The sequence below is a fragment of the Hypomesus transpacificus genome, unplaced genomic scaffold, assembly GCF_021917145.1.
Source record: "Hypomesus transpacificus isolate Combined female unplaced genomic scaffold, fHypTra1 scaffold_331, whole genome shotgun sequence".
Lineage (NCBI taxonomy): Eukaryota > Metazoa > Chordata > Actinopteri > Osmeriformes > Osmeridae > Hypomesus > Hypomesus transpacificus.
This window is the reverse complement of record NW_025813858.1, coordinates 26,621-95,714: the sequence shown is the minus strand read 5'-3', so window position 1 is coordinate 95,714 and position 69,094 is coordinate 26,621. Positions and strand designations below refer to the sequence as shown.

Sequence of the window (69,094 nt, the reverse complement as noted above, 5' to 3'; positions counted from 1 at the left end):
GGCCAGCGGTCCCTGTGAACAGGAGGGCCGTCCTGTGAATTCAGTTTGGCGGCGTGGAGGGGAGAAAGAGTGACAGAGAGAGAGAGAGAGGGGAGGAGAGAGAGAGAGAGAGAGAGGAGAGAGAGAGAGCTGTGACTCAAACGACCCTCGTCTCTCGGCCGAGTCCTCTGGGCCCGCCTGCGTGCGCGGCGCCGAGGCCCCTGGGCTGTGATTCCGATGTGCGAATGTGTTTTCAAGTGATTTCATTCGCAGCTGCTTTCACAGCACTTGACGTGCAGAAGATCTAATAACGAAGCCAAGAAGTCAGTCATCGTGTATGAATAGTGTGTTCCGGGCACAGTGTCTGAGTTGGTTTCAGTGCTTGGGGGGTCTTTGAAAATATGACTTTATGTTACGTATTTCTATTGAGAATGATTGCTGGCATTTACAATTTGATATTCGCAGATTTTTATGACCTGACTTTGTGAGGCTTCATTATTTCGGTTCTTTGCTGCCATCTCCTGAAACGTCTTGTACGTTCGATGATGTGAGCACAAATGCGCTTGACAGCCTGCTCAGCCGCTAGTGAGTTGGTAATAACACAACCCACTACACACCGAACGTTAACACCGCGGCACGGTTAATGCACACAGCGCATCAAGAGCACAGCCAACGACACGTCGCGCGCAGCACAGCGCAGACACACACAGAGCACACACACAGGGAATCATGTGACACGTGACTTTTCTCAGAAGGATCAGCGCTGAACAATCCAATATAGGTGATGCATCTCCAGGAAGTTGGCAGCCGATTGCGTTGTATGGATCCTTTCTTTGTATCCTTTGTGCATGAGCACTAATTCCTGTTCCTGCGACATTGATTTCCGTGTGAGGTTTAATGTGCCCTGTGTTGTTAAACACAACCCATCTTTTACTGGGCGATTGAGTGTGTAGTAAAAGTCAGATTGGGGATAGCCCTGAGTTTTCCTGGGTCCAGACCAATGACACTGCCTCTCCCCGTCTGCAAGAGAGGGAACACCGACGACAAACAGAGGACAGGTTTTAGTCAAAATTTACCTTCCAAATATTTTTTTTAGCACATTTCAGTGTGTCAGACTTAACATTTCAGAAGGGCCACTAGGCATCAATACCAGAGACCCAAACTAAGAATGCAAGCATCCCCCCCTACACACACACACACACACACACCTCTGTGGAAGGAACTGTAATTATTCATAAACACAGCTAATCTAATTATGGCTCCAATCATGCTCCTGGCATCGCAGGCGTCCTCCATGACCTCTGTTTCTCGCGGGCCTAGCGCCGTTCCTAGGTAAACACTTCCATAGCTCGAGGCAGAGGGCTGACAGAATCATCTCATTTGTTCTGTTTGGGAGGAAGTGATTGCAAGAGAGAGAGAGGGAGAGGGAGAAGGACATGGAGAGATGGGGGGAATGCGAGGGAGGGAGAAAGAGAGAGAGGGAAGAAATGCTATAATTTGATTGATGTGCAGTCCGCTGAGCGGTGGACTATGTTGTAATTACTCTTTGTGCTCACCGTGATAAGGAAATTAATCAAGCCATTATGTTGCCCCCATTTTATCATCGGGATGAAATAATTGAATAAACCAACCTCACTTTTCACTTTTCTTCAAAGTCACTTACCGCTGTGATTTGCGTGGAGAGGTACCTACCAACCCAGCTCTCCTCCAGTTACCTACCACCCCAGCTCTCAGAAAGCTGTCTGATTCCTAGCAGTTACATACTCGACCGTCGTATTGTTATGATCCCCCAAACTGTCAAGTACCAATGGAGGACAATGTTAATGCTATGCAAATGCAAATGCGCAATTCAGAATGAGTGGGACTTCACTGACTCTTCATTTGCACATTTTCACTTTTCTATTAAAAAAAGAATGCATTTTTTTTTTTTTTTAAGTGTCTCCAGCCTTTAGTGTGCACCTCTATGCATCAACAAGGAGGGGGGGGGGGGGGTCACTCGCTGAATTGCTCACCCTAAGGTTTCTCTCTGAAGACTTGTTTGGTTATCTTTCTTCCATTTTAGGGTTTTGGGTTGGTTATATAGGTGCTGATCTGTGCATGTCTGGGAAGCCCTTTGGGACATGGCTTGTAAAAAAAGGACAATCCAAATGCATTTTGATTTGATCGTATTCGACTGAATAGAAAGATTCATGTTAACATCATAACCCTCCACAGTCTGTCATCAGCCTCCAGTCTGGCCCCAGGGCAGAGACAAGCTAGCGCCGTGACAAGCTAGCATTCACGCTCATGTCTGTACCTGGCATTGGGAAAACTCGCAGTAAATACGACTTTGTATTTCAATACGAGTGACCTCTTGAAGTTTGACTCGGAGATGACTGAAGGGTTGGCAGACTGAAGGCACACCTCTAATTTTCAGATCAGCATTCGAAAACAATCAGTCAGGCGGCCATGTTCTGTCGACTCGCAAAACGACGACCTCTCACTGAACCTGTACAGTGAAGTTGGACCTTGCAATTGGACCAAATTTAAAGAGACAGGAACCAATGAGCTGCCGGCGACACCTCCTAACAGTAGCTGAGCGCCCATTAAATCTGTGGTGTCCGCTTCCATCATTCCACCCAACCATCATGCACTGCAGGAGAGCGAGGCGGCCAATCAGAGCAGGTCTCAGCTGCCCAGATGGATTTGCGTCCATCCCCATGATTCATTCCAACAGGGGTGTTTCTTCAAATCAATGATCTACCCGTGTGTGTTGCGGTGAGCTGGTGAGGGGCCTGTGAAATTGAATTATTTTCTCTCTTTTAAGCCAGCGCTGCATTACAAGACGTTTTCAACCGGGAACGACTATGAAAAGATTTAATGACGCAGAATCACTCACTGGCCATGTTGCGTTTGTCATCCTGCACATTGCATTCTTGGTTTTGTAAATTCCCAGTTTTTTCCCTAATTCGTGCTGGTAGCAAATTTAAATGTCATTGGCTGTTGAAAATGTGTTTATCACGCACACACCAAACAACTTCCCCCCGATAGAAGAAGAAGGAAAGCCTGATTTAAACGCGACCTAACTGACTGGGATCAACTAGGTCACCATTTGCGACTTTTACCCGCCCACTTAAACTTTCACAGGAATCTCTCAGCTCTGGCTTCCTGCAAACAGGAAAAACTGGATCTTCCACTTCCAGGGGATGCTCCGTTTAGAGTCAGATGGCTGAGCGGTTAGGGAATCGGGCTGGTAATCGGAAGGTTGCAGGTTCAATTCCCGTCCGTGTCAAATGACGTTGTGGCCCACTTGCACCCTACTTGCCTCGGGGGGAATGTCCCTGTACTTACTCTAAGTCGCTCTGGATAAGAGCGTCTGCTAAATGACTAAATGTAAATGTTAATGTTTATGGATCACATCCGGAAACATGGCATCTCCCACTGAGGTGGCGAGGGAAGTGACCTGTGTTAAATCAAGGAGGGGAACCATGTCCCCTCCCTCCCTCAGCTGTGTTGGAAACACCGCCCCAGCCGGGAGCCCTCCACCCGCACTTGTTCTCACTCCTCCGCCATATGCTAACTCTGGAAGCAGCCGCATGCTAATACAGCATCTTGCTCCTTGGAGACGTCCAAGTGTGTGGTGTGTGTGTACTGCCCGTGTTTGTTCCGTATGTGAGTGTGTGTGTTGTGCAGCCATCTATGTGTGTATGTTATGTACATGTGTACACCAGCAAAACCCACAACTTTCATTACAACATAAACTTCCTTTATTGGTGTAGTTATCTAGGACAGTCTCACATTAAAAGTTGTTCTTACTTTTATTCTGAAACTTAAAATGTGTAATTTAACACTGGGTACACAGGAACTGCCACCTCTCTCTGCTGGTAATTGTAGTGCTAGATCATCTCACTCTGTTCTAATTATCACCACTATCTGGACTCCAACAGTAATGGTTATCAATGGCAACCACTAGCTTTGACAGCCATAATAAAAATACCATTAGCCTTTCCTGAACTACAGGATTGGCTAGGGAACTTTTAAATCACCCATGGCAACATGGAGTGAGAAAGCACACAAACACACACCACCACCACACACACACTCACACGCCACTACACACACACACCACACAACCCCCCCCCCCCCCCCCCCACCCACACACACACGCTCCTCCACACACTCTCTGTGGGTTGAAAGGAGCTCAGGAACAGCCGGCTCCTCCTCCTTGGGTTGCCAGTAATCAGGCTGACAGAGAGATGTGTTCATCAGCTCTTATTGTTAGGGTGCATGAGTTAGGATTCGGAAGGCAGAGGTGAGAATGGCCAGCTGGATTACCGCTCATAGGACATGAGCAGTAATCCAGCTCATCTGGTCAACTCATCTGGTCAACAGACTATTGAAGATGTATACATACATGCTCTCCTTCTTCTCTCATGGACTATTTATGCCTCTACTGAAGCAGAACTGCTGGGGGGGGAGCACGCACACACACACACAACACACATTCTTATGGACATACACACACACAGATGGTGGTGTACACAGGTCTGGACAATTATGAATAAAATGCCATCCACTGGTTTGACGATAGTATCATGACAGTAGTTGTCAGTGTTTGTAAGCACAAACACACACATACACTTGTACAGAAGGTGTGATGCAGTATATCTTTGTTCTGGTTGTAATGATTCTGGACCATCTGTCACCACCTGCCCGATCGCTGGGCGCCATGGCGACCAGCGGGGGCATGTGACCGAGCAGCGGAACCCACACGCGGGGAGGGATGAGTCACTCATTTTGAAAACAACACAAACAAAGCCTCCGGACCAGCCCCCAGAACCAGCCCGCCAACTCCCGAGAACCAGGCCCCCCACATCCAGTCCCCAGGGCCAGCACCTGACCCCCCAGGACCAGCCCCCAGCCATGGCTCCAGCCCCACCCTTAATCCAGCCCTAGCCCCCACCACCAGCTCATAATGGAAGGTCATCCCTCTAAATATTGAGACTTGTCTGGAGCAGAAAAAAAAGAAAGAAAAATAGATACAGTGAATGTGCACAGTACCAACATATGCAGACAGAACTGCGATCGAGACGCACAGAAACGGATTAGCAAGGTAGCCTAGCCCTGTGTGTGACTGGCTCCTACCTGTCTCATCCCCGCTGGGCTAATCTGAGGATTACCGTCCCCCTAATTCCTATTTAGAAAGACCTGACGTTTCAGATGCACATTTAATCCTCTCTGTGTTGGCTTCATATAAAGGCTTTGTTGTTTTGTCCTTTCTGTGGTCCTCTTCCCCGTCTTTCACTAACTTTGCTAGAAGAGAGTGGCTGTGGCCCTTTCCACATAAGACTGCCGCACGGCTGGAGACAAGGGTGTGCAGAGGTAGTGCGTGTGTGTCTGTGTGTGTCAGTGGAGAGAGTGACAGATGCAAACAACCCGCCCTAAATCCAGGTGTTCACAGCTTTGAGAGTTTTCAGACTTTTAAATTGGGTCAGCACAGGCACAGACGGCCCACGTTCTGACGAAAACGTTTCAGCCTTTCGTCTGCTTTTGTACTGTTGATCGAGATCGACGATTAGCATTTCATTTCTGATGTGGCTTCTCTTCGTCACCCCCGCTGCCTCCTCTTCGTCGCCCTCTGCCCCCTTCTTGTCGTCATCCTCAGCCCTTCCTCCTCCTCCGTCCTCGCTCCTCTCACACGTCCTCTGTGAAGGCTGGCCTGAGTCAAAGCTCCATGGCTGGCTACTCCATTAGCCCTGAGACCCAGCAAGGTCTGCAGGGATGGCAGGTGAAGCAGGGAGAGAGAGAGAGACAGAGAGACAGAGAGAGAGATAGAGAGAGAGAGAGGGAGGGAGGGAGAGAGACAGAGAGAGGAGAGAGAGGAGAGGAGAGAGAGAGAGAGCGAGAGAGAGAGAGAGAGAGAGAGAGAGAGAGAGAGAGAGAGAGAGAGGAGAGAGAGAGAGAGAGAGAGAGAGAGAGAAGGGGGGGGCATAAAGAGCGTTTGTGATCGATAACAAAGACTCCGCAAGAGGCTTGTGACAGCAGACATCTATTTCTCTCTGTGTGGTTTATGACAGCATGAGTGAAGGATGATGAAGAAGGGAAGAGACAAGAGAAAGAGAAAGAGGGGCGGAGGAGGAGAAGTTGGATGAGAGGGAGAGGGAGAGGATGAGGATGTGAGAAGGGGAGGGGAGGGGGGAAAGGGGGGGAGGGGGAGCGAAGACACCTGTAGAGGATAAAGAACAACAACAGAAGGGTGACAAGCTCTTCATAAAGAGGGGGAAAGATAGGGATGGAGAGGGGAAAGGGGAGAGAGAGAGAGGAGGAGAGAGAGGGAGAGAGAGAGAGAGAGAGAGAGAGAGAGAGAGAGAGAGAGAGAGAGAGAGAGAGAGAGAGAGAGAGAGAGAGAGAGAGAGAGACAGAGAGAGAGAGAGAGAGAGAGAGAGAGAGAAGGGATGAAGAGGGAAAGGGAGAGAGAGAGAGGGAGGATGGAGAGGGAAAGGGAGGAGAGAGAGAGAGAGAGAGAGAGAGAAGAGAGAGAGAGAGAGAGAGAGAGAGAGAGAGAGAGAGAGAGAAGGGATGAAGAGGGAAAGGGAGGATGAGAGGAGAGGAGGATGGAGAGGGAAAGGGAGAGAGAGAGAGGAGGATGGAGAGGGAAAGGGAGAGAGAGAGAGGAGGATGGAGAGGGAAAGGGAGAGAGAGAGAAGGACAAAGAGGGGGATCAAAGAAAAGGGCAAAGAAAGAGAGGCAGTGAAAGAGAGAAAATCATAGAGAAGGAGAAAGGGAGTGAGACAGAGATAGAGAGAAAGAGACATCGATCCCCTCCAGCTCCCCTGGCAGGCCCATCGACCTCCAGGCTGCATTTCCTCTCCACTCGTTCATCATCAACATTCCGATAACATTCCGAGCAACAGTCCCAACTCCCCCGGAGGACAGAGACAGAGAGAGAGAGAGAGAGAGAGGGGGGGGGGGGAGAGGAGAGGGAGAGTGAGGGGGGGGGGGAGGGGGAGGAGGGGAGAGGGAGAGGGAGGGGAGAGAGAGAAAACCCTCAATCCTAGCCTGGACAAAGAAGGGAAGTGGAAACTTTGGAAAACTTGTTTTGGGCCGTGGCGGCGGAGAGGACGAGTAATTAATTCATGTCCCGGGGAGAGAGCGTTTTCATTTTTAATAGTGCCACTCTACCGCCTGCTCAGGCAAAGTGTGCATTACTGCCCATGCATAATGAATGGGTCGTGCTCCACTCCTCACGGCCCTGGTGGCGAGGAGTGTGTAAAGAGATACGCTCGGAGTTTGGCCACAGGCTGGGAGCCCTGCGCACACACACACACACACCCTGTGTGTACCGAGACACACACAAACAGACACGCAGAAGTATACTTAACATCCCTCTCGCTCACCCCTTGTTTGGGTTTCTCTGTCGTTTACCGTCTCTCTGTATCTCTCTCTGTATCTCTCTCTCTCTCCATCTCTCTCCATCTCTTTCTCTCTCGTTTACTCACTCTCCATCTCTCTCTTTCCAACAAGTTATCCTTCAACCTCTCCTTTGTTGTTATTCCGTCTCTCTGACACAAATACACACCCACACGACTACACACACACCCACCCACACAACTATACACACACACACACACCGACACAACTACACACAAGCACACACACACCCACACAACTATACACACACACACCCACACAACTACACACAAGCACACACCCACCCACACAACTATACACACACACACCCACACAACTACACACAAGCCCACACACACACAAGTGCACATGAACACACACCCACACAGGCACCCACGCACATAATCACGCAAGCGCACACACCGACATACATCCACGCGCACACACACACACACACTTCAATGGAGCTTTTAAAACAATATGTGCGCCTACACCGTGAGCGGTGAAAACCATTTTTAAAAAGCGTCTTCATTTGTCACGGTGAGGTAGGAAGGTAAACACAGCCACCCTGCAGCACCAAACAACAGAAGGTCATTATCCCCAAGGACAACAGGACAAGGCTTCATCCACCCAGACTGGCAGGCCATATGGTAGACAGAGAACACTCAATGTACAGGCATGCTGCACGTGTGAGGTCACAGAGGGGTCATGTGACCTCCCACATCGATTGGTTTACTGGTCACTGTTTTGCTGGAGGTCGTTCTTGTCGCACAGTGCATGTGTGTGTGTGTGTGTGTCTACATATGGGAAAAGATCAACCAACGTAAATACAACACATTGCCACTATATGGTTCAGCATTCAAGTATTTTTATGCTAAATGACAAAGATCATTACATTGTTTTTGAGTGTGTGTGTGTGTGTGTGTGTGCGGGTATGTGTGTGTGTGTGTGATATCCCCTTCTACAATGCACGGATAATGAATATCTGTCATTAGAGACTGTGTAGGATAGCATACATGTAGCGCTTGTTGTCTAGGCAACGTTTCACCTCCCCCCTTTCACCCCCCCTCTTCAAGCCTTTTGGAGAGTGTTCAGACACTGGCATTACTTTATTCTCTGTTTCAGGAAATGGATTTTCCTCCCATCTGTGTGCGTGTGGTTTGCGTGTGTGTGTGTGTGTGTTTATGATTTGTTTTTACAGTATGTGTGTGTGTGTGTGCGTGCGTGCGTGTGTGTGTGTACATCTGTTTGTTCACTTGTGTTGACAGAACTGGTTCATTTGCTAATCGAAAAAACCCTCCCTGTTAAAAAGCAAAAGGGGGGGGACATTGTTTTGTAAAAATGTTTCTGTTGAAAGATGGTAAAAACCATCTCTAGCAGAACGCACTGTATCTGGGTGGCTGGCATTAAGGAACAAGGTACAAGCTATCGACTCCTCTTGGCTAACAGAATGCCTGGGAGAAACACAAAATGGCCGTCTGACTTTGGCGTGCTAATAAGGTGTGAATTCAATATTTTTGGGTCGATAGGAAGGAGTATGTATGTAAATACTCACACAGACACAAACACACCCCTACACACACACACATAGGCCTTTCGCACATACTGACACACGGACACCCTTACAGACAGAATTAAAGATTCAGGGACTTTATAATATTTGTACAATTTTTTTAAATGATATTTATAGAAAGTTCTCTGGAGACGAATGCGACCGGAACCCTAGATGAATCTTTCTGTTTTAATAATCCTGAGAGAAGGTGTTGCTTGCACAGTGTACTCAAAAAACAGATTTCTAACGGCACATTAATAATATGACTCACACACAGGGAATCACATTACCAGGCAGGATACACTCTGGGTTTAGTCACAAAATCTTACAGCTGTGCATTTTGTGGCATATGTGTAATGTGTTGCTTGTGTGACTTGGTGTGGCAGGAATGTGTGTGTGTGTGTGTGTGTGTGTGTACATGACACATTGTAGCAGAAGCAGATTCGGTAAATAGACAAAGGTTTTAAAAAGGAGACAAAAAGGACGTTGTGAATCATCGCAAACGCTCAGCAACACACACACAAAATCAAAAACGATCAAAACGATTGCAAAACATGGCTCAAACATAACAGGGCTCCTTAAAGACATTCACACAGGGCTATCCTTCTCTCAGAAAAGAATCTCAACATTATGTACAAGTGACTGGCCGGATATTTATTTTAAGGTAGCGGTAGGGTTAAAAAGAGAAGCGTTACGATGCCTCAGCCTTATGAACCACACGCTGACACATGCAGCTGTGGCCTACTTGTGGGAACTACAGTGTGTGCGTTAGGGTTAGGGTTAGTCCTGTGTGTGTCGCAGACGGCTCGGCTCCCGGAACCTTCTTCCTCTCCGGGCAAACAGTCGATCACCTCCCTGGCCGCCTAGAGCAGCCCCTACGCCAGATACCCGGGGTCATGTGGCGTCAGGTCGTCGTCAAGACAGACCTGTTCACAGCCTTTAAAAGGAGCGCAGCTGCAGTAAAACCAAAAAGCTCATTACTGTAAGAAGTGACGCTGTTGAGAGGATTAAGGGGGAAACAGCAGAGGGTGAGGTCTTGTTGTGTTCTTATACACTGACTACATCTCTGTTGAGTCCCCCCCCCCCTCCGCTCTGGATTCATTAATACTGCAACACATCTTTCTTGTGTCAGAGGGCTCCGGATCGACATGACTAATTTAGAATGTTTTTCCTGTTTTTCTTCTTCTGCTCTCTGCTGGCGCGTGTTGCATCTCCTGCTCACTGCATCCTCTTGTGAGGAGGGTTGAATCTGTAGCAGTGGACGGACACCTTCCATCCCTCTCTCTAGCCCCCCACGCCCCCCAGGCCCCTCCAGCCCCCCAGCCCCTGGTCACCAGCTGGTGGACTCAACCCGGGTAGACTCAAACAACTCCCCCCTGTGACGGTGGAAGTCTGTGGATAGAATGTAATTCTGTCTCTTAACCGATGCATTAGGTCGCGCCAGGCAACAACCTTCCTGTTTTCTCATTCGTCTTATCTGGTACAGACTGCATGGCTGCTATTGGATATCGATGCACATACCCTTGACACATATAGGGGAAACACACCTCGCTCTCTCAGTGTTACCAGGGTGAAGAAATTAACACTACACCATTGGCAAAATGTGAATGATTGATCTTTTGAAGGGGAGCAAGGTATATTTCTGTCTGTTTGTGTGTTTGTGTGTGTGTGTGTGTTACGTGTGCCCTTGCAGATACAGTAAGGAAGTGAGGAGGGGAGGGCAGTGAGTGTGTGAGTCGATGTTACGTAACTCGAATGTTGTCTCAGTGCTCTACGCTGTTCCTACTTCCTGGAAAGCGAGCCAAGCCTCACCGCTGATCTAGTCACCGGCTCGGGGGTTCACTGGCACTACAACTGGGCCTCAGCTAGATCTGATAGCACTGATAACCATGCTGGAGGTTAACCAAGTCAGTTCCCTGGCATTACGTTGATTAAACTGAGAATCGGAATGAAACTAAAAGACATACAAAAAAATAAATAGATCACGAGGAAAGGTCTTCATGCAGAGACTGACCCTGAGGTTGGAAGGTAATTTCATAGCTTGAATGAAAAGACTGAGTTCCCTTCATCCACAATGTAGTCATTCTTCGGGCTACGGGTGGAAAACCAGAGGCTTTTTTTTTCTTCATCTTTTTCTACAGTGCTTCAACGTCACAAGATTACGAAGAAGAAAAAAGCTTTTATCTCCATTATCTTTCTCTCTCCCTCTCTTCCTTTCTCTCTCTTCCTCGATCTCTTCCTCTCTCTCTTCCTCTCTCTCTCTTCCTTTCTCTCTCTTCCTCTCTCTTCCTCCCTCTCTCTTCCTCTCTCTCTCTTCCTCTCTCTCTCTTCCTCTCTCTCTCTTCCTCTGTCTCTCTCTTCCTCTCTCTCTCTCTTCCGCTCTCTCTTCCTCTCTCTCTCTTCCTCTCTCTCTCTCTCTTCCGCTCTCTCTCGTCCTCTCTCTCTCTTCCTTCCTCTCTCTTCCTCTCTCTTCCTCTCTCTCTCTTCCTCTGTCTCTCTCTTCCTCTCTCTCTTCCGCTCTCTCTCTTCCTCTCTCTCTCTTCCTCTCTCACTCTCTTCCTCTCTCTCTCCACCATATTTTCATTAGATGAGTGAAAGTAGGAGAGGCTTGTCACCTCGTCCCTGATCTGGGCTCCAACCTGCCAACTCCATGATTAGATTGCGATGCAGGAGGATGTGAAAGTGACTCTTGTTTACTGTATGTGTGCGTGTGTGTGAGTGTGTGTATGTGTGTGTATTTGTGTGTGTGTGTGTACATGTGTGTGTGCATGTATATGTGTGTATATACATATACACGCCGACCCAATCAGTTGCTCTCTGATGAAACGTGTGTGCCTTTGTTGCTCACTCACGGTCTCCTTTACATTCAGAAATCCCTCCCTCCCTGAACCCCCCCCCCCCCCCCACCCCCCCACCGCGCGCTGACACTTTTAAGCACCTTCACCCACGCAAGGACATCCTCCTCCCAAAGTAGAGGAGATTACAGGGAGGTGGAGTCGATGGGACCACATATAATCTCAGCAATGACAGACACCTTCTCTGTTTTGACAGCTGAGCAGGAAATTACAGCTTCAGAACAAGCTGTACCGATTTGTTAATAAAATATAAGTTAATACGAATGACACAGAAATGAGAGACAGAACGATGAAAGCATTCTATCTAAGATCAGGTCAAAGTTAATCCAGAGAACAGGTTGCCACTTTGTGTTTCCATGGTGAAGAACTTGACACAGCCAAAATGGAAATGACCAATCGTTCCAACTGACCACCAGATTCAAAAATGACCACGATGTTTGTCTGCGATCGCACGGCACATGGCAGCTGCTGCTCAGCGACTCAGGGTGACACTGTCAGGCTGGATAGACTGACAGATATACAGTCTGTTCAGAGTTAGCGATGATGAAACCAACAACAAGTACAGCAGTCAAACACACAAGGGAGAGGGAGGGGGGGGTGGGGATTGAATCCTCCAGGGCGTCAGCCATCTCTACCAACCTGGAACACCTGAAAACATGTATGTGTTTGTTGTAGCTTTCAGGGCTGGAAAACAACGACACTTGTAAAAACATCTTGATCCCCTAAAAGTCTGATTAAGTAAGCAAGCACATCACCTCACGTCCCATGGCACAGTGTATGTCAACAATGCACTACTGACATTGAGTTACTGTTGCTACACCGTAGTATTGTTTTCGTTTGCTGGGCCTGGAAGCTAAGATGTGGTTACTTCACGTTGTGGCCAGTGAATACAGACCGTTCCTTGACTCTGAATACCTGAATACTGTTCGAACGCTGCACATCTGATCCTTGATCTTCCACTGTACTTTCTAAGCGCAGCATTTCTACGTCACTTTTGACGAAAGCGTCTGCCAAATGAACAAAACGTGGAGTTAGTCCAACACGCAGAAAGGTACAGGGTTTGCTTCAAGGGCAGGAGAAAGGAGAAAAGGTGAGAAGTGTCTTTAGGTTACCGAGCCTCGCCCTGCAGCTATCTGGGGCAGTGTTTCTCACCGTAAGAGGAGCAAGCAGAACAACACGACCGCTGTGGGGTGTTACACAAGACCGAGGGAAAGTGCAACCCCAGCACTGAACCCTGGCCGGGACGAGGAGGAAGAACACAGCACGCTGCAGAGCCACACAGGGGGAATACAGGGAAGAGGGAGAGGAGGAGAGGGGAATTCAATCATGTTAGTGTCCTCATTTGCAGGACACAGAGAGAGGGATGGGGAGAGAGAGAGAGAGAGAGAGAGAGAGAGAGAGAGAGAGAGAGAGAGAGAGAGAGAGAGAGAGAGAGAGGGGATACAAATGGACAACTAATGAAATAAGCAATTGCTGAGTCAGACTTTGTCCCTGTCTCTCTCAGTAGGGGAGAGGAGAGAGGAGAGAGAAGGAGGAGGAGAGAGGTGAGAGAAGGAGGAGGAGAGAGGTAAGAGGGAGGAGAGAGAAAAGGGATAGAGCAGAGTGGAAGAGAAGATGAGCGATGGCGGAGGGAGACGATAACGTTGAGTGTGTGTGTGTGTGTGTGTGTGTGTGTGTGTGTGTGTGTGTGTGTGTGTGTGTGTGTGTGTGTGTGTGTGTGTGTGTGTGTGTGTGTGTGTGTGTGCGTGTGTGTGTTTGGCTGCAGACCCTCCTGCTCTCTCAGCTGAGGTAAAGAGGTCACAGAGGCAAAGAATAGGGAAACACTCTCTCCCATGCTACCCCTCATTCACTACACACACCCACACACACAATGTGTGCAAGGGAACTCAAGGGCGTCCAACTTCCAGCCAACTGTTCCTCCTCCTTTGACACTTCCATGGTCATCAGCCCTGTGGACTAATCTTGGCCTCTTTCTCCTGGCTTGGAAAACGCTGAGCCACCTGGAGCTACGTCCCCAGCGCTAACGACAGGACGAACACCGACTAGTGTTCACTAACGACAGGACGAGCTCTAACGAACTCTAATGAGATGTAATGGACACCCAGCTTACAATCAAGAGATTTGGACCAAACTAAACAGCAGGCACTGTTCCAGGCTACAGGGATGGTCTCGTTGTGCTGCATTGTAATGTCCATTTACAGTCCAGAGCAGAGGACTAGTGCAGAGCAGGGGCGTGTCCAGGGGGTGGCCTAGAGTGGCACAGGCCACCCCTGAAATCTGATTGGCCACCCCAATATATGATTGGCTATATGCCCAGTCAGAGGCGGGCCACCCCTGGTGCCACCCCTATCAAAAATGTCTGGACACACCGCTGGTGCAGAGAGCTTCAATGAATTTGTTGTTTGTTGTAACTGATTGTAACTGATTTTACTACTTGTACTCGCTGTGATTTATATTATTGTCCCTTGATTTCCTCTTGGTACACTCTAGCACTTTTGAAGATCATGTTGTTTAATTGTAATTGTTTTAACTACATGCTCTTCTGGTTCTACCCATTGGCACTTATTTGCTTTTCACAATGTGTGCTTCATGTTTTGGCTACCCACATTGTTTTGAGGCTATCTCGTTGTTTAGGATCATTGACCTATGCACCTTTTGCTCTTTCTTGTAAGTCACTTTGGATAAAGCGTTTGCTAAATGACTAAATGATACCGATTGCCGATATTATGATCCTGCTATTGGCAATGGAGAGACCCTTGATAGCTTCGACTCCAGCCTGCATCCCTGTGTGTGTGTGTGTGTGTGTGTGATCTCATGCAGGGCAAACACAATGCACCGCTGCCATTCTTCCCATTAGCCTCCCCATGCACTCACATTACACCGTATTTATCCTGCCATGACGCCGTTTCAGCCTTCAGTCATCTCCTCTCAGTCTCTCTGCGGTTATCTTTCAACCGCCTCACAATCACACTGGCGTCCCTCCTCCCCCCCCCCCCCCCCCCCCCCCCCCCCTCCCGGCGCTCCAAACTACCTGTAGGCCAATGGATGTGATTCTGTTCATCTGCGCTAGTCGCCAATCACTAATGACCGATCATAAACTAAACAGCCCGCGAGGTTTCATCGATGACACCTGGGAAACTATTAAGTCGTCGCTCACTCAAGATTGCGCCGCTCTGTGGGAAGAAGGGGGAGGCGGGGGTTGAGTTAAAGCCCTGGCTAGCAGGGGTCTGTGGGATGGTCATGCTAATGGCCAGTCAGGACAGCTGAGTAATGGGTTCTGAATGGTCTTTGATGGATAAAAGGCCCGTGCTGTAATGATCGGTGCACATGGTCATTAGGAATCCCCAACCTCTCGCTCTCTCTCTTTCACGTCTCTTTCTATGCCTCTTCCGACACCCCTGCCCCCTTTCATCACAGCTCTGTTGGAGTCTACAGCAGATGGACGCAGTGGTTCACCTGTGTACCTTGGGACGCGACACTTTAAATTTTTAATTGGTGGAAACTCTCAACTGGTTGATTTAACGGTTCCCAGTTCAATCTGCAGTCTGTCAGCTCACAGAGAGCTGTGAGTCATCACTGACCTTTGAGGAGATAATGTGGACCCATCATTCTGGCTTGAACACTCCTGAAGTTGAAGTTGTATAATTTGAGGTGAACTGGATGTGACTGCGATTGTGTCCTGGTGTTCGTTCTGGTGTGTGTGTATGTATATCTGTGCGCTTGTGTTATCATCAATTTAAAAACTATACAGCCAGTACGTTTCTCTAATACTGTATAAAGTTAATCGGGTAAAAAACATTCCAAATAAACAATATCCATTAATGATACAATAACCCTCTTAAAAAGGTTATTTAAAACCCTCTATAACAGTCAAAACAAAATGAAAAATCTAGTTCTAAAGCATTCTCTTTTACTGGAAGGCGTGCATCTGATTCAATAGACCGAGCACGAGGGGGAGGAGGAAGAGAGGGAGGGAGGGAAAGACGGAGGGAACCATATTCTGACAAACATACAATCGTGCCAATAGGCGAAGCGCTTTCTAATTAAACCGGTTCCACGTAATACCAACACCATCCCCCTCCTTAAATGCGCTACACCAGCACGGTTCCCAGCTAGAACCGACACTCTCCAATCTCTGTCCAGTAAAAACACGCGCTGCCCGTTACCGCTCTCAGACCTCAGCCTGCTCGTTGTCTCGCGGGGCGTGTGTGAAGGCACGATAACATGGTTTTCGGGGTTTGTCCGCAGTAGCAGCTACCGCGCAGTAGGCTTGACAGTGTGAAGAGCAGCCAGTCAGAAGCTTGCTATTCGCAACCGGGGAACGAAGACGAAATCCAGACAACATCTCTTCATCTCTAAACGTCTCCTTCTTCGTCCGCATCGCTCATATACCAAGAGCAAGGAACTCTGTTGAATCGGGTAAGAACTTACGCTGTTTCGGTTCTATCTAAATTTAAAGGAAATGCTGTTTCTATGTGAACATTTTCATCAACATTCAATTTGTAAGGGCCCGCGGATGGCTTTTGACAGCGACGTTGTCTACACGACACGTAGGCGGCTTTTGTTTCTCAGTGTGTCTTGGAACGGTCTTGTAAAAGAACGTTATGCCCTCCTCCTCTGTATTAACATAGTTCTAAATTGAAGTATTTTACGCAAATGGATAGTTTATCATTTGACTGTTGCCTGCACATGTACTATCCTCGTGTTAAAGAATGTTGGGGAAGGTGCAAGTGTAGCCTATACCAAAAATACGTTACTTGTATTTGAACACGTTTAAGAAATAAACGCATCCTTCTTTACGTGAGCCTTATGCTACATGGGCATTGGCATTGCGCGGTGTGCTCAAAAGTGGTTTGTTCCTTTCTGCTTATTTCCTTTTCTCGTTTTTACTCCCTCCCCCTACTTCCTTTATTCAACTCTCCTCTCTCCCTCTTTCTCCCCCTGACCCTGCCTATCACGAGATGCTATTGTTGGGAAGTAGGCCTAAGAATTGGCATCTATTATGCATACTTTTGTATTTGTGCAGCATAATTAGTTGCCCGTTTACAAATTAGGAGCATCATGTTAAAATTGGTGTTTCATATTTCACGTTGTTCCGTCAGTAATGTGTTGGTGAAAAAGAAAAATGGAAGAAAAAAAATAAGGTTTTAGTTTCTTACTTTGAGGCAGTAACAGCTGGTAATGACGTATATCACTTTCTTTTGCATCCAAGAGTCGTCCCTTCAGACGGCGGCTCTCCGCTCTTAAACGCGCCTCTGTAATATTTTACAATGTATGTGCCACGTAAAATCAAGGATTTATTATTTAATCCATACTCAATATATCGGGATCTGATTGGCGTTGGATTTATAGAACCGTCACTAAGGGCAGATGGAGAAAGATTTAACTCCACTTTCTCGTTGTTTTTGTTTCTTAATATCGAAGAAGTTTGGTATTTTCTTATGATCACGTGCTACTGTTGGCACCTGTTTTTATGACTGCAGTGGAATTAAGTTGTGAGAAACTTCATGATAACCATTGAGGACTCAACGTCACATGCAATATATACAATCCTACTAGTTGTAAGGGCTTACCTTCCGGTTTACTGTTTACATTTCAATTTACATAGTGTTCTTTTAGTACGCTTTTATCCAAAGTGACATACAAGTAGCGCAGGAAAAGTATGGCAGAGAGGATTAGAAGTGCATAGTTCCACAATATTTCAGTGATCAAAAGAACAGTCTGTATTTACTAACATCTCACCTACCAAACACACCGGACAAAACAATAGGATTACCCCACTACAATAACATGTCACGGACTTAAACGCAGTGCCTGTAAGAGAGAGAAATGATTTCTCTGATTGTCGTCAGACACCTGGTTCTGCAATCATGGACATTGCATAGCAGTTATTGACATTTTCAAAATGCCAATCTAGTAACCTACCCAGTGAGACCCAATCAAGAAAAGACGTATGAGAATGTCAATAACTAGGCCCTGTGACCCCGGGGTTAATGTTTTGGCTGGATAAGGAACTACCCCCACTAAAAATCGACTTTTTCTTTGATTCTTCCAATAGAATATTAGTTTAGTAACCCCTTTTTTTTTTGCTTTGACATTCTTAAGTAAATGGAGTCTATTGTTCACAGATTCAAAGGACTCTGAGTACATTAAATTGGATAATTGTCCACAAATGAGGAGAAATTATTATTGGTGAACGGCAATGCTCTTTGGTGTTAGCGTCGACCAGATGTTGTTATTGCTGTTGTTTGTTGTGCATATGGAGGCATTGGTATCACTGCTGGACTGTTGCATAAAGAGATAAAGGAAATGCTCTGTTGTTTTCTGAAACACACACACACATCCACTACTGTAGCATGAGTTTCTTGGAAAGCTTTCGGCAATGTACTGTGAGAGCGGGGAGCAGAGAAAGAAAAACCTGTGTGTGTGTGCACTCGCTAGTTGCCATGTGATTGTGCTCATCCTGGGGGTCTGCCTTTAAGCTCCATCAGTCAGTCCACCAAGGCAGAGACTAAACCAAAACAGGATGGAACAAGATCACGAGAAAAGACGTTACTCGTCTGTATATTTGTATTATGGGATGTTGCCTGGTTTAGTATGCTGTGAGTGAGATATTAGATGCCTTACCCTCTGACTATGTAAATACATCCAAATAGTATTAGTGCCTGTCTGTTAGTATGACAAGTGACTTGTCTTGATTCAGAAACACACTCAGATAGGAGACAGAAGCCAGCCTCGAAAACGTCCTAGATGACCACTTGTGTCTCAATCTTTTAACTGATGGTTGGAACTTACACGGGATATCAAAAAGAAACGGATATCCACTTACAATCTTTCATCTCTGTCCTACATCATCCCTCTCTCCTTGTACCCGCTGTTCACGTGGTCGGGCTGCTGTTCCCAGAGCTTGGACCTGCATCAACATGGATGGACATGAGGGCTGTGTTTGTTGACCGTTGGTGTGTGCTGCTGTGTGTGCAGTCTCTCTCTCTCTCCCCCCCCCCCTCCCCCCTTGTGTGCTGCTGGTAGTGGAGCCCCCCCCCCCCCCCCATGGAGTGCATATTGAGGCCTGAGATGGAATGTGAACATGAAGGTTCCGAGACTATTCTCCTCTCCACTCCACCTCCATCCATGAAATGAAAGGGCAGCCAATTACTCCCCGTTCCTGGTGTGTGGTTGTGTTAATGAACTCCAAAGTGTGTGTGTGTGTGTGTCACATTATGAATGCACCATCAGTAGCTTTGTGGTCCTAGTGAGCTGACAGCAGTCAGTGAAGAGAAGGCGTGCAAGTGTCTCACCTGAGCCTGTCTGCCTTGGCTAAGATCACACTTCAAGATCTCTCTCCCCCCCCCCCCTTTCTTCCTCCCTCTCCCCTCCTCCTTTCTCTCTCCCCTTTCATCTGTCCATCTCTGACAGAAGCCCCCTGCAGAAGCCCTGTTTTCAGAATGAACTTCCTCTTTTTCATTTTCCTATTCTTCTGGAAAGGCCTCAACCTTCCCTCTTTCATTTTCACCGGGGCTATCTGGTAAATAAAGAAGGGAAGAGAGATGTAACTAGGTCTCGATCTGAAGCCCACGGACCCCTGCTGGAACGGAATGATTTCCCATCGGTTCTCTGTCCTCAAGGGTCCTTTCAATATAGATGACTCTCATATGCCTGAACAGAATGTGGGGAAATTCCATGCTGAAGTGCCCTGCAGCTTTGTTTATGTGGACCGCTTTTATCCTAACAGAAGTGAAGGACCTGACTGCGCTGAGGAAAAAAATGACAACATATTGAGTCGAGCACACGGGAGATGATGAGAAAGAATGTTCTGTAATAAAGCTGCAGAGGTCTTGTGTTGCTGCCGCCACCGTCTCAATGAAGGCGCCTGCTGCATTTGCAAGGCAGCTTAGGGCACTTTCTGGTCATTAATAGAGAGACCAATCAGAAAGGGGGAAAAAATCAATGTGGCGCCCGATGGATTGGAAGCATTTACAAGCAGTCTCAATAAGGGCCTGCAGTCATTTCTCCTCGCAAGTCATCCAGTCTCTCTGGGGGCAGGAGTAGCCTCCAGCCCTACTGTCAAAATCCAGCAAAAAAACAACAACAGGACCTATCTCGATGGGTTGCTCTATATTCTCGCTTCCCATTTCCGTTGAAGAGAGGCAGATGGCGTTAATAGCTTTTTAGTTTTATCACAGGAATCCAAACATGTCCTTTTTTTGTCAACATTTGCGTCTTATGTTTCTGGCTTGAGTCGGCATGTGTAGCCGTTCGGGTCGTTGTGACTAGGACTTGTTGTGTTCGTCTGCTGCTACACTGTCCCTGCACAAACAGAGTGATGAGTTAGGACTGTGTTGGCAGGAACTAAAGGACTGGAGAGGGGGGAATACAGATGAGGTAAAGAAGCCTGGCTTGTGGGACTGGAAATGGAGAGAAGGAAAGAAATTGGAGGAGGCGTTGAAGAGGAGAGAGACGGAGAGAACGAGAGGGAGGGTGATATGTGGGCTATTTGGACGGCAGTGCATGGTAGGCCGATGTGGGATCTTCTAACGAATGCCTGTCGGGAGTTTTGTCTATTAGAGGACGGAGGAAGTGGGGGATGATGGAGAGGGATGAGGAGGGGAAAAGAGAGAGAGACGTGGCTGCTAAAACTTTTATTTTTGTTTTTTTTCCGCGCTGAGCCTGGAGGAGAGCCCACCAACCTCCGTCGAAGCGGGGGATTGTGGGAAGTCTTCTCCCGGCTCGTGGCCCACACTGTGGGCGCAACATGATCGCCGATGAAGGGGAAATTCTGGCTGAGCTGGCCGTTTGTGTTTGTGACAGAAGTAGGCGGGGTAGGGTGTATTTTTAGACCCCTCTCTGTCTCTCTCTCTTTCTCTCTCGTCACCACAGGAAATGGGGATAGCAAGACGTGTATGATGCTGCGAGGTTAGCCTAGCATTCTTTTCCAATTATTCCTTTTTTTTTTTTCTCTTCTTGGAGCTTGACATGGGAGTTGTTTCCCAAGGCCTCCAACCCCCCCCCCCCCCCCCCCCCGCCCCACCACCACCACCCCCCCCTGCACACACATCCCTCCACCCTCCCCAGTAAACTGGATGCTTCAACCTTATTTGGGGAATTCTTTGCCCTCTGGTCCTGAATGCAAGTCTTACTCACTGATCTGACTCTTTGGTTGTGTTTGACCTGTGCTACCAGCCCTTAATGCAGCCCTAGTCACGACACCAGCCTCTCACGACACCAGCCTCTCACCACACCAGCCTCTCGCCACACCAGCCTCTCGCCACACCAGCCTCACACGACACCAGCCTCTCACGACACCAGCCTCTCACCACACCAGCCTCTCGCCACACCAGCCTCTCGCCACACCAGCCTCACACGACACCAGCCTCTCACCACACCAGCCTCTCACGACACCAGCCTCTCACGACACCAGCCTCACCAGCCTCTCACCACCAGCCTCACCAGCCTCTCACCACACCAGCCTCTCGCCACACCAGCCTCTCGCCACACCAGCCTCTCGCCACACCAGCCTCTCGCCACACCAGCCTCTCACCACACCAGCCTCTCGCCACACCAGCCTCTCACGACACCAGCCTCTCACGACACCAGCCTCACCAGCCTCTCACCACACCAGCCTCTCACCACACCAGCCTCTCGCCACAACAGCCTCTCACCACACCAGCCTCTCGCCACACCAGCCTCTCACGACACCAGCCTCACACGACACCAGCCTCACACGACACCAGCCTCTCACGACACCAGCCTCTCGCCACACCAGCCTCTCACGACCCTAGCCTCACACGACACCAGCCTCTCACGACACCAGCCTCACCAGCCTCTCACCACACCAGCCTCTCACCACACCAGCCTCTCACCACACCAGCCTCTCACCACACCAGCCTCACCAGCCTCTCACCACACCAGCCTCTCGCCACACCAGCCTCTCACCACACCAGCCTCTCGCGACACCAGCCTCTCACGACAGTGGACGTCCACCATGTCGCTTGTCACAGAATGTTCTCCCAAAATCCTGCTTTTCTTTAAACATTTCCATTCCCAAAGCATTTAGAAATAGAAAATAGACATGTACAGTTAAATTACTACTAGAGGTTTGATCCGATTTGATTGTTTATCGGAAAAAAAATTAAGAAGTTGCAGACAGTGAAATATCTCCTGAGGACCTGAGTCAGGCTTGGACTTTGTAGTAACACGCAGTGGCTGCTAAATCCTCTTTATGTAAGTATATTAGAGAGCAATGTCCTCTCTCTCCCACATTAGTGTGATGGCTTTGTCACCCCACCCCCCTCCACCCTAGTCATGCTGCATCCCCTCCGGTCACTCTGTGTCTCCTGCATACACCACCAAAACGCCCGCGCACACACACACATAGACAAACAACCACACTAACACACATACTTCCTCCTTGTTGGATTTTCCCACAATGCCACGAGGCAGTAATAGATGAGTCACACACTTGGGAATGAGGGAGTGTGTGCGTTTGTAGGTGTGTGTGATATTGGGTTGGGGGTGAGAGGGAGGTCATGTCTGACTTGGAAGAGGGGAAAAAAATAGTTTTTTTTTTGTAGCGGTATAAATAGACTAGTGGCTGTGAAAGATGCAGATGAGAATGGAAGACAGGATGGAGGAAGAGTGAGAGGGCAGGGGGGGCTGGAGGAGGGATTAGTTGAGGATGGGGGGGTGAGTGATAACCTTGTCGTCATTTCCTGTGCCAGAGATGCCCATGCAGTGCAAGAAGACGCGCCCCTGCCCTTCACACCTCCCTCTCTGCCCTCCATCCCTGCCAGCCTGCCAACCCTGCGTTCTGTCATCTGTTTCTCTCCGTCCCTCCATCCCTCCCCCCTCCCCTCCACCAGGAGGCGTCATCGCAGTTCTCCTTGACCCGAATAACTGAATCGCCCCCGGCAACCAAGTTGACGCTGGGAGAATAATTACCATCGTCATCTGGGGAAGTGTGTGTGTGTGCGCGTGTGTGTGTGTGTCTTTTGGGCCCTCACCACAGTGCCGTGGCGTGTGGACACCTTGGGACAGGAGCTGAAATACACCCCTGTGCCTCGAAAGCCTGTGGCCCTGGAGTGTCGTAACGAGCGATGCCCCCATTTTTAGAATCCGCAGAGGACTTCAAACTGAACGCCTGGAGCAAACTAGCTGTTGGAACTGACTGCTGATTGATAAACTTTCTGAAAAACATGTTTCTACATGTATAGGCTATATTTAGTTTTGTTTAGTTTCTTAAATATATATGTATCCGATATATTTATCGTCTGTCTACTGAGAGGTTGGAGGGAGAGAAAAATACGGTTTGAAAAACTGAGTTTTGCAAGTGTTTTTAGGAGAAGGGGGTGGAGGGGCTGAGTAGGAAGGGTGTTTTTGGCAGAGAGATGCGGAGCAGAGCTACCAAGGGAAGGTTCTAGACCGCACGGAGGGCCAGAGGACCAGCAGCATTTAGCACAGAACGACACTGTTTCAAAAACGACAAGCCGACACAAGAGACTGGATCAAGAGCAGGATGGAGGGAAGAGGAATAGGCTACAGGAGATGATGGGGACGAGTGGTTTTGTATTACAGCAGATGGATGACTGCTAAAAGTGGAACGCCTCTATACCACCGTAGTCCTTCGCAGCCGGCAGAGCGGCCAAACATCAGTTTTTTTCTGAACACAATGGTAGCCAAATGGTCTGTGAAATGAAAGGCCTCTTCGCCTTTTCCCTCTCCACTTAAACGATAAGTGTGTGTGTGTGTGTGTGTGTGCAAGGCTGTCGTACAGTTGTCTGCGTGTTTGGTGGTGAGAAGTGGTTTAATAATTTGTGTAGCCTATATAATCCTTGTCCTTCCCTGGGATAATCCCACCACCATACATCCTGTGTCCGAGTTTGTATGCCCCTCATTGACCCCAGCTGGAGTGGAGAGATAACATTGCCGTTAAAATGTCTATAGCCATTCGATGGGCATTTTGTCATATATAAACCACGTAGGCCCAGAGATGGGGTCAGATAAATCCCCCAAAGAATGTAAACGATTTTACAAATAATATAAACAACGCTGCACTCGTTTTGGAAAGTTCTGTGTCTCCAACGTAACCATACTGAGGGCTTCTCTGTCGCTATCCAAATACAGGCCTTAATGTCAGGCAATTTACATATCCAGCCTTTTAAGTGATGTTCTCACTTTACTAACATGAGCAGCATAGACATAATAGCAATGTCATTTTCCCTTTCATGAAAGTGCAGTTGGACAGTAATGTATGCCTCTTGAAAGATAGCAAAGTGAGTAGAATAATCGCCCTGGGTAAGAATTCCCGCTGTTGGCGAAATGAGAAGCCACGTGAATAGGGACATTGACTCGCGAGATTTAACCTTTTCCATGAGGACGGAGATCTAAATATTGATTGTCTTTTTTATAAAGGTAACGCCATGCGTGGTGTGGTGATATGTACGGGGAATTTGCAGCAAATGGAGACGTGAGCTGCGATGTGAACAGCCAGTCTCCTGCACGACAAACAACCAGCAGATGATATGGATTTTTTTTGTTTCATTTTTATTATTACGCACAGGTCCCCTGATCTAGAGTTACACCGACTGTAAAGGTCACTGTGTTTCAAACAGCCAATACAGTGACCAAACGGAGCGGTAGGGAGGACGTGGAAGAAGATGGAGCAGAGGGTCTTCATCATCATTACAGTTGATGCCTCCTTCTAAGCGGTCCTCATAATACTATATTTTGTTAGGCGACTTTATTTTTGACCCTTCTTCGGACCAGAACGTGTAGGCCTAATTAGCAAATTGTCATACAAAAAAATGCCTTCTTTCTGATTAACCAACTGTTCCTAGTTGGAATGGAATAGTTAGCCCCCCCCCCCCCCCCATACACACACATACACAGAGTGCCGTCGTATAGCCAGCTGTAGAGTCGACCTCGGCCGTATGGGCCATAACAGACTGTCTGTTGCGCCCACGCACTGTTCTAAAGCCTCCGAACAGAACGGTCAAGACACGGCCCCAAATGTTGCTGGCTTCCAACACGTTTTGCCGTTTTAAGCCCGATGGTTATCGAAGCATGAGCCAAATGGAATGACCGCCGAGTGGTGATATTAATATTCTTATTATTACAGCTGCAGTTTACGACATTTACAGAGCCATTATTTTGTTCCCTGTCAGTCTCATCGTGTGTGACTTCTCTAAATTTGTGTGCAGCTTTGAAACTGTATGAAAGCTGAATGAGTTGTCACCGTAGTAGGGAAGTCCGTTTATCAATTAGCATGTGAAGGCTCTCATTTAATCAATACGTTTTATTGAAAAAGTGTTTGAGTGCTGGGGGAGGGGGGGAAAAGAAAGAATCTGGCTGGTGAAATCACTTTAGCGTATTCATATTTTCCATTTGTGTTCTTTTGAAGGTGGATGCTCTTCCATCCTGCTGGTTGAGTGTGTTCAGGTTCTTTGTAGAAAAAAAAGGCAAGCCTTTCTCACAAAGGAATAAGTGTGTGGGCTGGTGCGTGTACTTGCCTACACATCGCGTGTTTTTTAGCCCGTCTTAGTTCCTGTAGAAGGAAACGCCATCCTGGTTTATTATGTAAGACATTGAGGTTATTTCAATTGTGTCATTCAGGGATGTAACAGAGAACAGTCACTTCTGGTTGGAGCCAGACCATCTAATTCCCTGTCTGGTTGACCCAGATCGAAATAGGATGACTCTCAGGTGGTGTTCCTAAAATGAGGTCCCTGCTCCACGTGCCCCCCCCCCCCAACAGGGCTTTCTGTAAAGGAGGTCTAGGTTCCTAAAAAGTGTGTGTGTGTGTGGTACGTACAACCCTTTTGTTGTAAATCCCATCAGTTAAGTTAAACTAGTTTGAGATAATATTGTCCTTTTTCCACAGGCTAGACATGTAGATGTAGAGTGAATTATACTGTTCCCTGCAGTTCAATAATCTACTGGACTTCAATATCCCTCCATCGCTCTTTCTCTCTCCCTCCCTTTCTTACATCAAATCTATCCTTACTCGACCCTGTCTTTATCTCTTTCTCTCTATTTGTCTTTCGTCAACAGATTGACCCTAAACCCTTGGTCTGTAGTTGACCAAATTCAATTCCCATTCTCTCTCTCTGTCTCTCTGTCTCTGTCTCTGCATCTCTCTCTCTCTGTCTCTGTCTCTCTCTCTCTGTCTCTCTCTCTCTCTCTCGCCCCGCCCTTCCAACTGCAGTCGTTCATAAAATCTGAAGCTTCCAGCTGTGGAGCGGGCCTCTCTAATGACAGAGAGCACCACTGACCACACTTGGTCTTATCTAATGTACATAAAGATGTTTTGCAACACACCTCACAAACTAGCACCATCCACTGTGGGTGTGTGTTTGTGTGTCTGTGTGCGTTGGTGTGGTTGATGTTTCACAGAGAGTAGCTGTTGAATGTAGAGTTTCTATTCTAATGAACATTGGGAGACAGTCACACCAAGGACCAGGCCTCATTCTCATTTTAACACCTCCATTAACTCTGCCTCTCTCTGTCTTTTTGTCTGTCGATCTCCCTATATAGAGATAGAGATGGATATAGAGAGGTATTTAGAGCAGTGTATATATATATATACATATATAATATCTCTCGATCTCTACATATCTCGACTGCTCTAAATACCTCTATCTCTCTCTTTCTCTGTCTCAGATGGATAGATATATATCTGGATTCTCTGACACTTCTTCTTCCAGTGTTTTTCCCTCCAAGGGAGGGATCCCAAAAGAAAGAGAAGAGGGCTGTAGTAAGGATAGACAGAGGGCGACAGGTGAGAACCTCTTGTAGGGGATGAGGGATGGAGAGAGGGCGACAGGTGAGAACCTCTTGTAGGGGATGAGGGATGGAGAGAGGGCGACAGCTGAGAACCTCTTGTAGGGGATGAGGGGTGGAAAGGAAGAAAAGAGATGGAATGGAGATAATAATAGAAGGGTCTAGAACCCGGAGGAGTGTTGTAGAGCAAGAGAAGATGAGGTTTATGTAATCACGGGAAATTGGCATGAGAAATTTAGTTCTTTTTTTTTTTTTTTGACGGAGAGAGCAATTAAGTGGTACAGAAAAGAGTCTTGTGTTAAAAACAAAATCAAAAGATGGAGGGATGAATGACAGTCTCAGGTGGCCACTCAGATTACTGGGGCCTAATAAAGGAGGAGAGATAAAGGGTTGAAGAGAGGGGGGGTGGGGGGGATCAATGCATTCATCTTTTTGATATGTCTCGCATGTTGGTGCCAGCTCTTGGCTTGTTTGCTTTTCCAAATGCAGCCCACTCCATTCTGCCTCCACCCCTCTGCAAATCTCTCTCTCTCTCCCTCCGTCTCTCTCTCTCCCTCCCTCTGATTCTGTCTCTCTCTCTCTCTCTGTGCTAATGGCTTGGCCGGGGATGAGGGCATAGTTAGGGAGGCATTTTGTCTCATTAGCACGTTTACCCGTGGAGTAGGAGGGGAAAGACCTGCTATTTCTGTATAAAGGTGTGTGTGTGTGTGTATCTCACTCTCCATCTCTCTATCTCATCTATCCATCCATGTGTCCCTCCCTGATGTCCTAATGAACCTTGTGTTCCCGTCACTCTCAGGCCCTCAGGCTGAGAAGGGTTTGTGTTCCCGTCCAAGACTCTTCAGCTCCTGTCCTCCAACCAGCAGACCTGCTCACTCACTGTCTTTCTATCTCTATCTATCTCTCTCTATCTCTATCTCTCTCTCTCACACATACAAACGCATTCTCTTTGTCTCTCTCTCTCGTTATTTTTCACTCACATTCAGCTCCTAAGGCCCGCCTCTCTCCCCCCCCCCACCCCTCCTCCTGTCTCTCTAAAGCTCCCCACTCTCCCACCAGTTCTCTCTCTCCTCTTCTGTCTCTCTCCATCTGTCCTTCTTTCTATCCCCCCCACCCATCTCTCTGTTTATCCCTCCCTGCATGAGGATCATCACTCCAGATGTTGGTGACCCAGTTAGGGGCTGGAACAGCTGTTCTGGGGCAAGATTTTGTCTGTGTGTGTGTGTGTGTGTGTGTGTGCGCGCTCTCAGGCTGCCCTCTGACATGACTGGAAATAAATCAACAAGCACGGACACTTTGACTGGAGGGGTGAATTAGTGGGGTTTATAGGCCTCAGGACAGACTGATGGGAGGGTTGGAGGGATTGGGACTAGTTGGTGGGAATTAAAACAAGTTTGGCTAGCAGGGATAGCGTGGTATTTCTGCTGGTCTGAGAAGCACTGGCAGGTCTTTGAAGTGACTGTTCAGTTCTCAGGCTGGAAGATGGGGGGGGGGGGGGGGGGTGAAAGGAAAATAAATCAAGAGTGTATTGAAAAGGTCAACCTTTTGATGTTGACAAAGTGGAGACTTCAGGAGATGAACAACGGTTGCTTATCTCAGTGCCCACGTGAGCATGCTGTGTAAATGGAAGTGTGTGTTTGTGTGATTTCAGGAGATGTATGAATTCACTTCCTAAGCACACACACACCTCACACACACAGACATTGTTTGTTCTATGGCTGGACTTGTGAGGTGGGAGTTATTCATTACTGCAGGTTCTGCGGTGTGACTTTCCTGTGTGTGTGTGTGTGCTCATGTACACATTCTATTGTTTGTGACTTTGCTGATAAGGAGCTCCTTTCATATACGACGAATAAATGACCAGGTTAGAGAGACCTACTGATTCGGTCTCATTGCTTCTCAACATCTCTGCAGGGGTCTCATCACCAGGCAGGCTGTGGTGACGCTGGTTGGCCTCTCTCAAGAGGACCTGAAGGATTACTGGATGTTATTACATCCCCGGAGACAGAATACTTACAAATCTGAACCCCCCCATGGCTATGTAATCACCTTTTAATGCTGATAGAGAAAGCAACACTGGAACTGGAAATCAAGCAACAAAGCCTTCAAGGACCGTGGTCCCAGTCCTCATTTCAACCAGGGGAGACCATGGTCTTAAGCCATTTTGCCGTTTACCCTAGGAAACGTGTTTGTCTCAAAATCCAGATGAAGAAAACCCCTAAATCGACCCTCCATGACTGGGTACTGGATCCTGCATCCTTTATAAATATGACCGGCTCTCATTGGTTGATAACTAGTGCATTAAGTGGAGGGTGTGGTTGATGGCGTTTTGTTTTAATCACGTCGTCCTGGTTCTAACCTGCTCAGAGCTTGGCCACGGCAGAGGGCAGATCCTGGGAGTGTTCTGGAGCTTGCTGGTTCATTCTCCTCCTCCTAATGATCAACAATCAATCTCCCTGTTTTTCTGGAAGCACGTCCTCACTGTCTGGAGTACTGAATGCAAACCTGAGCTTGTTATCGGGGCTCAGGATGTTGTCTCAGGGTTGGTCTGAGTGCAGCAGCCTCTTGATCCGTAGCCAAATAGAGGGAAGGAGGGGTTGTTGAGCTAAAAGCCAAGACTGAGACTCACTCACTCACACACACACACACACAACCCTCGGGTTAATTACTCAGTCTAGGAAGAGCCCGATACTGTAAGTTACTAGATAACATGAGCCTCTCACACATACAGTTACTAACGAGAATCAGCTCTATCTCTGTTTGAAACGGAACACAGAATCTGGCAAACACCTGTACAGAGCAACAGGAAACTTCCAATACATACTACTCTGTTCCTTCTTCATAAGTGTCAGATTTATTGTGTTGTAGTTGGTATAGGAGCTATGTATGTCCCAGCTATTAGGGTTAGGGTTTGTCCCAGAGGCCCAGTACAGTACATCTCACAGCTATAGTTGGATCATAATGTGAGGCAACACTTTATGTTTAGGTAACTTTAAGAGAGACTGTATGTTATGGCTATACCTTTAGTACAACCATTGTAGATGCATACAGATTGCCTAATATTTAAATGGTATTTCATATTATCTGCAAAGTAATGCTACTGTAATTAGTCTTTGTCTATTAGATTAACTTTCCGCTGCTGAATATTTCATATTAAAATCATATTATAAGGCTTTCTTTGGAAGACTGTTGTTTTGTCAAGTAGTGCAGAGTCGATGGAGTCAAAGTTTATTTCTTGCAGCATGCAGCAAGGAGACAAGTTTATGGCGGTCCAGAGTTGTCTAAATCTTGGAACTAAGTGTTCCCTTTATCCTAGAGTTGCATGAGTCGAAACGGTTTTCTGTATATGGAGTGGAAAGTTACATGCTCAGTTTAGACAAAGGGTATTGACATCTGTTTATCTTTACATGCTTACTACAAAATAGTTGCAAAAAGGCAGTTAAAAGTTGTCAAAGATCAATGTTGACATCCTCTTACCCCTTGAACGCCCATCATCCCCATATACCAACTGTCACTGTAAAGCGTTCCGCTAAACCATAATAACATTTAACTACACAGGAGCTGAGATGTGACACACTGTTGTTTCTAAAGGTCTTTGCTATGTGATGGTGATTAATGCAACTGGAATGCTTAATGTGGAGTATGACATGTGTTGAATGTGTTCTGGTGTGGTTGTGTTGTAGTTCAGATTAGAAGAGTGCTAGATATTTCCTCTGGCTGGGATGACACACATCCACACAGCTGGAGAGATAAGCCCTCCAAATGTGATCAGTTGTCGAGCTGTTGACGTCACTGTGTGGAGGATTCTGGAACGTTTACGAACAGTCTTAAATGGAATGTTAATGTTTGCCATTCAGACAGAGACGTGGTGTTATGTAATGCTCACAAGGGAGAAAGCCGGTTTTAGTTTCTCTTGTTTGTCATTACTTTTACAGTGCATTGGCCGAATCTGGCAGGCAGGATGGAAACGGGATCTCTTGGTCTTAAAGGTATCCTTGGAATACCATTAGAGTACATATGCTGTTTCTGGCCTGAGCATTGTTAAATTACACTGTGTGTTCAATCTCATGCCAAGACACACACCAGTATATCATTGGTCAATGACCTTTTTTTTTTCTTCCTAATCTCTTCTTGGTTACTGTGGTTACTGACCCTTTTCTCTTGTGTGTCATTGGCTGATTACCGTGAACTCACCGTGTCTTTGGCTAGGTTACCACAGTACCCGCCCCCCACTTCTGATTGGTTGCTGACCCCCGACTTCTCTCCCTCTGATTGGCAGATCTGAGAAGCAGCCTGGCTGGTGTAGTCCCTGCTGTAGTCGCTGCTGTTGTCGAGGAGACCAGGTGTCGAGTCGCCGCGTTGCCATGGGGAAACAGAACAGCAAGCTGCGGCCAGAGATGCTGCAGGACCTCCGGGAGAACACCGAGTTCTCTGATCATGAGCTCCAGGAGTGGTACAAGGTACACACACACACACACACTTGTATACACACACACCTACAGACATGTATACACACACCTACAAACATGTGTATACACACACACACACACTTGTATACACACACACCTACAGACATGTGAATACACACACACACACACACACCTACAGACATACACACAAACACTTATATACACACGCGCCACACACACTATTACAAACTAACACACACACACTTACAACCGGGAGTGTAGGTTTGTTTTCAGATGTGGACTAGACAGCTTTTATTAAAAACTGACGATGCGGCCGTAAAAGATGATTTTCTTGAAAAAGTGTGTGAGAAACATGTCCTACCTGTGTGTAATGAAACCTACCCTCCAGCTTCTGTCGTCTTTGGATCCAATTCCTAATCGACATCCAGGCTTTAAATGAGCTCTTAACATAACGTGAGCAGAGCTGCCTGGTTGTTAATAGGCTAAAGTGCGTCTATACAAAGTCGTCATCGATGGAATACAAGTACCACATTTGGCACAATCTTCGGTGATGGTTAGTCAAATAGGATGCCGGAACTCCTATCAGGAAGAACTCATAAACCAGACATAGATAAGTCCTTTCCTCACACTTCCCAGCTGTTGGTTAGATATTTCTGTCCTTTCGCCTACACACACTAACACTCTCTATATTTTCCTTGTTCTCTCCCTCTGTTTTTATAGGAGGGGTTTATGTTTAGGCATTAATCTCTGACAACATTACGACGGTCTTGAATCTCTTGAGTGTGTTTATCTCTGTGCTAAGGTAGCAGAGCTCTCTCTCCCGGTCTGTCTACCGTGCAGCTGGTCTGCATCTCTCTGACCCACCCTGGGTCTGCCCTGCAGCTGGTCTGCATCTCTGACCCACGGTGGGTCTGCACTGCAGCTGGTCTGCATCTCTCTGACCCACGGGGGGTCTGCACTGCAGCTGGTCTGCATCTCTGACCCACGGTGGGTCTGCACTGCAGCTGGTCTGCATCTCTGACCCACGGTGGGTCTGCACTGCAGCTGGTCTGCATCTCTGACCCACGGTGGCCATCTCTCCGCTTCTGCCCTGCGTCCTCACAAACCTAGCGTCCCCCGTCCTGTCCCTGCCAGGCCCGTTCTATAATGGCCTCTTTAGGTGATGAAGAGGCCTCGCTGTCACTCGTGTGTGTATGTGTGGCGATGAAATCTGCATTAGTAGCCCGGTGACTCATGGTGGATGAGAGTCTTTTCATCCTACTTGCGGTGCACCTCTCCAGAGCTCCATGCTGACCCCTGACCCCTGGGTTCAGCCTGAGGGGTCGAGGGGGTTTACAGAGCCAAAGTGGTGTTAATGGCATCCACTTCACACAGATTACACAAAGTCTACAGAGGGGAAGAGGATCTCATGGACGAGAATTGTAAACGCGAGGGGTAGCTCTGGCAAGGCAGATGTAGGGAATCAGAAAGGCCTACATCTCCAGACATATCTCCCATATGGAGTGGAAATGTGAAGCTTGAGACACCACCTCTCTGACCTGTTCACCTTTTCCACACCTGTCCAGGAGCTGGCTGTCGGAAAAGAGATGAGGAAACACGTGTGAAATGAGTCAAATCAGAAGATGAGTTTCCATGTAACACTTTCCACTTTCTCATCTCCTCCAACCTTCCCCTATATCTCAACCAGGAGATGGACTCCCCGATCTGAGTCAGGACAGGGTTTTTTATTTTATTTATATGTTCAAGGAAGCCAATCGATCCCATTGACTGTCTCCTATCTCTCTCGCCCTCTGTCTCTCGCCCTCTCTTTCTGTCTCTGTCTCTCAGGGCTTCCTGAAGGACTGTCCCAGTGGCAACCTCAACGTGGAGGAGTTCAAGAAGATCTACGCCAACTTCTTCCCCTACGGCGACGCCTCCAAGTTTGCCGAGCACGTCTTCCGCACGTTCGACACCAACAACGACGGCACCATCGACTTCCGGGAGTTCATCATCGCTTTGAGCGTGACGTCGCGGGGCAAGCTGGAGCAGAAGCTCAAGTGGGCCTTCAGCATGTACGACCTGGATGGCAACGGTTACATCAGCCGTGACGAGATGCTGGAGATTGTACAGGTGGGAAGAGGGGGGTTCTGGGTAATGTAGTTGATGGTTCGAGAGAGATGGGTGTTTTCTGTAGGAAGTTCAAAAGTCATTAGAATATCGCCGGTGGCGTTTCGTTTATTGATGAAACGGGCCAGAGCGTTATGGAATTCCACTTGGAGATGTAGGGAAAACGTTGGTTTTCTTTTTGACGAGTGCTTAGTCAGAAACGTCTGTAGTGATGGGTTTGTTTTCGTGTCTAGTGGTGGGGTGAAAGTTGTGAGGCCCTCCAGCTGGTGAGACTGTAGAGGTTTTGAAGAGGTGGGAGTTGTGAGCAGCTGTTCCTAGAACAGAGGAAGAGAATAGTAGCACATCACCTGCGAACGCACTGTAGAAAGGTGACGACACTTCCTGAAACAAACTGGATAGTTATTCAGTGGCAGTGCCAATGTCACAGGTGTCAGGGCATCCCTAGAGTCTATTGCTTCCATCCTCAACTCCCTGTCTATGATCCAAGTCTCATGAAGGAGGTTTTGGACAGGACGGCAGATGGCACTTACTGCAGTCCATGAAACATTCTCATCCGGTATCTCTGTAAATGCTGAGATATAAAACACTTAACACTTAACTTATGAAAGATTTACAGACTTTGTTTATGCCGTTGAAAACAAAAGCTGGTTCAGAGCTTACGGTTTTGAAAATCCTATTTTTAGAATGTCCAGAATGTTGCATGACCAGCTTAAGAGTTACAGTAACACGAACGCTATCTCAGTTTGGGCTGGCAGGCAGATTCAAAGAGCAATTTAATTTCCCAAACGCCCGCACCACCAGATTGCACATTGCAATTTTCTTTTCCTGTTTCATAGGAATACAACCCCCAAATTCACACGTCACAGTTTTTAAAAGGTTTAATTTTAGAGGTTGATTTATATACCCGTGACAGCAGGTTTAATATTAGCTTGTTATCGTACACTTGATACGACCATGGACCGATTTAATTTCCCAAAAGCGGCGCTAACATGATTCACAGCTGGGCACCGCAGGGTCAGCCAATCAAACCAGACGATGTCACGCAATTAGGATGTGAGAACCTTCTGGTTCTGGTTGGTCAGTAGTTCAACAAGAGGGCAGCTGTTAGTCAGAAAGGGCAGAATGAAGGGTGAATCCTGGGCTTTTCTCCCCACAGTACCCTCGCAATTCAGTCACAACCTTTTTAGCATTGCTCATGCTAATACTACGTAGCTAGCCATTGATGCCTCTTTTCTTAAACATGCATGTTCCTTTGGGGTGGAGGATATATCTTGACAGAGGCTATGAATGCCTTGTTAGAAGCATCTCAAGAGTGATAATTTCACGGCAATACCGAAAATTTCGAAACGATAATGTTTTTTGTTGTTGTTGTTTTGATGGAGAATTGTTGCCTGCTTGCATAACATCCTCCCACATGTTGCCAGCATATTTCCTGGTGACATGAGTGTTCTTGGCACCCAGCTCCGATGCTTTCATAGCAGCAGGCTGGTGCATTGTGGTCGCGGTGGATGTGTCATCGGGTGCCGCGTGGTTGTGCAGCTTCCAGTCACTGAGCCAACAATGGGGAGAGGGAGGGGGGCAGAGAAGGGGGGGGGGGGGGGGCAGAGAGGGGGGGGGGGGGGGCAGAGAAGGGGGGGGGGGCAGAGAAGGGGGGGGGGGGGGGGCAGAGAAGGGGGGGGGGCAGGCATACACGGTGGAAGACGAAACAAAACAAGAAATCACGCTTCGAGACAAAGGAGGAGCGAGGTTCGGGACGTGAAACCAGAGTCGTGCCGCCGGTGTTGCACCAGCTGAAGAAACAGTACGGGGGTTGGAGAGGAGAGCCCGGCACTGAGAGGGGGGGAAGGGGGTTTACTCATGTCCCTTGGTCGGTGTGTGTGTGCTCTCCCGGATTAGCAAGTTAAATTTAACCGGCGTTTATCCCTGAGTGTGCAGAATATTGGGATTATCTTCTGGTTCAGGGAGGTTAGGCGCCATTGAGGGCAGGAGGGGAGACCTGTTTTCGGGCTAGTAATCAGAAGGTTGCCGGATCGATTCCCCGCTGTGCCAAATGACGTTGTGTCCTTGGGCAAGGCACTTCACCCTACTTGCCTCGGGGGGAATGTCCCTGTACTTACTGTAAATCGCTCTGGATAAGAGCGTCTGCTAAATGACTAAATGAAATAAATGAAATGAAATGAAATTGTCAGAGAGAGATGAAGAGGGAGAGGGAGAGGGGGGTAGGGAGATAGAGGGAGATGGAAGATGGGGGGGGGGGGGGGGGGGAGATAGAAAGAGAGAGAGATGGAAGATGGGGGGGGGGGGGAGAGGGAGAGGGAGAGGGAGAGGGAGAGGGAGAGGGAGAAGGGGGGTGGCAGGGGAAGAGAGGGAGAGTTAGAGAGAGATGGGAGTGCTCTGCAGTAATGATACCTTGCGTGTCATCGTTAGCGACCACAGGCCAGCAGGCTCTCCAGAGCCTCCGTGTCTGCCCGTTAGGGGGAGAACACCACCTCGCAGGTGATGGACGCCTTGTCTTAGAAAGATAAGCCAGGAAGGTTATTGTTCTGCTCACTAGAAGTAGAAGAAGTAGTCGTCTAGTATGTGACTTCCTCTTAATCACCCTCGCGACGCTCTTAATATCCCCGCTACTCTTTTCTACGGTTGTCGTTTTGTACGAGTCGTTTCCCAGTGACCAATCTTATGTTTATCCTTTTTCTTTTATATGTTCTCCCTTCCCCATTTCTTCTTCGTCCCCCATCTCTTCTCTCTCCATCTTCAGGCTATCTACAAGATGGTGTCATCGGTGATGAAGATGCCAGAGGACGAGTCGACGCCAGAGAAGAGGACAGACAAGATCTTCAGGCAGATGGACTTGAACAACGATGGTGAGAGGAAATGGAAAACAGGATATGAAAAGAGAGTGTGTTTGAGATGGGGGGGTGGGGGGGGATCACAATAAGTAAGAAACGAATGAACACAGAGCTCTTTGATATTTACTGTCCGTCTTCCCCTCCTCCCACCAACATCTCTCTCTTACGCGCTCTCTCTGTCTCATGCGTTATCTCTCTATCCCCTCCCTTCCTCTCCCTCCTCTCTCTTCCTGCCTCCCTCTCTCTCTCTCCTCTTCCTCCCTCCTTTCTCTCTGTTTCTCTCTCCTCTTCCTTCCTCCTTTCTCTCTGTCTCTCTCTGTCTCTCTCTCTGTTTCTCTCTCAGGCAAACTGTCTCTGGAGGAGTTCATCAAAGGTGCCAAAAGTGACCCCTCCATTGTGCGGCTACTCCAGTGTGACCCTAGCTCCGCCTCCCAGTTCTGAGCCCACAGCCCCCCTCCCACTCCCCCGTTGCTACGGAAACAGTCTCTCAAAATCAACGCATGATGGTTCTCGTCTCTCATGTCTTTTTTTGTGTACAAGATGGAGGAGATGGAGAATTCTAAGAGAAAAGAGGAAGAAAAAAAAAAAGAAAAGTGGCATCATTTTAATTTAAGAAAAAACACAATGGAAGGGACATGTATACATTATTAAACAAAGATCAACTGAGAAGCAAAACACAACAACGGTTGCCATAGCGTTCTGCTCCACCTTCCCGCGTGTCTCTCTCACGCAAGTCCGACGCAAGTCCGACGGTCGGCCATTTTTGACGGGAATCGCCCGGATTGTTAATGAGAGAAGGAACCGTACCGTGTCGAGAACCATGCATGGCCCTATGTGTTCTCATCTGTTTCTCCTGGACACGGCTCGCCTCTTCCACTTTTATATCCATGGTTATGTGTATATATAATGCATATATATGTATATGACACCATCAGATGAATAGGCAAGTGTATTTGTCTTTATATAACGTAAACTCTTGCATTGGAAGGCAGTATTATGTAGCGTGTTATAGTTCTCCGTAGCTGTTAACCGAGGAGTAACATCCGACTACAGGGAGAGATTAAGTTGGGATTTTCCTGCTATATGATCTTTCTTACCAAGGAGAAGAAGGCTTATGAAGATCCAAGTGGGATTTTAATCGATGTTTGATATTTTATCTTTTTTTGTTGTTTTTTTTTAATTTTTTGTACATAGCTGTTTTTTCATCATGTCGTTTTTATTTATTTTCTTTTTCGTTCATGTGGTTTTGATTTCGATACACTGATATCATTGAAGATGACCATTTCCCAAGTGGGTTTTAAGGAGTGTGTGTATGTGTGTGTGTAAATGAGAGAGTTTGAGATACTTATTCTTTGAAGATTCCATAATTATCTGCTTGTCTTAGATGGGATTTCTAAGATTCCACATGTGCAGGGATTGAAATCTAGGAGAAAAAAAAAAAATGTTCATCGATGATTCCATTATGTAGTTGGACATATCATTTGAGCCGCCTTGAGTGTGTTTAGTTGTGCGCGTGTGTGTGAACGAAATGAGGGTGCGCTTTTTGTGCACTGTAGGCTTGAGTCCTGGCTAACTTTTCAGTATTATCATTTTGTTTTTTCATATCGTTTCTGTATTTTGAATTATTTTCTTTTAACATTTCAGAGCAGAACTTTTGTCACAGGTAGTCAGATTACACTGCATGGCAGACAACTGAACAAACACACACACACAAACCTCTGTATTGCTTTGTACCTCCAATATCTTCAACACTCACCTGTACCAAAGGAGACTGGGCACAAAAGACAATGGCGGATGTTGTCTCAGTGTGTGCGTGTGTGTGTGTGTGTGTGTGTGTGTGTGTGCACGTGCACGTGTCTCTCACACACACTTTGGGACAGAGCCCCCACCCTCTTTCAGTAGACAAGGGAACACACTAAGGGCTTGTTCATCACTCTATCCGAATGCTTTTCTATCTTTTTCGGTTGTAGTTTATAAGCAGAAATGCATTTTTCGGCAGAATCTGCTTCTAGGTGCTGATTGTGGGTTGGTTCGGTTCTTTCCTCCAGTGGTTTTAAATCTGACAGATTCGTATGTTAGTCCAACCACAGGTCCACATCAGTTTAACCTCTCCTCACTATGTCCTTTAACCACTAGGGGAGGGAACCATGGTCTGATCTGAGATCTGTACCAAATAAGCAACTTCTACCGGTAGTGTTCTGCAGCTGTACCGCACTAGTGCTTTCTCTGCCCTCTAGTGGCTGGGTGAAGCATCTGCTACCCACCGCTCACCAAACCTGTTCTTTGCCTGCCTCAGTTACGGTACCTTGTGTTTGGTATAAAAGAAATTGACCCGTTTTTTTTGTTTTTTCTTCCTTTTTTCTGTTGCATGAAAACCTCGTGCGAGGATGTCATGTGTGTTCCGTTGGATCCGAATTTGGTGACAAATATACCTTCTGTGTTTCAAAACGGTGTCTGTCGTATTCTTTCCCTCTCAGCAACTTGCTGTTCGAAAGTGCCGCGATGTTGCGGATTGATGTAGTTTTGGATATAAAGGACAGACCGACAGCCTGGGGTGTGTTTGTGTGAAATCTCGTCAGGTCTTTACTATCGGAAGTAAGGATCAACTGTGATGCTTTCAGGTGACAGTCTGAAGCCCCCTGATTCTTACAGACAGGCTGTTGAGATACCAACTTTTATTTAGGAACAATAAATACAATTCAGCCATGTCTGTGTTCTTTTCAAACGTCACTAAGACATGCTGCGTCACAGTCACGCAGCAGTCACTACCATGTGTAGCCAGGCCCTTAAGACAGCAGGTCCTCAGACAGCTGGGCTAGTTCAGTTTCAACCAGTCAGACAGAACCAGCTGAGCCAACACAGAATTACACACACACATGACAACACAGAATTACACACACACACACACTTCAGAAACAAAACTGTCCTGCATGTAAACAAACAGCTTTGAGATGTAATGACACAGTGAGTAACTGTCACAAAGTAAGGCAGCAAGAGTACAATCAACAGCAAAAAACAAAACAAAAAAAACGGTCAGTTCACAGCTTGTATGAGGTACGGCTTCCCCCAGGGTTGTGGGTTTAACCGAACGAGTCGACCCCCCCCCCCCTCCCTCAGACCCAGAAGCTGGACCTCTGGAGAGATGCTCTGTCCAGCAGCTCGTGCTGCTCTGGCGTCCTGGCCTCCTCCCTGGCCTCCTCCCTGGGGCCCGGCCGGGGCTGCTGGGGACGAAGAGGCTGCCGCTCCGACAGGAAGCGAGGAAGAGGCGGCCGAGTACGGTGCTGCCGGGGAAAGGTGTGAGGGAGGGGGGACGCCTCAATAGGCTCCACCAAGATCTGAAACACACCAAGGGGGAGGATTGAGATGCGGCCCAAGGTACTGAGAGAGTGGGAGATCCGTGAGGGGGTCCAGCCTCACCGTTTTAGAGGCTCCGGGGCCCGCTTGGGGTCTGGTCTCACGAGGGCAGCGGGCCAGTCCCAGGAAGGAGATGCACACGGCCAGGCACCGAGACACAAACACCAGCTGGACCGCACAGGTGGCGATGAGGGGAACCCAGAGGATCAGAGTGGTACTCTGGAGACGGTAGGGAGGAGAGGAAGAGTACATGGGTAGGTTTTAGAGCGATTTAGAGTTTCAGACCAGTCTAGTTGTTATAGAGCTGTCATTTTCAGAGTTGCAAGGGGAGGGGGCCTTATTGAAGAGTGTGGGGCACATGATTCACAAAAAGCTGCTAAATCTGAGAATAATATCAGGTTCAGAATACACATAAATGCATTTTTTTTTTTTATTGTTTTGTCTGATTCTGGATTTTTCTCTGGCATACATGCTGAAACACCCTGGAAACCACAGAGTTCTGCAAGAACGTATCTTAGATATAACTGTCTCAGAATCCAAACTGTCAAAAAAAATGACCTCAGCTCATCTTGAATGATCTCTACGCGACTCCTGCGCCGGGTTACAGTATCGACAACAGAATAACACCGACAGAGAGAAACGAGAGCTCGCGTCACGGCGCCCTGGCTTAAAAGCTGAGGCAGGCGTTTCCAAGTCAGAGAGGCTAAACCGAGGTGACAGCCTGTCCTGTCGTCCACGGTTACAGCAGGGGACCCTGAGGTGAAATACAAGGCCAGGTCGGCGACTTTGCCACCAGGCAGCAGCAGGCCCAGCCCAGAACATCCCTTCAATAAACCCCTGCCGGTATGGGAGACACAACGCATCCACACGGTGTGTGCGTGTGACAGGTGCTACTGACTGAAGTGGGTGTGTGTCAGTCAGATGGATGTGACAGCCCCAGCCTCAGAGCTGTCAGAGTGAGGGTTACTTCACACATGTCCAACCCACGCCCCTTGACCTACATGGATGCGAGTGGGGTCGAAGGGGCACTCGTTGGTGATGCTGGAGTAGCCAATGGCATCGGGGAACCGGCAGTGAGTCAGCAAGCTCCGCCCACCCTGATGTACAGTGGTCGCGACAGAGACGGTGAGGCCAACGACAGAGGCCGCAGCTAGGAGACCAGCGGCAAGGCTGACGGTCAACAACGACCACGTCTGAGGAGAGAGAGAGAGAGAGACACACAAACAGACAGGTGTCTGTCAGTACATACTCAAGTTTTGCAAAGAAGCTTACATATAAATGTCAGTTAGTGGAGGCGCTGTCATGCCTAGTCTCGCTGTGTCGTGTTAACTTTGATGTTTCCTTTGAGTTTGTCTAGTCTCAGTGAAATCACTGGCCTGAGCTGCTGGACAGCTCTAAAGTAACAAAAAACTAGGGAATAATTACGACAAAGAAAGAAAAAAGAAAAAGAGAGAAAGAAAGAGCAGCCTATTGCATCCCTTGTGCTCAGCCTGGATTCCCAGACACAGAGCTTAGAAACCTGGAGCCAGTTTCTGGAGATCAAAGCATGCAGGAAGTAAAGATTTACTGGAGACAAGGACAGAGACAGAGACAAGAAAGCAGACAGAGATGACCTTAATGATTATTAAGGATTATTGTTGTTTTGTTAATTTTATGTGCTTTAATGTGTCTTTAGGGTCTGTACCACAAACTCCCACTCGAAGACATTTACGTTAAGTCAGATGGCTGAGCGGTTAGGGAATCGGGCTAGTAATCAGAAGGTTGCTGGTTCGATTACCGGCCGTGCAAAAATGACATGTCCTTGGGCAAGGCACTTCACCCTACTTGCCTCGGGGGGAATGTCCCTGTACTTACTGTAAGTCACACTGGATAAGAACGTCTGCTAAATAACTACATGTAAATCTTTCAAGACGGACAGATGGATGGAGAGGAAGAAGAGAAACACTCACCAACATTCTGCTCTTGGTGTTTTTAGACAGGATAACAGCCAGAATCCCAACAACCACTCCCTAAAGAAGCAAAGATCAACCACACAGTTTTCAAGTCAGAACCGCACGCTGCCATCTACCATCTGTCAGGCTTTACCAACAACACATACATCACGCCGCACAACTATACGAAACAAACATCCACAAAACCCAGGACATGTGGCGTGCGGGACGTGCGGGGGACGCGTCGTCTCACCACGAGGCCAGCGGTGAGGGCCATCACGTTGGAGACAGCGTGTGCGGGGGAGCTGGCCTTGTGCAGGCTGATGTGTCGGAGCACGGCCCCGTGTACCAGCGCCCCCAGCAGGAAGTTGACGTGACCCAGCAGCACCATGCTCAGACCCATCTTCATCAGAGCCTTGGGCTCGTCCAGCCTGGAGCAGCACACACCTGGGGAGGAGAGGGCCAGGGCGCGTGGGAGAGAGAGATAGGGATAAATAGAGAGGTATCATGGAGGCAGGGGCCTAGGTTTCATTTTACCTCATATAAAACCTGGCATTTCACTTTCTGAAAACAAGAAATATGTTGCCGTCCCCCCCTCCCCCGCCCCCAGGCTGCAGCCTCGGTTATAAAAAAAAAAAACACCCACATATGAAAAAGATATGCCCCTGACAAAGATAAATCCCAGAGATGCACCCTGGTGAGAAGCTGTGCAGCCTGTATGCGTGCATGCTTGAGTGCATCCACGTGAGGGAAGCAGAAAGCACTTGGCTGACTCAGTGGAAGTTGTTCTAACCCAACATCATGTTTCCCCAAGGATCAAAGTCCTCTAAATGAACTATTCCTGTCATACTGACCTGATACACAGACTCGGGGTTAAAACCACGGTGGAGATGTCACTGTTATTAATCATTATCAGCTGAATACACCTCCCACAGGTCAAGCACAAATCGTTCAACCAAGGGTTGTGGAGCACACTGAACAGAGCGTCAGGACACGTGCAAGGCCCCCAAGGCAGCTGCTGTATCTGTGCACAGCATTAGCGTGATGCACAACCCTTCAGATATAAGACACACTGTAAGCATGTGTGTAAACTTGATCAAACTAGTTATGGGTTAGGTTGACAACTGAAACCAGTTTCATGAATGATTAATGAATGGCAAGCCAGTGTGTTTGTTTGTTTGTGTGTGTGCGTGGGTATTCCCATAGGAGAAGTTTTATTCTTAGCCCAAAAGACAACATTCGCATTCTTCTCATTCCTGTATACAGCTGGTTAAGTCACAACCTGCAGGGTTCGAATTTGTCTGACCAGTCTGACGAGTCTACCGTCCACACCCATGCAAGTGACCCGGACTCAAGATTGATGCTGTCCCTCTCCACCGTAGTGTGTAATCTATATTTGTTATATTGATCATATTGCCAGAAATACCATTGCTTTATCAGATCTATGCATATCTTAAGTTACACAACCTAACTGTAAGCAACTCGTGATTTCATTCATGCGTTCTCATCCACGTCCAAATTTAGATATGCTACCTTCATCATTTATTTACCTGTCTTGGCCATAATGGATCTTTTGGTTTCCGGATTAATTCATCATCCACACAGGCAGCTAGTGATTTCGATTAGGCTATGTGTAGCCTATGCTTCGGAGTTTGGCTGGCCTGGCTTGCTCTTGAAGAATGAAGATTGCACTGGTTTTAGGTGGACTGGACCGCCCACAGGTGCACTCATTTACAAACATAAGTTAACTACCGCCTACAACCCCCCATGACGTTTTTCAGTTTACTTCTTAATTCAAATTCCTCTTTGCAGAACCGCTTTGTAGGTCTGGTTGTCAAAAAGAACAATTCTGTAGGTTTTCCCCTGATACAGTGTTATAAATACTAGTTATTGGAATCTAAATAACTTTATTTCAAGAACTGAGGAACCGGAGTGAAGTTGGTGGTTGGAAGATCCTCTGCTTTCTTAATGGAACACTAGCGCCCCCCGTCGGGAAATGAGATCATCGCAGCAGCTCAGGTGAGCTCAGATGTAACAATAGGATATTGAATATCCTATAAAGCGATTAATAGTTTTTTAAAATGTCAATAATAATCACCACGTAAAAATTAACTAATAACCTGATGTAGGCTATATTATTAGTATTTTTTCTCCAAGCATTTTTTCATGCTTGGAGAATAATGATTGCAAATCAGCTCTATACTTACATTGGCAATTAAAGTATGGCAAAGATAAGTTGAGGGCAAGAGTCAAAACAGTGGAATAAAATATTTTGTTTATCTGTTTATTGTGTGAACATGACTTGACATGACAATATGCAGGCTGTATGGTACTGTATGGTAGGCTACTGTCAGGGTATTCAAAACTTTGCTTGTACGCTTCTGTAGGCTTTAAAACGTTCACATGAATAATTGATAGGCCAATTAGCTAATTCAGGTTACATGCCGCACATCGGCTAAAAGTCATTGTCTTCTTTAACTCATTATTTACAATAATTTACGGCACTTTTGGCTTGACTGCAGTTTACCTCACGCATCGCAGTCTTTGGGACCCCACAGCACTTATGATCTTTGCTCCGAACACGCTACCCTGGAGGTACGGAGCCTGCCCCTGTGACTGAGCTTCTGACCCCGCATGGCCATCAGGTAGAAGATCTCACTGATGTTGAGGACCACGCAGATGACCGACGCTCCTACCATGAAGTAGGTGAAGACGCGCTTCTCTGTTGGCCGTGCGATGTAACAGTCTACCATGTTGGGACACGGCTTCATGTCGCACTTGACGCGGCGCGGCATGTCAAAGTTGTTGTAGATGAGGTGCAGCAAGAGGAGGAAGGCCACCTCGATAATCGTTTTGAAGAAGAGACTGAGGAGGTAGGTCCACCACAGCCCTCCGTGCTTCTGCCCAGGGTTGTCATAGAGATGGACGTCGTTGCCGTGTTTGGCCTGATACTTGCGTTCGCGCTCCTCCCGGTACGCCACGTGAAGAACGACCATGAACGATGGGCAGGTGACGAAGATGAGCTGGAGGGCCCAGAGACGAGTGTGAGAGATGGGGAAGAAGTAGTTGTAACAGACGTTGGTGCAGCCTGGCTGGCGGGTGTTGCAGTCAAAGTCTTTCTGGTCGTCGCTCCACACCCTCTCCGCTGCCACCACGAACACCATGACCCTAAAGACGAAGACGACGGACAGCCAGATACGACCGAAGCCCGTGGAGTACTTGTTTACCCCACTTAGGAGGCCCTGGAACTTGGACCAGTCCATGAGGGCAGTTCCGAATCCTCTCCGTTCACCTCTAAAGTTTCAACAATGAGATGCTAGTCTTTGATTTCAGAAACCTGAAGAAAATAAAAGATAATTTGTTTATTTGCTGCGAGAATTTCAGATATCTAGGTAATATAAAACAAAATGTTTTGGGTGATAAACCAAATTTAGAAGCAGCAACTAAGAGAAAGCAAGAACTTGCAGTATGGCCTAAATAATGCACCATAAAAAGAGTTTAGAGTATGCGTTAACTTCAAATGAACTCCTGTGTGTTACTGTAGGCCAACGTCAACGTAAATATAGAATTTAGAATAAAGATGTTTGTTTGCTATTCTCCTCTGATCCCAGCAGTCTTTAAATCACTTCTCACCCCCACTTACTCTCTTGAAGTGTTTTTCATGAGTGGTTGCTTTGAAGAAAGTGTCCTTTAATATTTAATCAAAACCGTTGCCCTTGGAGCCCTCATCAAGTGCTCTACACTACAGAATGAAACACATATGTACTACACGAATGAAAACATTTCCAGAAATATGATTGCATGACACTTGAAAAAACTCTTAAGAGCAAACTTATTTTTCCATTGGTTGAAATCAGCTTCAAAGGGAAAAAGTGTTGGAATTAAAATGCAAATGAGTGATTATCAGTCGTTTTCATACTTAGTCTGTCAAGTGTCCTCCACTGTCCATATTCAGATGTCTGTGGACCAAATGAAAATAAAACCGGATTGAAACAAGATATACTACGTCTTAACTTCTCCTACCCCAGTCAGGTGTGACTGTCTTTGCACTGGACCTCTGGGTCATATTCAAAGGTGTGGTCTTTCATGTTTTGACATCCGTTCGGATAAAATAAAAATTGCACATGGGTATACTACTGAAATCTTATCAGCTCGTAATGACTTGTGTTAGTTGTTCACACAATAGACTGATAAGATTGTCGTTTTCAAAGGTTTCTTAAAGCCGTAATTCGGCAACACCTTTCTAACACACCTCACATAGGTCACATACCTCATAGAGATCCACACTCCCACACACCTCACAGAGATCCACACTCCCACACACTGGTCCTATCAGCCCTGCCTCAGACAGAACTTCAGCCGAGCTTCCTGTCACCCCGTCTAAGACCAGGGTGATCTGTAGATACCTGCAGATCAGAGACAAACTGTGATTGACTGGCTGGATCCTATCACTTCTTGCCTGGTGAGCCTTCTCTAACTAACTATGAATGTCTGCATTGAATCGCAGGCAAAGGTGGGGTTGTTATGGTAACAGAGCTTCAGCTTTTCCCGGTGGGTGAGTTTGGTATCAGTCGATCGGTACTGCTTGCACCTCTGATCGACACACGCTAGCTTAGTTTCGGTGGCACCCAAGAGCTCCCTCTCTCCAAACAGAGATTAAACTAAATGAAAAGATTCAACTGAAATCCAAACAGGAAACTCCCAGGAAGCCAAGATACGAAGATATGGATTCATAAAGAAACAGCATTACAATCCAACAGAGAGCAGATTTGGAGGTTATCAATGCTTGAGTCATTTTTTTTCAGAATGAGGTGTGCTGTTTTCTGGGAGGGAGGGATGTACCCCACCACACCAGTTCTCTCACATGAACAGCCACTGTTACCCAATCGCAGGCTGGCAGAGACGACAGATATGGGTGTGGAATACTTTTAAATTGCCAGTTTAGGAGTGGTCACTGTACTCGTCCTTAATCGCCACTCCCTGTTCTCCACTGCCCACATGTGCAATAAATTAAGGCCTTTCAGTGCCCTTATCTTGATTCAATATGTGACTTGGTTGACTTGAAAATTCAAATACTGGCTTCAATTTTGTGTACAGTACACTTGTGTTGGGTTAGCTTTTCCCCAGTGAGGTCCATTTAAATGCCTACATGCTTGTCTCAGCATTCGTTGAATGGTAATTGAAAGAATCCGGTAATTGAACGAATCCGGTAATTGAAAGAATTCTGATTCTGATTGCTGACTAGTTGGTGAAATGTTCAATGAGCAATGAGAAAATGATCCAGATTATTGAGCGCATGAACATTTTGTCTCTGGGCCGTCCACATCCCCGTCTTATTGAACCTTAAGGGGAGTCAGATGGCTGAGCGGTTAGGGTATCGGGCTACTAATCGGAAGGTTGCCGGTTCAATTCCTGGCTATGCAAAATGACGTTGTGTCCTTGGGCAAGGCACTTCACCCTACTTGCCTCAGGAGAATGTCCCTGTACTTACTGTAACTCACTCTGGATAACAGCTTAAGCTAAATGACTAAATGTAAAATGTTATCGTATCACTTGCATATGGGGACATGCAGTATAAATATAGATTAATTTCCCCATTTCAAAACACATCTCTGTAAAACTGCTTTTTCCATTTAATGTCAATTGCATTGCTTCCTTCTGTTGTTTTTAATGTTGTGGTATTCTTTATTTTTCTGCTGCTTTTAATGTTTTTTGAACCTCTGTACGGTGTCTTTGAGTGCCGAGAAAGGCGCCTTGGAAATTTAATTCAGTATTATTATTAGTTGTAGAATATGTGGTTGTAGAAATGGGATTTGAAACAGGTAATTCACAAAGTTTAAAATTCAGAAACATGAGGCTTTATTTGAAACTACAATAAAAAAAAAGAAATCCTGTATGCAAATGAAAAAACTGTAGTAAACAATACATATCATACACTTAACAAAACATTTAAGTTTGTTTTAATAAGTCATTCACATAGCCACACACAGTTTTAAACGAAGGGGTCAGTGACTTTCCGAACAGCATACACCTTTCTCCGGAGGTAACTCCTGGCTGTAGGGCGGTGCAGAGATCTGACTCTTAGCAGTGCCATCATGCATCTCAGCCAGCTTCATTTTCTGCAGCCCTGGCCCGTTCAACACCGAACTGTCCTTCCTGGTCAAGGGGGCAGTCGACATGACGGAGGATCGCCCTTGACCAGGGTGAGATCCTCTGCAGCACTCCCCACATCTCTTCCCCACCAGGTACACCATCTCCAACAGGGTGAGGAGGATGCACACGAAACTGGTCACCACCAAGAACACGGTGAACACTCGCTTTTCTGTGGGCCTGAAGTCAGAGAGAACATACACCCATTACGAATATGTACAGATATATACATACACTGTGTATATCACACCACAAATAACAAGCTGTCAGTTACATCTTATAGTCGCTCAAAAAGAAGGAAAGACAAAAACAAGAAGACGATTACAACAGCTTACCTGGCGATGAAGCAGTCCACCACATTGGGGCATGGGTCTTCTGAGCACTTGACCACAAGGGGAAAGAAAGGGTCCTCATAGATGTAAAACACCAGGAAGATGAACACGGCATCCACCACCAACTTAAAAGCCAGGCTCAGAAAGTAGGTCCACCACAGCCCTCCTCGCTTCTTCCCCGTGTGGTCGTAGATGGGGACGCAGTCCTCGCCGTGCTTCAGACGGCGTTTCCGTTCCCGTCCGTCCCGGTACGCGACGTGAAGCACCACCAGGAGGGAGGGGCAGGTGACGAAGATGAGCTGGAGGGCCCAGAGACGAGTGTGGGACACGGGGAAGAAGTGGTCGTAGCACACGTTGTGACAGCCTGGCTGGCGGGTGTTGCAGTCAAAGTCTTTCTGTTCGTCGCCCCACACTTTCTCCGCCGCCACCACGAACACCATGAGCCTGAAGATGAACACGACGGACAGCCAGATACGGCCGAAGGCGGTGGAGTACTTGTTGACCCCACTCAGGAGACCCTGCAGGAAAGCCCAGTTCATGTTGTAGTTGTGTTGGTATTTTCAGCCCCTATATATCTCTAACAGTGACAGACATTGCTCGTTCTTCAACACAAAACTTTCTAGGAAAACTTTTCTACTCAGTAAGTCGGCTGCCTCTTCGTACATTGCATTAGGGTGAATTTATTTGTCAGGTGTGGCCTCTCTATGTATCTAACCACTGCCAAATCAAGGACAGCCTCTGTTTCATACTTGGGATCAGTGCCAACAAAGTTATAAGGGAGGGAGGGGCAGCAGTGTGGCTTTAAGTGGGTAAACAGACTGGTTCAATATAGCAGGGATAGGAATGGTAGCCTGCTTTACATAACAAGCTGTGATTCACTCATGAAGTGTAGGCTACACAAGAGTGTGTGTCTTGTGGTCATGCAAAACTATTGATGAATAATGTATTGCTAATGACCAAACATAGGCTTTCAATTGACTGAAAATGAATGCAGATTTAAGGCTTGGGCTAAGTTTTAAGACCCCAAACCGATAGGTTTAGATCTTGGAAAATTTAGTTATGGCCTATATAGTTAGAAATCAAAAGTTTGTATCAAAGCTCTTGCTTAAGTTTTGAGTCTCCCTCCTTGGCAATTCATAAACTACTTCCTGGATCACCACACCGGTACTGTGGCGGGTGAGGGGTCAATATTATCGAGACCGACTCCCCACGTACCGACTCGGTTTCTCCTCTGCTGCATGCCTGGACTGTGTGACCCTGCAAGGATCACCTTCATTAGCTAGCTAATTGACTACAATAGGCAACCAAGGCGGGGTTGGTGTGCACGATCGGAGAGACAAGTATTTTACCGACAGTGCACTGACTGCTTTGCCGGCCACGCTCCACGTCCACCCGGCTGCAGACTGCCACCACAACAGCGGGAGGTAAGAAGGCAGAGGGGCGCTAGGGGGATAGCATCCTGTTAACGGTCTAGCTAACGGGCTAGTAGCTAGACTAGCTAGCAAAAGTAGCTACTCTAGCTACTAGCCAGTTAGATGGCTAATAGTGTGCATCCACCTTCACGATTAGGTAGTTAGACTACTGTAACGTTGTAATTGGCTGTGTTTACTAGCCAGCTAACGTTGGCTTATAATATTGTCGTGCACACTGGCTTAGCTAACTTAACTTATCTAGCCAGAGTTACTTTTATAGTTAGCTAGGTAGCCAGCTAGCTTCTCAGGCTAATGAGTGCACCGTACTGCAGCACGTCACTTCTCTCTCACTAGCTACACAGCTCCGCCAAACCATGCGACAGTGGTGTCAAGCGGCTGCGACCCCACGCACTGAACCGCTACCTTCGGGTCGCCTGTCACCCGCAATATCAGGTACAGTACCGCAACCAACAAATCACACAAAACAGTCCCTGCACTTTTGTTCGTGTTGTATCAGTTGAGTAAACATATTTTGTTGAAATATGCTGCCTGTCATATTTAGACTGAATATTTGGCACTTGAGTAGTGTGACGTGACTGCCAAATAATTTGTGCCAAAGTTGCCCAGACTTTAAATGACCGATACTTCTGAGAGGACACTGCAGTCAAGCTCGCTTGACTGTTACAAAAAGAATTAAAGTATAGTTGTATTTCCACATTTGTGACAAATCTATAGCCTGCGGTTATTTTTTAGACAGTTTATTGATAGTGTTATCGCAGAGTTATGCAATTAAGTATGTTAATTTAATAGGATTTTTTTTTTTTTTTTTTTTTTTTTTTTGACTTTTCATAATACGTGTATTTCCATGACAACCCTTAAGATGCCAGGATGGAGTGTTGTGAGGTGGAGCCACGCTACACCATAGAACAGATCGATCTCCTCCAGCGCCTTCGCCTCTCAGGGATGACCAAGCCCCAGATCATCCACGCCTTGGAGTCCCTGGAGCGCCTGGAACCAGACCACCGGCCTCCATACTTTGACCCGCACACCGCCCCCTCAAACACCACCCCTACCCCGGCCACGGCCCCTGCACCCTCCTCCTCCTCTTCCCTCTCCTCCTCCTCCTCCCTCTCTCTGGCCTCCGCCACCACGCAGACCCCTGGCCTGGATGGCGCTTCGCTGTCTCCTAGCAACAGCTACGAAGCCTCGCCCCCGCCCCAGTACCCACCGGGGGTCGGAGTTCAAAGGTCGTTCAGCTATGACATCATGGGAGAGGAAGACTGGGATCTGGAGGAGAAGGTGGAGGAGTACATGAGGTGAGGAGAAAAAAAGAAAAAATATCAATAACTGGTAACATTACAATATAATAATGACCGTAACTGGAAGCTTACCGTAGAAGGATAGAGCAAAAAGGGTAGATCACAAAGGGTTTTAATCACCTTCTTTGCACAGACAAGGAATTTACTTTGGCAGGAAGGTGCATACATTCAACATTTAGGAATCTTAAATATGTGGTCTAACTATACTAAAGGTACAAAGTCTAGTACAAAAAACTAGTACTAAGGGGATTTAGAAAAAACAAATAATAAAGTAGCCATAGTTTACAATATAAAAATAGCAAGATACACACTTTGTAAAAGAAAAAGATGCATATTATGGGTATTCAGGTTAGACTGAAGGAAGACAAATGGGCCATAAAAGTGTGCAGAGACATGGAGACCATAATAACATCACAGGACAGGAAGTGTCCCCAGAGACGGGGTTATTCTCAGTTAGCGTGACGAATGTGGGTCGAGTGTTTAGGGAAGGAAGGAAACAGACCATGTTAGATTCTGCTGGGCCACAACGGAACTTTAGAGATTCAAATGGCTATAAACGTTTTGGCCCTTTTGGGGGAAAACTCTTTTTTTACTGTAGTGGACTCGTGGGGATTCTTAAGAAACAGGAAGTGCATGTTGTGACTGTGTGATGCTCGGTGTTGCAGGAGGGACAGTAACCTGGTGAAGGAGGAGATCAAAACGTTCCTCAACAATCGCAGGATCTCCCAAGCCATCGTGGGTCAAGTCACAGGTACCACACTTACTATCTCAGCTTGCAGAACAGTGGACCAAATCAGATCCTAATTGGGGATAAGTATAGTTTATTATGTATTTATCTAGTCCTTTTTCAATCTAATTTATAAAAATGAATCCACCTGTTTTATCCTCCTCTTTTTTCACCTGTCTCCTCTTCCTCTTCTTCCTCCACCTGTTTTATCTTCCTCATCCTCCACCTCTCCCCTCCTCCTCCCCCTCCTCCTCCTCTTCCTCCACCTGTCTCTTCTTCCTCTTCCTCCACTTGTCTCTTCCTCCACCTGTCTCCTCCTCCTCCTCCACCTCTCTCCTCCTCCTCCTCTTCCTCCACCTCTCTCCTCCTCTTCCTCTTCCTCCACCTCTCTCCTCCTCCTCCTCTTCCTCCACCTCTCTCCTCCTCTTCCTCCACCTCTCTCCTCCTCTTCCTCCACCTGTCTCCTCCAGGCATCAGCCAGAGCTACATCTCCCAGTGGCTGCTGCAGCAGGGTCTGGAGATGAGCGACACCAAGCGCAGGGCTTTCTACCGCTGGTATCTGCTGGAGAGGAACAGCCCTGGTAAGGGCTCGATCAGGGTGGAGGTGGGGGGGGGTGGTGAAGGGGGAAGTTAATCGGCTAAGGGGCTAAGATATTTACGGATGGGGTTAGGGTTATGCTGTGTGTTTGGGGGGGACGATATTTGTTTGTGCCGCTTGCCACTTCTCTTCCCCTGTCCACCTGTCCTCACTTACCCATCCCCTGTCCACAGGCTGGCACTGTGCACCCCCCTTCCCTCCTCCTCCCCCTCCATCCGTCCTGGTCCAGGGGGGAGGAGTTAGTGGGGGAGGGGGGATGGGGACTCAGAGGAGGCAAACAACCTATCAGGTCGCTCTAAGAGGATAGACGTGAAAGATAAAAACAGAAGTGTCACTCTAGATGCTAATCGATAATGAAGTCATCTGATGTTTCAGATGGATATCCCAGTGGGTGGTTGTGGTGTCCATACATGCTCCTAGATAACAGCTGGCACCATCGACCTTTCTGTGTCCTCTGGTGGGCTGTATAACTGCTACACAGGCAGGTTTCAACCTGCCCTGAGCCAACCACCTTAACCCGAGGTTAGACATGATCAACTGGGAGTATGTCTATGTAAACTCTGGGGATATAACGGGAGAAAAAAAACTCATGATAATTGGCTCTTGTTAATTTAGACTGAAATGATGAATATTATTAATGGTGTAATGGTAATTCGTATTCATATCTGTTATTATTGCATCTAACATACCTCCCTGGACCATTTACTGTCCCTCAGTGCATTCCCTGTTCATTCTTCACCCCCTTCCACCACCCAAGCTCTGCTGTGGCTCCTCCAGCTAGCTTTCCCTTCAGATCCCAGAGGTACTCAGGTGCTGGTTTTCATTCCAACATGGCTAACAGGCTAACAATAACACCCATACTAACAAAGGACTGTTAACTGTTTTGGCTTAACTAGCCTTTCTCTGGTTTCCTGTACGTCTGTCCAGATGGACACGGCTGTCGTCCTCTCGGTCCGGGCATGTCCTGAGCATGACTAGTTTGTGCTTTGGATTCAGATAGAACGAGATTTAACAAGAGCTGCTTCGGACTGCGTCTGGCACCGATCTCAGGGGTCCGTCGAGATAAAAAAAATTGAATAATGACAATTAAAAAAACGCCCTCCAAAGAAGTGTGCCGACCTCTTGTCTCTTATATACCTACTATTGGTTTGCCCATCCATGGCTGTGGCCTGCCTGATGCCTGGTTTTGTCCTGACCTGAAGGGCTGAGATGCAGTGAAAGCCAGCACAGCCAGGGTCCCGTGGCCAGGGCCAGGGGAGGGGACAGAGACGGGACGGGCGCGGCGGGTGCGGCGGGCGCGGGGGCCATCGCCGCCGGTGTCTCCAGCACGCCCTGGGGCAGACAGAGGGAGCTGCTGATGCACCTGCTCCCATGGTACACTGCTGCAGCGGCAGCTGCCCAGACCCAGGCCCAGACCCAGGCCCAGACCCAACCAGGTAAAGCCCAGGTCTAGGCCGGGGCCTAGAAACTATGGTTGTGGGACAGTGTAGGAACCTTTCCCCCCTGATACCTTATCATCACATAGCCTGCATGCCTGTGTGTGACCACTGGCTCTCTGTGCGGTGTTTGGGATGCACCTCAATGATCACAATCCACACACCATCTGCTGCTTACAGGTGTAATGGGAACTTTATGAATAATGAAAATATATCTAATTGGAATAAAACGAGAGGGAACCACTGTTATACTGTTGAGATACATCCCAGCAACTCTGTTCTGTTTAGTCATCTCGTGTCACGACAGGTTTTCTTATTGTCTGCGCAACCATTTGGATTGATTTGATTGGTCGTCGGGTTTCGATGTTTTCCCGAAGGTGTGAGTTGTGTCTGTGTCACTCCCCCACAGGCGCCACGCTGTCTATGCGCTCTCTGGTGAAGGAGGAGCCTGATTGGAGGACGGCGATCCTACCTGGGGAAAGGGGCGGGCCCCTGAGGTTGCGTCGAGGCAGCAGGTTCACCTGGAGGAAGGAGTGCCAGTCAATCATGGAGAGGTCGGCCAATCAAAACATCCCAACCCCCTTATATAGTACTGTGCAACAGTCTTGGGCACAAGGTTTTGGCACACATGCTTGGTGTGCTTACACGCAAAGTAAAGCACACACGTGTGTATATATAAATATATGTTCACGTGAAACAAATCTTGGGTGCAAGAAGACTTTTGCACAGTCCTGTATGTAACCTTTTTTTCGATTGACTTTTAACACCCACCGATAGTCAAGTATGTTTTCAAGCTTTACAAAAATTGTCTAGACAGCATTCTAAAGTAAGACTGAATCCATGTCTGTCTCACTATGGCCAGTGTGAGCATTAGCTGTGGGTGGGTGGGTGGGTGGGTGGGTGTGTGTGTGTGTGTGGGTGTGTGTGTGTGTGTGTGTGTGTGTGTGTGTGTGTGGTTAGAAGCAGAGTACCTCTCTCCCAGCTCCCGGATTACGCAGTACTGCTGCAGTGCTGTTCTTTATGGGCTAGTTTAGACCCGCGCTGAAGGACAATACAGAGGTTAGGATAATGGAGAGAGAGAGAGAGACGGAGAGAAAGACAGAGAGGAGGCAGGGTAGGATTGGGTGAGATGAAGAGAGATGGAGGGAGGGATCCTTCTGTCTCTGCAGAGTAAGGTCATTCATATCCAGATAGTGGGAGGGGTCAATACATAAAGAGGGACTTGATAGGGCAAGGTGCCAATAGGGGAGAGAAAGGACTGGCATGTTCTTTTGAAAACACAGGAATTGTTACCCTCGGTGACTTATACAGGCTGGAGGGAGTGACTAAGTATTGCAGGGATTTCTCCTCTCAGTAGGACTGTTTCCACCAAGATCTACCTTATTTATGACCCAAGGAGAACAGAAGGGAACCTGAAGTGAAGTACTGAATGCAATCAACCCTAATGTGATCATTAATCTAAAGTGTTACCACTTGGAGAGAACTTCTGATTGGATGATGGTCAGGGAGGGTGTCATTAGCTAGATGTTGTATTCCTACTCTGCTGCATGTGTTTGGTTCCACTCATTCTTATTGGTTGGGGATCACGTAGCTGTGTTGTAATAGGCTGGGTGTTGCATGTGACAGTTTCTTCATGGAGAATCAGTATCCTGATGAGGCAAAGAGAGAGGAGATTGCCAACGCCTGCAACTCTGTCATCCAAAAACCTGGTAATTATCTCTAATTATTCCCTCATACAGCAGATCTGCATGCGATCAGAATCGGAAAGAGTTTTATTCGCCATGAAAGTTTGCACAGACCGGGAATTTACTTTGGCAGGAAGGTGCATACCTTAAACATCCTAAGGAATGTTAATTCAGGAATCCTAAAACGTATATATGTGGTCTAACTATACTAAAGGTACAAGTCTACCTAATGATAATAAAACATATGAGTTGAAACATATGATTAAGTAGCCAAATAATTTATGCTAAGCTTCTTCCAATATAAACACACATAGAGGCCATATTAAATATGCCTGAGCTTGTCTTGTCACCCCCCAGGATGCAAGCTGTCCGAGTTTGAGCGGGTGACGGCGTTGAAGGTCTACAACTGGTTCGCCAACCGGCGGAAGGAGATGAAGAGAAGGGCCAACATTGGTGAGACCTCAACCAATGAGGATGTAGCTATATAGTAGATATATTACTACACACTGAACACTGATTCACCCCCCTTCTCTCTCCTCCCTCTTCCTCTTTCTTCTCCTCCCTCTTCCTCTCCTCCCCTCTCATCTCCTCCCTCTTCCTCCCCTCTCATCCTTTCCCTCTTCCTCCCCTCCCCTCTCATCTCCTCCCTCCGTCGCTGTCTCTGTCAGAGGCGGCCATCTTGGAAAGCCACGGCATTGAGGTTCCCAGTCCCAGCTGTCACTCAAACGGGGAGGAGGCGGAGTCACAGGAGTTTGGGGAGCAGATGAACCCCCGATTCGCAGAGCAGGTGAGTTTGAGCCCGCGAAAACTGCATATTCTGTTATCCAATGAGCGAGCCGAACTTAGATTTCGGTTGTTAAACTGAAGAAATGCGGAGAAAGAAACCTTATTTTCTTCGTAGGATGACTTGTCCTCCAGGAAGGACATTGATCACCAAGATCCGACGCTGCTAACAGCTGCCAAGGTCGTGACCCTGCCTAGCCCCGCCCCTCAGGTCCTGGAACAGAAAGCTGACGAATCAAAAAGGGAGACGGTGGATGAGGAGTGATCAAAGCTGGAGGAACGTGGGGAAAAACTGAAATTTCAATATAAGAAAAAAGACAAAAAAGAAGAAAACGGCTTTTGTGAGTGTCTTCCACCCCCTAGTGGCCTTCAGAGGTAGTTACACTCCGAGAGCTAGTGAGAGATGAGGAAGAGAAAGGTGCTAAATCTCGGTCTGGTGCCTCTAGTGGTAAGGAGGTCACTGTATGTATCAACAGTAATCATGCTTCTAGTAATGGCAATATTTATCTCTCCATCTCCCTCTATATATATATATATATAAATATATATAGTGCATTCCAAGACAGTCTTAACAAACACAGTCCCTAGAGGGAGTGTATAAGGATGGTTCCCTCTCGTGAAGCTAAAGCCTAACTTCTCTTTTTCTCTTAGCAAATTCCTTTAAGTTGTTTGGAGGTTGTGTGGTGGTCATAAGTGGTTTGAAAGTGGTAGAGCCTGCAGGTCAGGTGCATTCTGGGTAAGACCAGAGAGTGTGGAAATGTCCAATCAGATAATGCTAATACGAGGATGCCTTCTGCACGCCTGAATGTCTGGCTACGTATGTAACTGACTATGCCTAATCAATCAATTGATTGATCAAATCAATCAGTCTGAAAGCCTGTGTTTTAAGAGTATTGCCCTGAGGGACGAATGGAATCTCAGGTAAACCCAAAGATAGTGGATAACGATAGTGAAGAATTGTAAGTAAAAAAATGTTTTTTAAAAACAACCCTCCGTGTCAATCCAAGCATAGTTCCATATCATGTGTTCTGCCAAAACTTTGTGAACTATGTTTTATTTTTATATATAGCAAACCTCATCCTGGGTTGAATATGCTTTTTATGTGTTTCATTTTAACATCTTTGTTTGTATTTTATCATATCTGTTATTTTGTTATTGAGGAACTCCTGTTCCATCATCTGAACCCAGCAAGGGAAAACTAGACTAAATGCGAGTCTACTGTTAGATTTGGGTTCTAACAATGACATTGATGTAATGTTATCATGAAAGTCATAATTACTAATTAGCTAAAGAGCACTTTTCCTCATTTATAGAATAAGCTAAAGCTTCTAAGTGGATGTATGTTTGTATGATTACGAAGATGCACTTCCAAGTTTAGATCATCTTAAACTGAAAGAAGAAAAACAAGGAATGTGATGCATACATGCGTATGCGTGGTTCACTGTGAACTGTTTTGCCCCTTTCAGTAAGTGTAACTGTATTTACTAAAGTATTTTCTAAATGTTAGAATGCTTCCTCACTCCCCATTGGTCCAAAGGCCTTTTGAGTTTATAGCAAGGCTGTAAATTGTCATGAAATGAACAAAGTCTTTTTTCCTGCCCCATTGAAGCTGCCACCTTTAACCTCTTAATGCCAAAGCTATGCCAAGATAGTGACCAACCTGGAGGGCAACGTGCTGATAGAAAACCGTTGGGACATTACGCCTGCTCGAGACACCTGACTTCACACTATCGCGACGCAAACCGCTGTTCAGATAACTGCTCGTTGTCCAGCCACTAATGCTAGCCTACCGGCTTAATTACCTCAGAACCGGAACGTGTCGTGAACGTGTCGAGTCAGTTGAACTGAACCGACAGCAGCCGTTCTTACTGTTCACGACATCTCTGTTGAGGTTATAACAGTGTCATGTAGCGCTCATGATGATGGGCTTATATCCCGTGTTGACGTGTTCCAAGTCTCAGGCAGGACTTTAAAAGCTGCTTGTGTCACAGATTTAAGATGCTCTCGGTTTGCTTGACATAGGAAAAATAATAAAACATGTAAACAAGTCATGACGTGTAAAGCGTATTTTTCTGAGTCGACTGTAGACAGTCTGTGGCTAATCGAATTGATTCAATAACTTACACTGCATGTCTGGACAAGAACCAAGCATGCTTGAATCAATGAATTCCAATCACGTCACTAAAGACGTGTGCAATAATATTGTGGCGAGACAATTAGGGCAAAGGTGTGAGTACAGTGGCCTCAATAGTTGTGAAATAATATGTGAGGGGCCGTTTAGGAAATTATTCAGACTGTCCTTACACAAACAAACTTTCACACACATTCATACTACTGAAAACTCACATCCACATTTGTGAAATGCTTGCAAAGACACGAGACGTTTTCACATTCACAGCCTTGAGCAGAGTACAGTAGGGTAGAGTCCTCCTCAATGATGCAAACTTTTTTTTTTTCAAACCTTTTTCAACCTTTCAAAACTTTTCGTACAAAACCTTTTTTTTCGAAAATATTGTATGAACCTTTAAAACACTTTTTTTTTTTAAACCTTTATTTGACAATATTTTTCAACCTTTACAAAACAAAATATTTGTTCGTTTTTTAACCTTTCAAAACAAATATCACACGTGAAGAGAGGGCAGAGAACAGAAACCTAGAGGAGAGTACATGCTCTAGGCTCGAGATCAAGAACCCAACAGAGAGATTTAAGTTTTTCATTCTTTATACATTTAAAAAATAATTTACTTTCTTTTCATTATAGCCAAGTGAGTGTAGTTTAATGGGTAAAAATTGCAAACAATAAACATGTCTAAAAGGTATGGGAAAGGAATGAGTCTTTCTGGAGACAGCTTCCCTACCCTTGAAAGTGGATAGTCAGAGCTATATAGTTATTCCACAAGATGGCGATAAATCACTACCTCAAACCTTTTTAATCTCCCCCCCCCCAAAAATAAAATAAAACAAGCCTTAGGGTAGCACCACCTGAAGGGTGAGGGGGTTAACTTATCAGAAGGAGGAGACATTTTGCTACATTACTTTCCATGTCAATATAAACCAGCAAGTGGATTGTTTACCCAATGTCTGAAAGGATAAACTATTAAATAATAGATTGAACGAGACCCTTCATGGACACCTGATCGTATAAACTGGAAATAGTCAAACGGTAATTAAGTAGTATTTTATTTATTCAACTATGACAATTGTACTCATGATTTATATGGTAGTAGTAAACTTTATAAAAGATGAAGGCTTCAAACTATGTGATTCGCGTGACTAAAGTCAGACTACAGCTTTGTATGTGGTGAAGATTGTCAATAGAAATACTAGTGTATCTATAAAACACTTTTCTGACATTCAAATTACAATACTAATAAGGCAAGGGATGTTATTAAATGAACATGAACATGGTGTACAGTCTGCTGACAGAATTTTGTTTCATAAAATTTAGTATTTTATTCTGTTTTCTGTCATTTACAGCCACTACAGTGGCTGAAATATAACTATTTGAGAAAGCCTGACAGAAATCTTCATGTTAGCCCTAGAAACATTATTATTTGTTATGTGCTACCAGACAAAGCACCAATTGTGTCAAGGAATGCACCAATTGTAGACTACGCACAGGGTCACAAGGTTTGGTATGGAAGAAATGGAACCCATTGAAAAACAGGAACTTGCCTATTTTCCTGGTCTGAGAATAACCGATGGGACATGACCAAATGAAATGAATAAATGTTTACTGTGAGTCCGATTTTACCATAACTGACACCCCTGGAAAGATCTGGCGGTAAGTCAGAAGACCAAAAGCAGTCCAGCAAAGACAGGAAGCAGTCCAGTGAATCTATGTCGGTTCTGGTCCATGTCACTCCGACTGGGTACTGGAGATGAGATGACAGTTTTTTTAACTGTCAGAAGTTGTAGAATTGTTTTAGCATAGAGTAAGCAATCATTTATTTCCTCTTAGTAGAAAAATAAGTTTAAGGGTTTAGATTCATTGGTATTTGTTGCAATGTTTTGTTTGGCTATCAGGCTATTAGTCAGTCTTGTCTAACTTAGACAATATGCAACAATGTACTTTTTTACATGATACAAATAATGTTTTAGAAAACAAGCTCACCATAGGCCACAGGCCGTTGAATGACCTGTTTCAGGAGAGGGTTTCCAAGGGTGAAGGTGTAGTTGATTGCCCCACCCTGCTCCACCACAAGCTGGGTCCGCAGAGAGAGGAGACCCTGCTGCCTGGAGGACACGGTAGTGTAGAAGTCCAGGCTGTGACCCATGGGGTCTGTCCACTGGACCTGGGGTTCTGGGTAACCCTCGCTCTCATACGTAAAGGTCACACTGTTGGGGTGGGCCTGGATGGTTAGACAAGGCTCGTTGTAGAAGGCTATGAAGAGAATAGTTACAGTGTGGATGTGTGTGGGTGGGAAAGAGTGAAAGAGCGTGAGGAACAAAAAGGAAACACATTTTAAAAGAATGCGAAAAAAATGCAGAGAGGTTGTTTTTAGAATGTAGAAATGGGAGTCAGATGGCTGAGCGGTTAGGGAATCGGGCTATTAACCAGAAGGTTGCCGGTTCGATTCCCGGCAGTGAAAAATTAAGTTGTGTCCTTGGGCAAGGCGCTTCACCCTACTTGCTGACCTGACCTAACTGTAAGTCGCTCTGGATAAGAGCGTCTGCTAAATGACTAAATGTAAATGTAAAAGTCTAAATGTAAAGGTCATAATAATCATGTTTTCTTGGATATTACATACTGTACCACATTGTTTGCAAGAGGCAAAATGAACCCTATAGTATAGCTCAGTGTCTGGAGGAGGCTGATGAAAAGCTCTTTGTCCAGAACTGCGAAGAGAAAATAAAATGAAAGAAAAAAAACCCAGCTGTAGGAGTTTCTGCTTGCAACTTGCCTAAACAAGCTAAAGTGACGTAAGTAGCCTAAAACGGAAATGTTCCTGGCTAAAAATAGTGGTCATAAGAAAAAGCCCCCTCTCACAGTTGAGAAGAGGAGAAGAGAAGGCTTGTAAGGAGAAGAGAAGACGACAAGAGACCCCTCCATCTTTAACCTGCGTATGTTAGCTGGACTTCCGCACTGTCAACCCCATCCTTGGTACTGACGGAGCAGATATACCTGCCCTCATCTTCCAGACCGACTCGCTCCAGCATGAGGGAGGCATTCCCATCTCTCAGCTCGGAATGGTACAGCCTGGTTCGGTTGTGGTACTCCCTACTTTGGCGGTCCAGTTGGTCTGTCCCATGGTAGTAACTGTGAAGCACTCGGGAGTCCCCTTGTGTCTGCCATGTGACCACAAGCCCTGGGTCTACAGGTAGTCCCGGGTCCATGCTAGGGAACACACAGCCCAGTACAACTGGACCACCATACGCACCCACCACTCTGGACTCTGGGATCCGCACCTGAAACGCAACTGGAGGGAGAACGAATCCGGTCATTTCTTTAACAATCCCACATACAGTGGATACAGGTGCATTTCTGGGGGGGGGGGGGGGGCAAGGGGGGCCAGTGCCCCTGTGACAACAAACCTGAACCCCCTTGTGTCCCCCCTAAATGTAGAGTCTGAATGACGAAAACTACATGACAACATTTATGGTTAATGTAACTAGCCCCTGTAACAGTACAACTGGCCCCAGCTTGGCCCTCCTAGTTGAAAGGGTCTGGAACCACCACCAAGTGGATACACACAATTTCAACAAATATCCCTAAAACATGTCACAGAAAGTTGTTGTCTAAAGTTGTAACCTTCGTTCATATTAAACCTTTAAGAACGTATTTGGTATAGATTGTGGCTCGCTTTGATAAACCAATACACTAAATGAGGTAAAAAATTTCAGTTTTACTTTAACATAAGCATTTTCACAATTTACCCCCCCCATGTGGTTCAACTTATCGTCTCCTAGGCTCAATTAACCCCTTGTCAGGGCAAGTTGAGCCAAGACTCCACTTTGGGGGAGTCATATTTTGAAAACAAATTATTTTAGATCCAAATAACCAGGGATACACAAGATCTTGAATTACATGTACATACTTAATTAGATACATTATTATTCGGTTTGAATGACGAATTTTGAGGATTTTGTGTTGAGAATAACATCTGTTATCTTATTTGGTGGTGCCTCATGAAAGCCGTGCATCTGATCGCACAACACCGGCCCTTTCTTACCCCATCCTCCCCTAAGCCAGCCCGTTATAGGCTACAGTGTCGAAACAAGTGCGATGCTGGAAAAATAGGGTCACTGCAGTGTGTCAAAGGAAAGAAAAGTATATTATATTGTTAACCGCGTATAAAACACAATATATGGGTCCTAATAATGTTATTTAAGGGTGTGAAAAGCATAGCAGGTGTGCAGAATTTGCGGCAAGAATCATCTATGATTCTTTTCGTGGATTTCAAAGTCATTGGCAAAGTTATAACATTTGAAACAGGTAAACTTTTTAATATTAATACGTTTTTACCTGAGAGTGCCACATGCAGACAACAGAAAATATGTCGATTCAACTTCATTACTCCTTGCTGTTTAAAGTACGTGACAATTTTACGTGGCGCAGAGCTACAGGGCTTAGAAAACAACTGCTTTGTTCAGTTTTGTGGTATGGGAGGAGAGATGTTAACTCCTTGAGTCTCGCTGCCTCCTAGAATATTTTAAAGAACTTTGCTCACTCACAAGCGGTTAGAGTTTGAATAAGTCTGTGATTTAGCTGATTCTCAGACACACACAAACATGCAACCCATGCTGTAGGCCTATGGTGAATTTTTACTGTATATCCAGCCTACAAATGCTTTGACCAGGACTTCTCTATCATTAATTCTCTTAGAAGCCTTTTGGGCTGAAGAAAAGGTAATCAAGCGTTTATGACACTCCCTTAATCTTTTTTTCTTTTTACCAGTTGAAGTCAAGACTTCCCTCAGTTTCTAGCTTTAGATGTGAAAAAAAGCAACACAGGTTAATAAGGGTTTTAACAAAGATTAAGGGAATGCTTCATTAGGTTACCTCTTCAGTAGCGTAAAGAGTAATACGGAGGCGGAGGTGCAGCCAATCCGGCATCCCTCCCTCCCATTTACTGATCTTATTAATTGAATAAACAGCTGTAGAGGAACTTCTCTTGGCCCAGATTGAGTTTCCTCAGGCTTTTACACAGTTCTACCACATCTTACACACCATCTTACTGGCTCGGCCTGGCCTGCGCCACTTGTTATACAGATTTGTGTTTCCGATGATCTTGATACAGAATGTCCTGCACACAGAGGATAAAACACAGCAACAATGAGAGGGAGAAGAGGAGAGATACTGTTCTGGTGTTATTCCAGGAGCTGCTAGTAACAACTTTGTGTCAAGACATGGACCTTGCTTGAGCTGTGAACTAAGGTAACCTCCGCATAGCCTGTTAGTATTTTTAGGTTAGATTGTAAATTAGGGGTACTTATATTTTATTTTTTACTTTTTATTCCCCTGAGTATTAGCTAGACTTTGCTCCTTTTGTATAGTTAGTCCACATATTTAAGTTTTCAATATTCCTATATGTTTAATGTATGCACCTCCCTGCCAAAGTAAATTCCTTGTTTGTGCAAACATTCATGGCGAATAAAATCCTTCTGATTATGATTCTGATTATGATGACATACAGGTAACTTGAGACCACCACAATACAAAGATAAAAGTAGAGGAAAAGGTTACCTTCAGACCAGCCTGCTGTGTATTGAAGTGTGTTTATGTGTTTATGTGTGTGTGTGTGTGGGGGGGGGGGGGGGGGGGGGGGGGGTGAAGGCCAGTGTCCTTGCCCTGACAAGCAAGCTTAGAACCCCATTCACCATGTTCTGTTCCTTCAGACATACAAAAGTAAACACACACAGAGAGGTTTTCATGCCTTTGATTCTATTCAAGCCTGTGTCCTTACTTCATATCAGATTCCCCCTCTTTCTTCAACCTTCAGTAACCATACCCTTCCTTTTACCTAAAATAATCACTCAAAGCCACCTAGGTATGTCCCTCATGAACCATGTGATGAATGAAAAAAGGATTGTAGTGTTGATTCCTTCAGTGTCTTCTCTTTGCGTTGCTCCATTTTACTTTGAAAAGTTTCCAGCAAACAGAAACACAGACAAAATAAAATGAATACATTTCGATGGAAGTCCTTGTTCCACCATTCATTCTATGCTCACGCAGATTCAGTTTTCCTTGATTTGGTTACTACTTTTCCATGAGGAAATGTTATACAGTATCAATGTGCTAAACTCATTGAGATCATGTGATCTCTCAGCAGGGCCCCACCCAAAAGGCTTCTTTTCTAAAAGAGGGAGTAGATCTTCCCAGCTGCATGGGCCGATTGTAATACGCCTGGGAATGGGGGGTGTGGGTTGCTAAAACACATTTCTTGAAACAGTCACCCACTTTCTCAAAACTGTAAACACAAAACCTCATCTTCAAGCACTATTTACAAAACCTCTGAATCCTCTTGCAAAATGAAACTTTCGCCTCAAAACAGATTTACCTGTGCTCAAAATCAAACACTGCTCTCAAATCATAAACAAAGTGATCAAAATTATATACATTATCAAGCAGTCAGTAAACAATACACCAACAAATAACCAAAACACATTGTTCAAAACATATAGTTCTCAGGGAAAAGTATTTTTACGTAAACTCAAAACAAATTTCATATTTATCCGTCATTGTCTTTTGATTAAAAAAAATATGTTCTATCATGGTAGCTCAAAATTGATCAGAAATTACTACTCTGCTTTGCTCTTTGCAATTTGTTTGCTCTTTCTCCTCCTTGTACCCCTATACAGTACTGTACCCTGCATCTCACTACTCACAACTCATTCTGGTTCTTCTTATATGAACCTGCAACCAGTCAAAATCTATTGAGCAGTCAGTACTGTTAATGTAACAAATGGAAAGCACAATGTTCAGGGCCATACAATTTGTTCATTGTACAGTATGCAGCCTACAATGCACTGTACTACAGTATACAATACTACAGTAAAAGGGACAAAAATCAAAGGAGTAAACATGTGATCAATGTTCTTCTTGTCTTTGGGCTGGGTTAGGCCAGAGCACTTTGTCGACATCACAAGCAATATTTTCCCACCTTCAACAACCTGTTTGCTCTCTGAACTGGCTTATATTGGTGTGTCACATCATTTGAAACAAGTGAAATCAATTTTGAGTGGTTGTGTTTAGTCAATGACATGTTTGTAATCAGAAGGATGTCGGTTTGATTCCCACCCATGGAAAATGACGGTGTGTCCTTGGGCAAGGCACTTCACCCTACTTGCCTCGGGGGGGAATGTCCCTGTACTTACTGTAAGTCGCTCTGGATAAGAGCGTCTGCTAAATGTAAATGTTTGTGTGACTGTGTGCCTTAGAGTCATTTTTCACAATAGCAGCTACAAACAGTCATGTGGTCTGTTAGAAACGATTCATCATCTTCAGACATGTGAATAGACAATGCATGTCTTTATGCATATTTGGTTTTGTTGAACATTCTTTAGGCTTCAAATCAGCTGACGTCGCTGACAGCGGTCTGTTATTCATAGCAACGGTCTGTTATCAGAAAATAACAGACCGCAGAACGTTGGGAAGCCCCATTCAAGTGAATGGAGCTTTCTACAGCGTTAAGAACAGCCGTGTAATAAACAGTCAATATACAGTACTTGTATGGTTTGATATTTATATAATCTCCTTGAAATATATAGTAACACATTGAAATATGACATAATTCAGGTAAAACATAAGAATAGATTGAAGATTGAGATTAATCTTTATTGTCAGTGCACAGTAGAAGGACAACATGAAACAACACCTAACATACTATATCTATATTATATTAAAATATAACATAATTGAGACACAACATAATGACACATTATATAATTTAAATAAAACATTTAAATATAACATTCTGCAAACTAACCATTGTTTCCTATGGCATTATAAAAACAGTTATTCACAAATACCAAGTGTGTGTGTCTGTGAGTTTGGGACAGTCCTTCAATGGCACCTAGTGGACAAAATGAGCACCTGCCCTCTTGATTGCTCCAAGCATGCAACTATTGTACATACAGGAAGCTGTAAAAAGGACCATTCCATTCTATTCCAGGCCAGCTATTTCCCTTTGTCAACCCATAACATTTCCCAGGCATTGTATGAGCCCTGCCCGTATAGGACAGAGTCCCGAATACAGCTGCAGAGATACCAGACATGCTTCTGATAAGTCCCTTCAACTCCCTGTGCAGATTGATAAACATAACACAGACTTTCCAACCTTCTGTGAAGAGGTAGGTTGAGAACTTTCTGTCTGTGTCTGTGTGTCTCTATGTGTGTGTGTGTCTGTGTGTGTGTCTCTGTATGTGTCTCTGTGTGTGTGTCTCTGTATGTGTCTCTGTGTGTGTGTGTGTCTCTGTGTGTGTACGTGTCTGTGTGTGTGTCTCTGTGTGTACGTGTCTGTGTGTGTGTTTTTCCCCCCTCTACTTCAATTCCTCCCTCACAACCTTCCATTCTTACATTGTCTGCCTATGCCCAGCTCCCATGTCCTCCCCACCTCACACACACCCACCTCTGACCTTGTTTTATTGTAATCTCTCTCATTACCGTGCGACTACAGACACTCACAGCCACAGAGGAGGTGAGAGAAGACGCAAGAAGCGACCTTGAAACCCCGGACATAACAATGTCTCACTCAGGAATAAAGAAAGACCGCCCCCATCTCTCCCGTTCCCTCTCTTTCTCTGTCTTGCTCTCTCTTTCTCTGTCTTGCTCTCTCTTTCTCTGTCTTGCTCTCTCTTTCTCTGTCTTGCTCTCTCTTTCTCTGTCTTGCTCTCTCTTTCTCTGTCTTGCTCTCTCTCTGTCTTGCTCTCTCTTTCTCTGTCTTGCTCTCTCTTTCTCTCTATCTCTCTCTCCTCTAAGAGCCACAGTGGGCCTGGTACATAATTAAAACTGATATTAACTCCAGTAGGGCCACGATTAGGACAAACCTACTGCAGGCTACAGTTTCCTAATGAAATACATAACCATATGAATAAGGGTGGGAACTGTGATGAACTCCCAGAATGGATAGACTGGTGTATTAGACATGGTGCCATAATTGCGTGGTGGTTAGAGGGTTTAACAAGTGTGATTTCAGTACTTAGAGTGCTGTGAAGACACACATGACATTGAAACATGGAGTCGCTGCATTTTTTTCAAACTACAATAGTGTCAGTATGAAAAACAGAAAAACAGCTATTCGATAATATGTGAAAAGACAAATGTGCCGTGTGTTCAGTGAGTGATTCTAAAACTCTGCAGATGACACATCAGGCTGAATCACATGTACCTGTCTGAACACAGGTGTTATGTGAGTCATGGTCTTCAGCCCTCAACCTCCATAAAGGCACTCCTGTGTGTGTTTTCTCTAAAGGCCAAACTAGACAAATCTGACAGGACAGTCATGACTGACCTTGTGACCCAAGCGGAGGAGCGGCCAAACCTGACAACCAATCAGGTTGCATAGAAATTATTTAATTTTATTTGACGTTCAGTGTTCTCTATGTTCACCCCGAAGGCGTTGATGGATGTTTTTTTTTTATGTCAACGCAAACATGTAAGACAAACAGGTGTCTTGTGATATGCAGAGATATTTAGTACATTTTCATGCAATTCTTGCTCTGTTGTAAAGACAGTGCATTGTTGTAAATTGTATTCACAAACCTTCTCTTTGGGATTTGCAGTTTATAACCAAATCACTAACCAAAAGTGTACAAAATGATTAGCTAGTATTGAATATTCAGATATTTAAATGTGGAATGCAGAAGCCAAATATCACAAATGTCATGCTTTGGCACTGTGACAGTCTGAGACAACTGAAAGAGAATATTTTTCTAGGGAAGTGAACAGGAAAATGCCATCTCTCCATAATTGTATGCAGAGCAATGAGATGATGAATACATTTTTTGTGAATTTGTCATGAGTTTGAGAAAGAGAAGTTGACAACAGAATGCCTTTCTCTCCTGCATTGGTGTTTAGGATTGCCTGTCATTAGGGAGCCTCAACTATATAAACCAGAAGCAACATTGTTATCTCTCTCTGTGTTTCTATTTCTGTTTGTCTCTCTCTTTATGTCTCTCTCTCCATGTTTCTCTCTCTCTCTCCCCTAAGGTATTCACAATCACCTCCAAGTCATTCGCATCATGGTGTTGAGACCTCAGCTGCACCTGACACATGTAATCCCACACCTCTCCATCAAACAGAACATGTTGTTCTGTACCACACACACAGACACACACACCACAATCAAAAGACAAACCTGAAAAGCATCTCAAACTCTGGAAACCCCCCCCCCCCCTTCTTTCTGTTTCATCTCGGTAAGGAAGTAGCATCTTTGAAGTTGTTTGAGCGAAGTCTATCAGTAGCCTATCATTAAAACAGAAGCTGTGACAAGTTTTAAAAAAAATGTCTTTGAAACATTCCAGGCTTCAGGGAAGGACAAAGTAACAAGTCTGGAGAGAGGTTTGGCAGTCATTAGTGTGCCCTTCCAGGAAAAAGGGTACAGAGAGAGTCCCTGATCTTTGACATTTGCTGACAGGAATGTTGAACTCGCAGAGTAGCTGTAGCTGCTTCTCACAGGTTTCAAGTGTGAGACTTCAGATGCAAATGATGAAGTTGTGTGAAAACTCCATTCAGCACATGAACACAATACAATCAATAACATACACCATTTTAGAGACTAAAATCGTGATAAGTTTAATGTGTGTTACGTGCGCTTTTGAAATGCTCCATTGCGCTGCACAAGTTGTTGAAGCAAGGTCACAACTGGTCTATAAATCATCTTTATTGCATAGTAAATATGGTTGATTATCCTGTAGTAAAACTCATTTGTAATGTATGCATTTAGCATACACTTTTATCCAAAGCAATGAATGGTACTGGGGAGAATATGAACCGAAACACTCAAGTGCTCCAATCAGTTATTATGTCCTCCTCTTTCTGACCTTGTTGTGAACTTTCTGCAATGTTAAAGCTATGCATATGCAATGGTTCAGTGTGCATCAATTACATCAGATTAGGGCAGAAACTGTTTCATGAGAAGGAAGACCCCAAAAAAGTGAAGTGTCTTACAAAGAAATTACATATTATTATTTTACACACACACACCAACAAGATCTCTCATCTAGTTCTCATTTAGTTCCTCCAGCTATCCGGTGTTGCTTGAGAAATAATTGTTATTGACATTCTCTTTCCAAAAAACAACTAATAAATGAGCATGCTTGTAAACACGAACAGTATGTATCACTACTTGGTTGAGATATATTGAACAACTGAACTATTTGCTGACCCATGAGATGTGTGAAGAGAACTTCTATCCTCTTAATTTGGTGTAGAGCCCCTCAGCTCCTGACACACAAACATTCATCAACAAAGATCCGATGATCCAAACCCT

General features: G+C 46.0%; 6 protein-coding genes across 8 annotated transcripts; 2 read left to right on the top strand and 4 right to left on the bottom strand.

Annotated features, from left to right (window-relative positions):
- The first annotated feature begins 15,816 nt into the window (after window positions 1-15,816).
- LOC124464255 (hippocalcin-like protein 1) lies at window positions 15,817-38,383 on the top strand. Its single transcript, XM_047016249.1, has 5 exons — window positions 15,817-16,194; window positions 30,830-31,010; window positions 32,808-33,089; window positions 35,845-35,950; window positions 36,279-38,383. The coding sequence occupies exons 2-5, from the start codon at window positions 30,915-30,917 to the stop codon at window positions 36,374-36,376; spliced, it is 582 nt and encodes a 193-aa protein (XP_046872205.1). The 5' UTR covers window positions 15,817-16,194; window positions 30,830-30,914; the 3' UTR covers window positions 36,377-38,383.
- A 3-nt stretch (window positions 38,384-38,386) lies between these two features.
- Window positions 38,387-42,928, bottom strand: tmem54b (transmembrane protein 54b). Its single transcript, XM_047016244.1, has 6 exons — window positions 42,771-42,928; window positions 41,474-41,667; window positions 41,239-41,298; window positions 40,291-40,482; window positions 39,353-39,508; window positions 38,387-39,270 (listed from the first exon to the last, which is right to left on the bottom strand). Exons 1-6 carry the CDS (start codon window positions 42,781-42,783, stop codon window positions 39,049-39,051), a joined length of 837 nt encoding a protein of 278 aa, XP_046872200.1. The 5' UTR covers window positions 42,784-42,928; the 3' UTR covers window positions 38,387-39,048.
- Window positions 42,929-43,508: 580 nt separating this feature from the next.
- LOC124464254 (gap junction beta-3 protein-like) lies at window positions 43,509-45,251 on the bottom strand. Its single transcript, XM_047016248.1, has 2 exons — window positions 45,140-45,251; window positions 43,509-44,557 (listed from the first exon to the last, which is right to left on the bottom strand). Exon 2 carries the CDS (start codon window positions 44,481-44,483, stop codon window positions 43,782-43,784), a length of 702 nt encoding a protein of 233 aa, XP_046872204.1. The 5' UTR covers window positions 44,484-44,557; window positions 45,140-45,251; the 3' UTR covers window positions 43,509-43,781.
- Window positions 45,252-47,083: 1,832 nt separating this feature from the next.
- LOC124464251 (gap junction beta-4 protein-like) lies at window positions 47,084-48,381 on the bottom strand. The gene is made up of 2 exons (XM_047016243.1): window positions 47,706-48,381; window positions 47,084-47,550 (listed from the first exon to the last, which is right to left on the bottom strand). Exons 1-2 carry the CDS (start codon window positions 48,239-48,241, stop codon window positions 47,226-47,228), a joined length of 861 nt encoding a protein of 286 aa, XP_046872199.1. The 5' UTR covers window positions 48,242-48,381; the 3' UTR covers window positions 47,084-47,225.
- A 469-nt stretch (window positions 48,382-48,850) lies between these two features.
- On the top strand, window positions 48,851-57,705 carry zgc:91944 (uncharacterized protein LOC436941 homolog). 2 transcript variants are annotated; one of them, XM_047016241.1, is made up of 11 exons: window positions 48,852-49,126; window positions 49,469-49,567; window positions 49,995-50,430; window positions 51,099-51,184; window positions 51,631-51,741; window positions 52,961-53,194; window positions 53,604-53,748; window positions 54,821-54,903; window positions 55,237-55,332; window positions 55,548-55,666; window positions 55,781-57,705. In XM_047016241.1, the coding sequence occupies exons 2-11, from the start codon at window positions 49,489-49,491 to the stop codon at window positions 55,925-55,927; spliced, it is 1,536 nt and encodes a 511-aa protein (XP_046872197.1). In that variant the 5' UTR covers window positions 48,852-49,126; window positions 49,469-49,488; the 3' UTR covers window positions 55,928-57,705. The 2 variants fall into 2 exon arrangements, with proteins under 2 accessions (XP_046872198.1, XP_046872197.1); XM_047016242.1 differs by lacking the exon at window positions 52,961-53,194 and having other exon boundaries at window positions 48,851-49,126.
- Window positions 57,706-58,206: 501 nt separating this feature from the next.
- LOC124464253 (CD276 antigen-like) lies at window positions 58,207-62,294 on the bottom strand. Of its 2 annotated transcripts, none has more exons than XM_047016245.1 (4): window positions 62,129-62,294; window positions 60,723-61,082; window positions 59,777-60,046; window positions 58,207-59,564 (listed from the first exon to the last, which is right to left on the bottom strand). In XM_047016245.1, the coding sequence occupies exons 1-4, from the start codon at window positions 62,175-62,177 to the stop codon at window positions 59,452-59,454; spliced, it is 792 nt and encodes a 263-aa protein (XP_046872201.1). In that variant the 5' UTR covers window positions 62,178-62,294; the 3' UTR covers window positions 58,207-59,451. The 2 variants fall into 2 exon arrangements, with proteins under 2 accessions (XP_046872201.1, XP_046872202.1); XM_047016246.1 differs by having other exon boundaries at window positions 58,207-59,537; window positions 62,129-62,292.
- Window positions 62,295-69,094: the final 6,800 nt, after the last annotated feature.

What these genes read in the sequence shown, in the direction of transcription:
- LOC124464255 (XM_047016249.1), top strand. Translation starts at nt 30,915, where the DNA reads ATGGGGAAACAGAACAGCAAGCTGCGGCCAGAGATGCTGCAGGACCTC. An exon ending in AGATGCTGGAGATTGTACAG is followed by an intron (nt 33,090 to 35,844) that starts GTGGGAAGAGGG and finishes CTCCATCTTCAG; the next exon opens with GCTATCTACAAGATGGTGTC. An exon ending in GATGGACTTGAACAACGATG is followed by an intron (nt 35,951 to 36,278) that starts GTGAGAGGAAAT and finishes TTTCTCTCTCAG; the next exon opens with GCAAACTGTCTCTGGAGGAG.
- tmem54b (XM_047016244.1), bottom strand. An exon ending in CCCTCACCGCTGGCCTCGTG is followed by an intron (nt 41,299 to 41,473) that starts GTGAGACGACGC and finishes TTGCTTCTTTAG; the next exon opens with GGAGTGGTTGTTGGGATTCT. An exon ending in ACACCAAGAGCAGAATGTTG is followed by an intron (nt 40,483 to 41,238) that starts GTGAGTGTTTCT and finishes CTCTCTCCTCAG; the next exon opens with ACGTGGTCGTTGTTGACCGT.
- LOC124464254 (XM_047016248.1), bottom strand. Translation starts at nt 44,483, where the DNA reads ATGGACTGGTCCAAGTTCCAGGGCCTCCTAAGTGGGGTAAACAAGTAC.
- LOC124464251 (XM_047016243.1), bottom strand. Translation starts at nt 48,241, where the DNA reads ATGAACTGGGCTTTCCTGCAGGGTCTCCTGAGTGGGGTCAACAAGTAC. An exon ending in GTGGACTGCTTCATCGCCAG is followed by an intron (nt 47,551 to 47,705) that starts GTAAGCTGTTGT and finishes CTCTGACTTCAG; the next exon opens with GCCCACAGAAAAGCGAGTGT.
- zgc:91944 (XM_047016241.1), top strand. Translation starts at nt 49,489, where the DNA reads ATGCGACAGTGGTGTCAAGCGGCTGCGACCCCACGCACTGAACCGCTA. An exon ending in GAAGAGAAGGGCCAACATTG is followed by an intron (nt 55,333 to 55,547) that starts GTGAGACCTCAA and finishes TGTCTCTGTCAG; the next exon opens with AGGCGGCCATCTTGGAAAGC. An exon ending in ACCCCCGATTCGCAGAGCAG is followed by an intron (nt 55,667 to 55,780) that starts GTGAGTTTGAGC and finishes TTTTCTTCGTAG; the next exon opens with GATGACTTGTCCTCCAGGAA.
- LOC124464253 (XM_047016245.1), bottom strand. Translation starts at nt 62,177, where the DNA reads ATGAAGTTGAATCGACATATTTTCTGTTGTCTGCATGTGGCACTCTCA. An exon ending in AGTCCAGCTAACATACGCAG is followed by an intron (nt 60,047 to 60,722) that starts GTTAAAGATGGA and finishes TTCTCTTCATAG; the next exon opens with CCTTCTACAACGAGCCTTGT. An exon ending in TCAACGGCCTGTGGCCTATG is followed by an intron (nt 59,565 to 59,776) that starts GTGAGCTTGTTT and finishes AACTTCTGACAG; the next exon opens with TTAAAAAAACTGTCATCTCA.